General features: G+C 37.6%; 1 protein-coding gene across 2 annotated transcripts; it reads right to left on the reverse strand.

The window, feature by feature from the left end:
* Positions 1 to 1,382: 1,382 nt before the first annotated feature.
* On the reverse strand, positions 1,383 to 32,389 carry DYNC1LI1 (dynein cytoplasmic 1 light intermediate chain 1). 2 transcript variants are annotated; one of them, XM_081071506.1, is made up of 13 exons: positions 32,160 to 32,389; positions 31,876 to 31,949; positions 16,078 to 16,194; positions 15,124 to 15,354; positions 13,091 to 13,260; positions 11,222 to 11,315; positions 8,490 to 8,625; positions 7,901 to 8,012; positions 6,247 to 6,306; positions 6,082 to 6,126; positions 5,418 to 5,538; positions 4,290 to 4,445; positions 1,383 to 2,344 (listed from the first exon to the last, which is right to left on the reverse strand). In XM_081071506.1, the coding sequence occupies exons 1-13, from the start codon at positions 32,303 to 32,305 to the stop codon at positions 2,232 to 2,234; spliced, it is 1,575 nt and encodes a 524-aa protein (XP_080927632.1). In that variant the 5' UTR covers positions 32,306 to 32,389; the 3' UTR covers positions 1,383 to 2,231. The 2 variants fall into 2 exon arrangements, with proteins under 2 accessions (XP_080927632.1, XP_080927631.1); XM_081071505.1 differs by having other exon boundaries at positions 1,399 to 2,347.
* Positions 32,390 to 72,089: the final 39,700 nt, after the last annotated feature.

The following is a 72,089-nucleotide window of genomic DNA, read 5'->3' on the forward strand; positions in this document are numbered from 1 at the left end:
AATAAAACTTATCTATGTCTTTGGGAATTATTAGGACAGTAGTTACTTGGTGGTTAAGGGTACGGACGAGGCGGCCACGGGAAGCATCTGGGGTGCCAGTAACATCTTTCTTGATCTTGGTGCTCGTTACATGTGGTCACTGTGGTACTTCGAACCATACACTTGTAACTTGTACACTTCTGTGTACTGCAACCTTCAATAAAAAGTGCTTTAAAAATAATATTCCTTGCAAAAATTGAGGAACAAAATAGATTTAAGTAAGGTTTAAACATGGTATATATACATAAGGTTTTAGATTAGTTAAAACTGAATCTCATATAAAATGAACAATTAGTTATTTCAGGTAACAACCCAGTTAATTGCAAGGATTTTCCAGTACATTTCCAGTGTCACACAGAAAAAACTGAGTTGGTTTAAACATGAAAACAGAGCAGACATATCAAAGTACTGCATGATGCTGTCTGCAATTTTCTTTCTTTCATTACTTTCACTTATTTCATCAAGTACTAGTTTAGAAAAATTGGTCTTTACACCATGATTGTAGAACGCTTTCTGGACTAACGATTTTATCAATGGCATTTTTCATCTCATATTTTATCAACAAAATGTTTTTACAAACTAATTTTTCCATGCCCAAGAACATCCTAATTTTTCCCCACATTGAAACAAATTATTTATAAATGCTAAAAAACATATTTTTAAATGTATTTTTAAAAATGTATTTTTTAGCATTTATATTCAACTATTAGGAGCCAAATACTATTATAAAACTAAACAGATTTTAAGGTTCTAATGAAAGGATTATGTGAGATAGTAGGTGTATTATCCTCAAACATTTTGTTGAAAAACAGTATCTTTGCAATACGTATTTTAAAGTAGTAAAAAGACCAATTTAACGTATAGTAACCACACTTTTCCAGTTATCTAAAATGACTCAACCGGTCAAATGTACATGTGTTCTGTAGTTGAACTTCAGTAAGATGAAACTGTTCTCATGAATGTTCTAAAACAAGCACTGAAAACTGAGTATTGAAAAGGTGGAACTCCTAACAGGTATTCTCACCTGTAAAGAGAGTAGCTACATGTCAGTGCATTTGCCAAGCTTTTAAAAACAGCTTCTGCCCATTAAATAATGTTAAAGGGCTGTATTTTTATCTACTAGGAATACTGACATAGGATTCTTCAGTTCCAGACACGTGGAGAAGATGTGCTGATCAATGTAAACTCCCAATTTAAGGAAACTTACAGGACAATGAATCTCATACTTACTGTCTCTTAGATCAGAATGTTCAATAATCCTATTAAGCTGAACACTTCAAAATACTCACAAATCTTATCTGATAAATACAAATTTAAATATAAGAGAATGCAACAAGTTATTTGAACCTGAATGCAGAGAATAAATACTTTATTAACTGATTACAGTTGAAAGTCACAAACAAAAAAGGCGTATATTAAGGCAGAGCCATATATATATACATATATATGACATACACATATGACATATATATATATGTATATATATATATATATAGACAAATCCAAAGACTGTTACCTCTTTACATTGTAGGAACCTCTGCATTTTTCTTTTACACATTTAGGCAGTGTGCTTTCATTTCTTCTCACAGAACAAATCTTGGCCAATATTTTGAAAACATATTTTGATGACAACTTACAGGATCATGGATTGAGACAATGACTAGTGTATCAAATGCTATCCAATAGTTTTCTCAGCATATTCCATGTGTGGTGGTATATTTATGATGGTGTGAAAAATCTGACAATCATTTTCTCTTTTCCAGGAAAACTAACACATAATTTTAAAAAATGATTTTGATAGCCTTAACTAAAGTAAGTTTGGACTCCCAAGTCAGTCAAATGCCCAAAGCATATTATTTTCTGCCCTTCCCTAAACCCTCTAATGTGTTTTAAATAGCCTTTGGAGTATGATCAGATGGCTGTATTTCAGATCTATAAATTTTGAGTGTTTTGAAATCCAAAATTACTTCCTTATGCAAAGTGGCGATGCAAACAGCAGTGCTACACAGCGAAGAATAATTTCCTTCTGTATCACTCCCTTTTATAAAAATGGGCAACCACAAAAAAAAAAAAAATAGACAAATTTAGTCCATCAGGAAAAGCACTCCAGCTCCCTAATTCCACTTTTGAAGGAAAAGGCAGAGGCAAGTTTACATTATCCATAACTGAATAAATGGCTTTATTTGGTATCTTCACGAAGCTTCTCCTTCCGTAGGAGATGTAGGTGTTGTAGGAGAAACTGTAACTGGTTTTCGTGTAATTCTGTCCAGTTCCGCATGAACATCTGATAGGACAGGCTTCTGGCCTACTTTGAAGGAAAAGAAACAAGATTTAGATATAAGTCAATGTATCTTTTACACCAATGTCTTTTCATTTAAAAATTGCCAATGTTTCAACTTTATCTAGCATACTAATGTAAAAAAATAATATAAACGAAACTACTTTAAAATGGAGTAGAAGCTGCCATCTCAGAAGATGCTTCAAACCTTTGGAATGTTAAAACAGGGCAAAATAACTTTGGACTGGACCTAACGCAGCATTGTATCCCAAACAACTGTCTGCAAAGACAACGAGAGATCAGATTATTATGACTACAGGACTAAAAATTAAAAACAATCTTTAGAATTAGCATCACTATGTTAGCTTTTCAGCACCTATAAAAATGCCTTCCTTCTATTGATGTAATTGTTCCCCTTCCCTTTCTCATAAATACTCCTTGCCTTTACCTCCTAACACTGTTTGGGTTTCTGGCTGATCAGTGCTTCATGAATAGCTATTCATCTGGATCCCAAATAAATGCTCGTTGCCTGTCACTTTGGCCTTTTATTTTTAGGTTAACACTGATTTATATAAACATCCTAATTTAAAAATAAATCCCCTCATTTTAAATTGTAGGGTCCGTTACTAAATGGAAATAAAATTAGCACCTATCATTTAATCTCATAAAAATATTTTCAAAAAAGGCACAGGACAATAAGAACAGTAAAATAGAAAATAGAAACAAAATTTTGGAATCAGGAAAGAGAATGAATGAGTGCTAACTAAATTGGCAGTCCTGATAAACTTAATCTTTTACACTGTCCATGGAAAAGCCAACAAGTAGTTAATTCAATTTATACCCAGAAATCTGTAAAAGGTTCAAAAAATGGTAGCTACGGGTATTTGCTATAAGGGTGGCAAGAAGGTGGGAATAAAAAAACCAGAATGAGTTAAGTCTTTTTAAAGGACGAAAGAAAAATAAACTGAACTTCATGAAACTTCAAAACTTGTGCTACAAAGGACAGTATCAAGAAAGTGAAAGAACAACCAACACAATGGAGTAAAACACTTGCAAATCCTTTATCTGATAAGGATCTAATAAACAGGTGTTTAAAGGGCACTTAAAACTCAACAGTAAAAAGACAAATAACCCAATTTTAAAATGGGCAAAGGATTTGAATAGACATTTCTCCTAAGAAGACGTACAAATGGTCAATAAACATATGAAAAGATTCTTGGTATCATTAGCCACCAGTGACATACAAATCAAAACCACCAAGAGATATGACTTCACAGACACTAGGATGGCTCTAATCATCAAGACTGACAATAACAAATGTTAGAGAGGATGTGAAGAAATTGGGACCTTCATATCTTGCTGTTAGGAATGTAAAATGGTAGTGTTTTGGAAAACACTTTGGCAGTTCTTCAAAAACTTAAACATAATGTTACCACATGACCCAGTAATTCCGCTCTTAGATATATACACAAAAACAAGTACTTATAGAAGTATTATTCATAATAGCCAAAATGTGGCAACAACTTAAATGTACATCAACTGATGAATTGATAAATAAAATGTGGCATATTCATACACTGGAAATTTATACAGCAACAAAAAGAAATATTGAAATACTGAAACATGACTAAACCTCAAAAACATTATGTTAGAGAAGGTAGGTATATATTGTATGATTCTATTTATATGAAATCTCCAGATAGGCAAATCCACGGAGACAGAAAGCAGATTAGTGGCTGCCTAGGACTGGAGAGTTCAGGGGAAGGGAAGGAGTAACTGCTAGAACCTAATAGGCTGGCGGTTTCTTCTGGTAGAGATGAGAATAGTCTAAACTTAGATTATGGTGATGGTTTGCATAACTGTAAATATACTAAAACTATTGAGTTGTACACTTTAAATGAGTGAACTCCATGGTACGTGAATTATATCTCAATAAAGCGGTTAAAAAAAAAAAAGCCCCAGGTAACTATACCTGACTTTTTGGCAGATGGTGGTAAACCACTGCTTCCAGCTCCAGCCCCCGCTCCAGGGCTACTACCACCAACACCAGGGCCTCCTGGAGAACCAGTCTTTTTACTCAGCAAACTATTGAAGAAATTTGCCAGGACACCTTCACTTGTAGCTCCAGCTATAAAACAAAAAACAAAAACTTTCAATCAAAACATTCAATTTTTGTACAAATTATCATAGTAAGCACATACAGAAAATGAATAACAGACTTCAAATTTAAAAGCTGTATACTCCAAATTCAAGTTTAGTTTGATCTTTAGAGGCTGGGTAACTTCTCTAATCTATTCATATATAAAAACAAAATATGAGTAACCTTTAAAACTGTAAGATAGTTATTTAAAAATTAGAATGTTATTTTAAAAAGGCTAAATGTATTTTAAACAAACATGTTAAATGCCAGTATAAATATATCTCTTTTGAAAGAGGTTCTTCAAAAATAAAACTTAAGAAACATCTGCCTCAAGTATTACAAAAAGTTACCTAATCCTGTATGAATACCTTGGAACAGTAGAAGTGCCAAGAGATAAATGAGGAAAGGATAGCAATAAACAAGCCACAGAAGTGAAATACAAATAGGAAGGAAATACTGGGGGGAAAACTCTTATTAGTTAGCATTTTAAAAATGCAGATTAGGCTGTGGCAAAATTACAACACTCGATATTGATGACATGTAAATTGAACAATCTACTTGAAAAACATTATTAAAAGGCATAAAAATGTAATAACCCTGACCTACTTATCCCACTCATGGCAATTATCCCTATAGAAATAATTACTATGCATATTGTTTTTCTTCATGTTGATTGCAGGTAACCTATTATTGTAAAAATATGAATTTCTTCAAAGACCTACCATAGGAGAATGATTAAATATAACACTAAGCTTTCATAAAGCTTACAAAGAGATGACATTTTAAGACTATACTAAAAAATGGTTCTCAGTCTGATTAACTATGAGATTATACCTACAGAGATAAACATTAGCAGCTATTGCACAAAAATGAAAATAGCTGTGGTAAAAGGCAATTCTACAAAGATTTTTCTAGTATATATGTATTGTGTTGTTTTCTCCAAGAAAAAGAGAAATGTACCTTTCATGTTTGGATCAATTTTCTTTGATCCAGCAGGGATGGGTGACACACTGGCAACATTGGATGACACAGATCTGTTGGGTGTTCGAGGGGAACCTCCTGGGACTCTTGGTGAGGCATCCTATGTAAGAATAGGAAAGCCATAATTATTAAAACCAAAAACTTTCAACTTCACAAGGTTATTATAAAAACAAATTACTTTGCAACTGTACCCCATCTGTTCTACTGGTTCTTTTACACTGCAAACCATTGACAAAAACGTTTAGCAGTCATGTCCTCATAATTAGAAAATATTATACCAGAGACCCACCACATTTTAAAATACTAATTTTCCCTTGATGGAAAAAGGAGAACATACTGAACGCAAAATGGTGCTAACACTAGTACCTACCTCATAAGGCCTGTTGTATTTATTAAATAACACATATAAATGGTTCAGTACAGTAACTAATACACAACAAACACTGCAAAATAGATCTTTACAATTTAAATCATCTATGTAAAAGGGAGTAAAGTTCATCTTTTAAAATCTCAGGAATTCTAGAATTCTTAATTCGTTTTCCTCAAAGTACACCCATATGAGACATGTATATGATTAAGGAAAAAAGAACTAAAGCAATATGTACTGCATTTTAATAATTTTGTCAAAATCTGTAATACTGACCACAGGCCTTCCAGCTGCAGTCGGTGGTTGCTTTGCTAAAAGGGACTGAAAAACACAAAAGAATTTTAGGTTAGATATTCATAGCATGCACTAGTGTATTTTTAAAGAAAACATATGCAAGAACAGTTTAACTATACTAAGTCTGCTTCTGATGTAATTTCGTACCTGTAGCTTCATGAGAAACACTTGGTCATCTTCTGCCACAATTTCCTTTTCATGCACAAACTGAAATGAGCAGTAAGAAATACATAAATAAGCAAGTCTAGAAATAATAGAAGCAGGGGACATTTGCAACTCATTTTTCCTAATCATTCAGCAGATAGAAGAGCCATTACACTTTTATTTCAGGGAAACAGGACCAAGTTGCTTTTCACCCACGCCAGTCTATTTTCCACCCAGGAGCCAGAGTGATTCCTTTAAAAGGTCAGGTCAGATTACATCACTCCTCTGCTCAAACTCCCTCTCAAAGCGCTTTCTATCCCACTCAGAATGAAATCCAAAGTCCCAACTGCAGCCCAAGTGAGGCCTCACAAGATCTTAACTCTGCCTTTCATCTCCTACCACCCACTCTTGCCCACCTCGTGGCTCTTGTTCAGCCTCTCGGGGCCCCCCCATGCACGTATCTGCCTCAGGGCACGTGCACCTTCAGTTCCCGCTGCCTCCCACACTCGTGCTTCGGCACAGAGACATTCCTACAACCAACAGCCAACAGCACGCCAGCCCGCCTCGAGCTCTCACTCACTCTCCCTGGCTTTATTTCCATAGCACTTCTGACCACTCGAGAGATGGCATATGGACGGATTTACTATAGCATTCCCCTCCTGGTTAGCTCCTAGTGCCTCAACAACGGCTCCAGAAATATTTGTGGAATAAATAAAAGTCAACTAAAACAAAGCACAATTTGTTGGTAAAATAAGAGCCTGGGGAATACTGTTGCATTTTATTTTTTTGCATTTTTTTTAATGTGTGCATTTCTTTTAATAGACATACCAAATACTACACCAATTGATATTTCTTTTACATTACTTTTCTTATTCCTAATTACCCATAAACAGAAGACAGATGCTCAATGTAAATGTTTGGTTCCTAAAGCACGAATTTTATATGAAAAATCAAAATTACTTTTTCTTGAAACATGTCCAAATTAAAAGTCAGTGAGAAGTACAATGTATAAAAACTCATTTTTATACAACTTCTCAGAAACATCTATAATATCTAACTATAGAACATCATATACTGCTTAACATGAAATAAAGATATATGAAAGAACAGTACCTTCTGGAACCCAATTTAATAGTCATAAGAATGACGTGTAACAGTCGAGACTACAATTGGATATAAGAAACTGGGAGCTCCTAGATAGCTGTGGGCTAGCATGACTAACTAATGACTATTAAAGAAGAGCCAAGACCTGTCTCAGTAGATAGAGGCTAATAGAATTATTCCAGCAATGCTTCCTTGGCTTTTGGCTGAGCTGTAGGTTGGAAAGTTCTATCTATTCAAACTATTCAAGATCCATACACTCACACCAATTCGTGATTCCATTAGAATGTGGAATCTGCACTAATATTTTCTGATATAAATACTGTCTGATATAAATATGCCAAAGGCTTAGTCATGATTCCTATTAACTGAACAGGTAACATATATTTTGAGAAAACAGATCTTTAATTTGAATGGTACGTTACAAACACCGAAATTATACTTGGAAACCCCTCTGAAAGGACCCCTTCACCTTTCTATCTTACAATCTTAAAATTATGGGCCTCCCCTTCAGTTTAAAAGCCTAAATATTAAGACTATGTACTAAAACTGTTACCTTTCGGACAGGTGGCTTAGTTATAATGTCTTCAAAATTATCTTCTGCTTTTAATGTTTGAAAATTTTCATGTAATATTCCTATTTTCTTATCATTATCCCACCCTGCTGGACTGGAAAGAAACACACATGAGAAATTCTCAAGCATTTATATAGTGATTCTGTCATTCAAGCCATGATAACATTAAAGGAAACATTTTTATGAAGTTAAATTTGACCAATTACAGAAAACTAATCAGCTTTTTTATTATAATGCTCAAATTATAGTTTACTAATTTCTACTTAAAATATCTAGATTATACACTGGGTGCTTTACGTATCATAACCAATTAAAGAGTAATAAACACCCAATAGCTATAGATACACACCCGATAGTTTAGCTATACTAGCAAGACCATTCGAAAAGGCTCAGGTCAGCAGTAAATCAACAAGGTAATGATAAACAGATCACGACAGGTTATAAATAAAACAATCTAGAACAGACTCCCTCATGAAAGGGTCTATTGGTCTTACCTCAAAATTAAAAATGACTCACCATCAAGTTGTAGCAACAATACATGATAAAATAATAGATTTAAGTGTATACTTACATAAATACTGCATCTTTTTCCACAACAACAGCAGGAATCTTATATGGAAATCCATATAGTTTCTGAACGATGTATTTATATACTAAATCTATATTTTTGTTTTCTTTTACTGAAGTGTAAATAAGTGCTGCACCATCTGAATAATACCGTTAAAGAAATTTTGGGACAAATTCCACAAATAGGTACCACAAAATTCTGTATTCTCAGCTTAACATTTACATCTACATACATATTAGTTTATAAAATAATTTCTACAGGTATTTTATGTAGTAGTTAAAAATTTCAAGGCTACATACAGGCTAAAATGAAATCAAACATCTTGTAATAAGCTACAAGACAATAAAACCAAAAGTCTCATTAAGCCAAGAAAGCAGAGGTCAATTTAGTAATACTGACACTTCTACTATCTCTATATTTAAAGTACATGAGGCGGCAATTTGTTTTTGTTTTTAAGCTTCCTAAACTTCATGAAGGAGGGGTATTATTTATCAACAACTATTTTGTTTGCCTTTTCAACAAAAATGTTTTGCACTAATGTCTCTGATGGTTTTTACTATGTAGTTCCAGGAATTAAGAATTTGGGGACAAAGCTCAAGAGGCCCACAAAAGAGAAGATGAACCAATAGGTCTTATCAGGAAGCTTTTAGGAAGGATCCAAGGCAAAAGCAGATTTCATTAACAAAACTTGAGATAACATAACCTCACGTGATTTATTAATTAAAGCAGATCCTAACTATACCTTATGTTGTTTTACCTAAACAACATAATGGTGGATCAAAAGAAGCCTGTGGAAAAAGGGGCAATGGGACTACTGACAAATAATGAGCAGAGTGGCTATCAGAAATTCTATGACCATTGCTAAGGATCACGTTCTAGCACTGGCCAGTGTATCGTGAGATGGTAACTTAGGCCAAAAGAAAATGCTGGGAATGGTCTAACTTCTGAACTGGGATATTCATATTTTCTAGGACATGAATTGAGAATTATAAACCTGAAAGTGGTGTTGCTAAATAATACTTACGTTACCATAAAACTTAAAAGAAACAAACATCATAATCTTAAGTAAAAGCTTAATTGTGTAACTTTTCATTAATGATCTTTCTCATAATGAAAATCAATTTATGATAATTTAGAATTCTACAGCTGAAAAATTTGCATTACAATTAAGATTTTTTTAATTTAAAAATAAAAATGAGTTTGAACGGTTGCCCTCACTCACTGACACACAGACTTCACTACCTTGAAGTAAGTGACTTCTCACATTTCATATTCTCCTAAAATCAACTGGCTTCATTCACTAAAGGTGTATAATTACTTTAGTGGAGAGTCTCCTTACTGATTACATTTCTATATGTCCATTTTCAAGTACACCATTAAATAAGTGTATAAAGACATTGCTCTCAAATTTTCTAATCTTCAAAGATAGAAAAGCTTTGTATACCTATTTCAATTACTCCCACTCTGTTTTCTTCTTAAAGACTCTAAGCATACAAAGCCCTTTAGTTCAACTTAACTCAACCATGATGTGACATGAGAAAGGGTTATGGACAGGACAAAGTAATGAAGGAAAAGGGGGAAAGGGAAACTACAAGTATCAAGTAATCTTACTCATTTTTCAGCTAAGCTTTCTATAAGTGGTCCTTAAATCAAATGTCCATTGATGAAAATGAAAAACTACAGATACTATAAACATGTACACATTACTTCTTATTCCCATCTCCTCCTAAGATCATTTCTTCTCTTGTCAGGCTTAAAAGCTCTGGTTGGGGAATGCAGAGTATCTGATCCAAGAGGGGTGGCTGAGAAGGCTCTCAGTGCACTCCGGCTCTGAGGCTGTGAAGTGTTCCGTAGGAAATTCTCTTACAGCACTCACTCACCACCCTCATTTGATCCTTCGGTTACTAGTTGTAACTGTTACTCATCGGCTCGTCTAATTCCTGCAACCTGGACTAGACAGGATTTCTTCTGACAGGTTTTCTAACCTTGGGATCATCAAAATCACTCAGAAAGTTTTTGAAAAGTATAGGTTCTCCAGCCTCCCCTTGGAATGTTCCAATTCAGTCAGTCTTAGATGGGCATGGCCAGATTTTGAAACCACTCCATTAGACTATACATGGAAACAACATAGTAAACATATTAAAACACACCAATATACATATTGATCTTGCCCTACCACCCTCCCAATAAATAACACATTTTGGGGGAGTGGAAAGACCTGGTTTCACTTATTCAGACTCTAAAATAGAATGTCGACAGTAAAATGGCCAGTTAAAAGATTATTAATTATACTGAGTATTGAGTTATTCTATATATAATTTAGCATTGGGCTGTTTTTTTTTTTTAAAGATAACAATACAAACTGGTTTAATAACAATTTCACCTTAGCATTTTAGGATACAAACATTATATTGGTGATATATATACCACTTTTTAATCAGAATGTTACAATGCCAACTCACTAGAATTTTCCACATAAGACTGATAAATTATTTTTCTTAAGCATAGTACTTTAAACACAGGAAACCAAAGTTACATACTTCAATACTTGCTTTTATATCTCAAAACACCCCGATATAAATGGTTTAGGAATTAAAATGGAATTTCCAGCCAGAGGCAGGAGGAAAAAAGTTTATTGAATTTCTAAAGTTCGTGAACTTAATTCCTTTTCTTAAAAAAAGAAAAAATACAAGCAGGTAAGGTACACTGTACCAATCGATGTATTGAAAGGATACACTGTAAACAAAACTTCCGGATATGTGACTGAATAAAATCAAAATGTTCATCTCTGTAGTCATGTTCTTTCTCCAATACACTAATGGCATCACACTGTTAAAATAATTTTTAAAAAACCAATACAACATTAAATAATCAAAATTAAATATGATTTAAACAGTTCAGTTTGGGGTGGGGGAATATCACAAAACTACCACTCTGATACGGTCACTAAACAGTAGGACCTAGAAGATCAATCACTCCTATTTGTCTAGAGACATTTAGTTGGAGTCTCAAGACTAATGAATAATTTTATTTCTTTAAAAAGCATTGACTTCTGGTTATACTGAATGTGGTGAGAATACCAAAGAGAAAGTTTTAGTACATAAAGGAAAGAAGGATAATAGGACAAGCTAAAATACTTGCTAACTCAACCACTTATGCCCTAGAACAAAGTTTTCAAAAGCTAAAATCTATTCTAATTCTATAAAACACTATATATCCAGGGAGTCTGCACCTTTCACTATTTCCTCTATGTTCCTCTGTTTATTTGATAACTCTTAGTTGACATTCATTTCTTTTCTGGTGCTTTTATTCACTCTCACTACAATTTCACCAATAGCAAAAAAGGGGAATTACAAGCTATTTTTGAAATGTCACTTGTACAATCAATAAAACAAATTTTGAATTCTTCTTGCTACAGGAAAAAAAATCATGTTCAAGCATCAGGATATCCAAATAACTCCACTAAAACACTTCTGATTTGAAGTATAAAATCTAAAAATATACATTTAATAATGTTCATTATCCCAAATATTAGTTTGGGGTCAAATCTAATATATAATTTTTGTTATGCATAAAAATTCATAGAAGAGTCTCCTTGTATAATAATGATGTAGCATGCTGCCAATAAACAGCTCTTTGCCAAAAAAACAAACCAAATCACACACAAAAGGATTCTAGTATGACATTTTAAGAACGGTTTTAAAGAAAAGGTATAAGTAACAATAAACTAAACCGGAATCATCATTTGAAAAGCAGATAACAGACTTGACTTGATTATTTTAAAGCCAACCCCATTCCTTTATTGATAATTTTTGTAGTGTTTAAAGTAAAACTTACACTAGATTTAAAAAATTTTTTATCATTTTGTCATCCCAAAGAATTAATTCCATACCCTCCTTCAATTATATGGACACATTCTACATGTTACAAAAAATACCAGTAATTTTAGATCTCCACAAAGAGTTTATATATTGTCATTTTCTTAGCTATTCCACGACTTACAAACAGTAAAGACATACTACTTAAGACTACATAGAGAGAAGATGAACTATAAATTGTTTTTAAAGGAAATTTGATTTTATTATAAAGTACATACAGTGACAGACTAGATTAGTAGAATTTTGATTTTAGCAATCCCATCGGGACCTCTTTAATAAATAAAGAACCCCTGATAACTGCGTATCAACTTTACACGAGTGCTGGTAGGGGTTTAAAAGTCTATTGTAAGTACGTAATCTGCTGATATTAGGATATTAGTATATCAAAATTTAATGTGGAAAAATACTTTATTTGATAAAAATTAATAATTCAATCATCACCTTACCTGTTATTATTTCTATTAAACTGTGCAATGAAGGCTAACTGGAATTAGGAAGATGAAATTCAAATCACAAATATCTGAAATCACATTTTCTTCCAATGAAGTTATGATTAAGATTATGAAACCAACATGTGGATATCATTTAATATTTCAAATTATTTCTATTTGTTAAGAAAAATTATCTAGGAAAAATAATGTGTCGATTCCAAAAGGAGGCTGGGAACAAAACAGTTGTTCATACTTGGTTAACATCAGTAACAGAATCTCTAGGAAGCAAACTAACCTTTGTGCAAACTACTAGTACTGGAATGCCCAAGTTATGTGTAAGTGTATCTGCACCCAGAGGCAAAACCACACTGTCGTCTTTGTCTTCCTGTGACACAGTACTTCTTCTCTGAGGAGAAGCTGGGAAATCTTCTCCTGGCTCTACGTATTCTTGGAAGTCTCTAATCACTGAAAATCAAAGTAAATTAATACATAGTTTAAAAATTGCTTTATTTCAGTAGGTAGCTTTTCCTGCCATAATCTAAAGTATATATTTTAGTAGTGTTTATTCTTCATCTTGTGTAAGAGAAAAAACATAAAGGGTTTGAGAAATCTATTTCAAAGACAGCACGGAAACATTGGACCCACATTAATCAGGAGGCAGAATACAACAGTGAAGAATAGAACCCCAAAGAGTGGGGTTCAATATAGGCCTGGTTTAGTTCGTGCAACTTACTTTGGACAAGTCACAATCTAACTTTGTCTCACTCCCTTCTCTAATTCACAAAGGGTACTGAAAAAAAATAAAAGAAAAATGTGTATGTGGTGGGGAGAATTCCACAATTTAAAAGACAGTTCTAGATGATTTTCTAATACTACCTTCCTTTTCCTAAACCCTTTTATTCGTGTCTTCTCCATTTCACCTATGTGCAATCTTAGGCCACATTCATTCTGTAACCCTAATGAGAATTAATGAGATATTACCAATGCTGATAAAATTTAGAACTCATTTGCAAAATTGTCAAAACCTTCACTTAAAAAAAGGGAAAGTGAATGTATCAAGAGCCTAATGTATACTTTGACTCAGGAATTACTCTTCGAGGAATTCTCAAGGAAATAATCAGTGATGCACACACAGGGATTTCCATTTAAGACTGTTTTTCATGTTTAAAAGCAAAACAAATATGCACAGGTTAAAAACAGTACATGAGGCAATATTATAGAGAGACTTAAAGGAGGAAGAGTGTCTTAAACTTCCTGGGGGTCAAGGAAGAGGGAATCCTGAACACATGAGCGCAGTTCCTCCAAGAACACAGGCACATATATACCCTTAGCAGCTCTGGTACAGAGCTACTACCCTTCAAATTCAAATCAGAGGCTGAAATCTAACAGTGGTTCTCAAGTTTTAGCATGCACCAGAGTTTCTGATTCAGTAGCCTGGGGTGGAGTGGGGGATACGGGCTGAGAATGTGTACTTCTGACAAGCTTGGGGCTGTCTTGATACGATGCTGCTAGCCCTGGGACCACACATCAGAACCACCTCTATTGTATAAATTTGGGGTGGGGGGAACCCACAGGTCATGGCCAACAGGGAAAGAAAGGTATAGGTTAAAGCAGTTAGACAATCTTTTTCAATGATTTAGGACATACATCTTCTTGTTTTTGCTGTTTCTGTGCATATAAATTCCTGTAAGCTATCAATTCCCTCATCGAAGTTATCGTCAACTAACAATAACAAAGAAAAGCAGCATCCCAGCTGCGTATTTTCTTCAGCAAAGTGCAACACTGGCGCTCTCAGTGAAATTAAGAACTGTGACAACTGGCTTACAACTGTTAGAAATGACCCGTATCATTTTCATAATTTCCATGAAAACTTCCAATTTACTTGGGCATGTACAAAATATATTACGTACTTTGTAAATCATAAAATCGGCTTAACATCTTTGTATTTATGTTGTTAACATCTTTTTGGACATATTTCATTTTGACAAGGTTGATAAGCTTATCAAGAAATGAAACTGCTGAAAATGAGCAGCTGAAGAAAGGTTCAATTTTTAATTTTGTCTTGAAAAAGTACTTTCCAAAATGAACATACATTTCCTTTTGGCAAAGGAGAAAAGGTACCTTTACTAAAGGGTCTGCCATTATGCATATGTTTCCAATTTAAAACTATATTAAAACCTAGCACATCATTTAAACTGAATTTCAAAAACAGCACTCACAGTATGTTTCCTTCCTTAACCTTATTCAAAGTCAAAAATTCCTAAAATTATGATAGTCAGCTAGAAAATTTGTGTTTGAAATCTATATTAATATTTCTAGATTACTCACACTTTTGTTCCATTTCTTTCATTTCTTCAGGAGGAATTTTCAATTTGTCAATATGTTCTCTAACAACACTTGCCCATTTCTGTAAAGAATCCAAAGCAGTCCAAGGCTTTGACATATCAACAACCAGCGTAACTAGAGTGTCCTTCAGAGAAAGGGCATCCAGTGAAAATTTAAGGAGACCTTTGTGATACAGATCTCCATCTAAGATCCATACATTACATCTTGTTTGATCTACAATAGACAAAGGAAAGTTACCAAGGTAAAAGGATTAAGTTATCTCATCATTCAGCTAACAATACTTACTTGGTATTTTAGGGCACCTCCACAGGAGATGTCTCCTTTTACAGGGTTCAATTTGGGTAACAGCTACCAATTAAGAGCCTAACGAATATTCAGGAAAATGATTGAACTGCCGACAAAGAACACCAGCATTCTCTACTTCGTTTTTCTCAATCCCAAATCACAGACTGAATAACATGTTGCTATTCTTACCATCAGCAGATAGATCCATGCATATTCAAGGTATTACACATCAAAATGAGAAGGCAAGGATCTATAGAAGGAAAAAATGGCTGAACAGATGAGAAAAGCTGGGGATATGACATTTTTATGTCAAAAAAAATGAAAAGACTATGAAAGGCAGTCATCAATCCTAGGATACTATTATTTCACTATCTGAGAGAAAGTGAATTGAAAAATTGAGATTCTTCAAGGATAGCAAGACAGCTAAAGTCTGTACACCTCAGTACCATAAAAAGTTTAAAAATATTACTAGAGGAATCCCTATCCCAAACCAATAAAAGTATGCCTAAAAATAAGTTTTTACTGATTGGCATGATGTAGCAGGACGCTTAGTAAAAAATGACACATGAAGAAAAGTTAGAGATGAATATGAGCAGCAGTGCACCTCAGAAAGACTTCAGGTAAGTAATGTTACAAATAAATGGCATGTACCATCCCTGTCTTCATCGTGAACATTTAAGTACAAATATTCCAGTCCTCTTCCTTTCTTGTACTCCTCTATTCCCTGAAGTTTTCTTATTAAGCTTGTTTTCCCAGCTCCATCTTCACCTGTAAAAAAGGACAAATCTTTTTAATTTAATATGTAACACACACACAAATATAAATAAGGATGCGTTCTAGTGCCAAGTGAAAACCTAACTGAACTAGCTTCAACCAGAAGGTTCATTTGATGGAAGATAACCAGGTAACTATAGAGTTGAAGATGCAGACTTCACCTCCAGGATTCTCTTTCCTGGTGTTTCTGTTCCCTTATTAAGTCTCTTGTTCTTTCCTATTACAAATGGCTTCCTCTGTGGGTATTTTTCAGGAAGCTCAAGTCTTATGTCATCACAGTTTAATCTACAAGGAACAAAAGACTCTCTCTTGGCTTTCAGCCTGAAAATGGCCCAGCTTGGGTCATGTGCCTATGCAAGGGCCCCTCATGAAGACAGACGGTACATCAAAATTAACCAGGACAGGAACTGTGACTGTAGCCTCACCTGAACCATCAAACCGTAAGAAATATGTAGCAAAGAAGAGGGGTGGTGGTTGTGGGTAGTAAGCTGGGCAAGAACAAGGGCAGAGGAAACAGAGAACAGACAAAAACAAAATGCAGACATTAAAAATATTAATAGCAAAAAATCAGGTAATTTAAACTTGGCACAAGTTTAAAAGTTCTAAAACTAGGCTAGCTATTCAATATTTTGGTGAGGCTTTTTTTACATTGTGAATTTAAATACTACATGTTATTGTTTCATAAATGTATTTAGTTATTAACAATATCATGGTAATAGTAGTTTCTTGGATCTAAAGACTTATTCCTGGAGATTCATGAACTCTCTGAGAATTTAAAAAATTGTTTCATTTTCATGTAAAGCTTTAAAAAAAATGGTCTGTCTTAGATCTTCTGAATGACCGTGTTTACATGTAAGTGCTGCCATAAAACTGCAGTACCCACCTCTGCACTGGTGTTTATAATCCGACTGGTGCCAATCTGAGGCCAAGAGATGCAGACATAACAAGCATGCCAAACTCAAAAAAAAGGGTCACAGAGCAGTCAGGTCTACATTCAACTGTACTGGCCGGACTGGTTCTTTTCATGAACCATTTTCCAACACTTCATAGCAATAATTGTCGCCTTAAATAAGTAATAAAGAGCTTGTCATTAAATGAATACTTATTTTTCAATATTATTTGTGCAGTGTACTATTAAAATGGCCCATCAAAGTAACAGATTGGGTTGAAAACAGTAATATTAATGATAATGACAGTGATTTTCATAATGACCCATCATGCTTAAAATAGAAAAAATAGTTAACCAGTGAAAAATAAACACATTAAGTACTTATAGCTACTGTTAAACCCAACACTGGCATTTAACTTCAGTAAAACATCATGTGTTATATTGATTGCTAATAGGAATTTTATCAGTTCTATAGTTTTTATCGCATTTAATTTATAATTTGTTTTGGTTTTGTAATTGTTCAATAACTATAAACAAAAACAGTTTAAAGAATGTATATCTAGTCATCTCAATAGGCATGAACATTAGACATAAAAATAATTTAAATCACCATGTAAGAAGATCCATGAAAACCTTCTTTTAAAGAGTCTGAATAGACAGAGCAGAAGACTTTAGGGCAGTGAAACCATTCTGTATGATACAGTAATGCTAGATACCTGTTGTTACACATTTGTGAAAACCAAGATAGGTACAACACCAAGAATGAGCCCTCACTTAAACTATGGACTTTAGGTGATAACGTGTTAAAGTCAGTTCATTAATTATAATTGTAATAAATGTGCCATGGTGTGGGATGTCGATAGTGGGGGATGTTGTGCCTATGTGGGCACATGGGGTATTTGGAAACTCGACTTCCCACTCAATTTTGCTGTGAATCTAAACCTGCTCTAAAAAATAGTTTATTAACTTAAAAAAAAAAAGCTATCTGAACCTGTTGCTGTCCTGTAGGAGCTCATAAATTGGAAAAGGAAAATAAACAGGAGCCGATTTCAAGATATTGTAATTAGGACTACACTAGAAATAGGCAACCACCTAGGAAGTCACCCTTAATTACAAGTTTTGCTTGGATTCAGAAAGGGCTTTGTAGAGAAGGAAATACTTTAGCTAAATACTGTAATGTTAATGACCCATGGACAGTTAGTTAGTCATTCCAGGAAGTAAGGGAAGCACAGACAGAGGCCTGAAGGCAAAGAAGTGTCCTTCTAGAAAGGACAAATAATTTGAATGCATGAAATTTAGAAAGTGAGGGGGAAAGGAGCCAGAAGGTAAGAACAAATAAGGGGCACACGATTATGAAAGGCACCTTACGCCAGGCTGAGATGGTTAGACTGTATCCTCAAGATAATGGGGAGCCACTGGAAGTGTTTAGAAAGTGTTTAGAAAGACTGATATTTTAGAAAGACTGCTATGGCAAAAGGGTGGAAGACTCCCATTTAAAATCACAACCTCCCAACATTCCTATTCCTTGTTTTATTTTTTGCCATTGAACTTACTAACATAATGTATTTTACTTAGACACTCCCTGCCCCTAAAAGCCCCAAAGCAGGGGTGTCCAAACTTTTTCAACGTTTTTTACCAAGGGCCATATGTGGTAAAATACACAAACAGCCGGGCCACTCACTCAAGGTGAAGTACTTATTGCCTCACCTGGTTTATTTAAGTAAACTAAATATATTTTTGGAATTTGCTGCGGGCCAATTAACAATGAATTGCGGGCCGAAGTTGGCCCGCGAGCCGCAGTTTGGACACCCCTGCCCCAGAGCATCAGGCATTTTTGTGTTTTACTTCCTGTTGCATCCCCAGTGCATAGAGAATGCCTATTAACTCTGCTTCTTTCATAATAAAGCGTATACTCCTAAGAGCAACCACTAATAAATCTTGTTTCAAACGACAAAAAAAAAAAAAAACAAATGTGCCAAAATATTATTAAATTCACAATGCTTGAATGAAGGATACAAATTTTGACCCCTTACCAACTTTGGGAATATTTTAAAACTTTGTGTATTAATGGCTTTGAAATGCAAAAGCCTAAGAAGAGAGGACAGAAAAAGAATGAAATTTCAAATCCGTTAACATGCTTCTGAAACCAGAGGCCAACCGAGTTCGGGGCTTGTGGTGCCTGCGCCGCTCAGCCAACAGTTCGACACAGGAGTTGAGTGATAGAATAAGCATTTATTATCAGAGCAGTCGTGGTCTGAGAAGGCAGCGCTTAACACCTCCAAAAACTGCCTTCACATTCTCAGATCAGCTTGGGGTATTTAAGGGAAAATCTGGGAGTTCCTCCAGAGGCTACGTGAGGGTTAGAGGGTCTGCATGGAGCCTTCTTTCTGGCAATGTGATTCTCTGGTGGAGTCAGCAACCCAGGAACAGTGATGGGAGTAGCCTGGAAAGAATGCTACACCATAGAGACTGTGATCAATAAGCCTAAATTTCAGGGTAATTTCTAAAACAGGGTGGGACAGGGGACATTCCAAGCTCAAGCTGAGCTCAGGCTGCAGGGGGATTATCTATTACTAATCTTTAGGTCAAGGAAAGACGAGGCCTCTACTATGGGGGTCCCAATTGGGCCCTGCTTCACATCCATAAAACAAAAATTACAGGACTATAACTTGCCTCCCTTTACCCATATTCTAGTCAAACAGAACGACCAGTGCCTTCCACTTCCATCTCTATAGGAACAGCATAGCAGCAAACGTTTACAGAATGCCTACTGTATGCATTTAACCCACAGTAATTCTAACACAACCACAACTGTAAGGCAAAATGATGATTATCTCCCATTTGGCAGTTGAGAGTACTGGGCTTAGAATTGGTAAAGTATCTTACCCAAAGTCTCATGAAATAACAGGATCAGGATCTAAATTCATACGAATTTAACTCTAAAGCACACTCTTTCCACTATACAACAGTGCTATCTTTAGAGGCCATTAAAACAACACTTCATTACTTTTGTATTATGATTCACAAAAGAAAAGGGTTTTTCTGCTTTCAGGGGTCACTGATACTTTCAGAAGAAAAATGATTTACTGCATTCTTCTCTGTGGGCTACCTCTGAATGGCAGGTGACTATGTTCCTACCCCCCTGATTCTACCTCTAAGGACTGAGAATGAAGTTTGTTTGACTCTAATAATACGTTGGCAATTTCTCCACTGGAATTTTAGATGAAGACAGTGTGCCTCTTAACATTCAGGACGTTGGGGATCCACTGTAAGATAAACATTACAACACTAAATTTGAAAACGAGCATAGTGTCAAATAAATGTAATTTGGTAAAATATGGTAGTTTTTTTCCCACCCTGTGTTTTCAAAATTTCTCACTTACTGTAACAAGTCAGAGGTGTTCACAATGAGAATAAAGAATTTCATAAACACACAGATTAAAGAACTCTATTACAAACCAACCTTCTCAAGAGGGCAACTCCCCTAAGGGGATGAGGGAATAAATAGAAGAATATCTCATTCTTAAGAATATTCTAATACCTAACAGTCCTTGGCATAGAAAAGATTCTCAAGATGTTTAAAGAAACACTTTGCTTATTGAAACAATCTGGGAACAAAATTTCTATCAACTACTCTTTGCCCCTCTTCAACTTTGATATTTGAAATTGAACATTCATTCCTATTTTATGCATATTAAGCACGTTTCTTCCTTTCATAAGTCTTAAGCCTCAATTACAATGACCATTTTCTACAACTGTCACTTTAGCTACACCTAAATGAACTCTGACATGATTTGTAATAGTGGCAAATGGGGACATCTGAAAATAGATCTATTTTATAAAAGGCCTAAAAGGGCCAATGAAGTCATATTCTGTAAACAAAATCTCATCTGTTACCTACTATTTCCCAGAATCTTATCTGAGGTATTCACAGAGATATAGTCTTGCTCCAGGGTTATGCATATCCTTCAATGAGATTATTTGTTAGGCTGTTTTTTTTCTCTTTTTAAGTCTTTAGGCATTTAACCTACGGCCTCCTCCTAGTTCTCTCCTCACTATATAAACACACCACTCAAAAGTGAATCTTCACTAGGTTCTCACAACACTCCAGCCCACTCCCCCAGCAGCTGAGTGATCTTTCTGAAACAATCTCATCAGCCACCCCCCCACAAGACCCTTCGGGGGATTCGAGTTAATGATATGCACGCTGAAGTACTTATAGAGGGAAGTACCTATACTGATATCTGTGATTTTCTTTGAAGTGTATTAAAAAGAAAGGATCCCATAGTGGGACACATGGGATAAAGTAAATATATTTAAATGTTAATGGTAGAGTCTAGGTTTGGGTATAAGTATTAACTGTAAAATTCCTTCAACTTTTCTGTATGTTTGGAATTTTCATTAGATGTCAGAAAAACCATTTGGGTCTTTCTGCTGCTCTTGCAGTAAAAGGCAAAGTGTAAAGACCACTGTTCCTGACAAAGGCCCCTTTACCTTTCCTGCCCATCTATCTCCCCATGTCCCACCACCCCCATGCTACACTCCAGCCACTCACTTTTTCCAGTGCAGCAGAGGGGCCTGGCTCCCTCCCACCTCTAAATCTTCATACATGCTGTCACTTTTTTCTGGAATATTCTTCCCTTCCTCTCACACCTGGGAAAACCCTAGCTTATCCTTTCAGTCTCAATTTAGTTTCTTCTAGGAAACTTGGACTCCACAAGTCTGGTTAAGCCCCCTTCTTTGTACTCTCAACAACACACCACACACTGAGACACTTCGGTGTTGTGTGTCAGCTTATTTGTGTGTTTCCTTCAGCACACTGTAAGTGTATAAAGTCTGTCCCCTTCTTCAATTAATATTCTTTGGGCAAGTTCTCTTAACAGTCAGCAGGATATGAGGCCCTTGTTTTTAAGGTGCTCCCAGGTAAGAGATTATCCTATTCTTAGTAGATACTGTCCTGCTTGCTCACCAGAAACAGAAACCACGTTCTTAGTCTTTTCGGGCTGCTACAACAAAAACCACATACCACAGGCTGGGTGGCTTTTAAACAATAGATATTTATTTCTCACAGTTCTGGAGTCTGGGAAGCCCAAGATCAAGGCGCTGGCAGATTTGGTGTCTACAGAAGGCTCCCTTCCTGGTTCACAGCCATCTTATCACCGTGTCCTCACATGGCAGAAGGCGTGAGAGGGCTAGCTCTCTGGTGTCTCTTTTATAAGGGTCCTAACACCATTCATGAGGGCTCGACCGTCATGACCTAATCACCTACCGAAGACCCTCCTCCTAATGCCATCAGATTGAGGATTAGGATTGTAACGTATGAGTTTGGGGGTACACATTCGCTCTACAGCACCCGTCCAATACACAGAAGATCCTTTACCAAAATTTGTATCTTTAATCACAACCCCAGTTTCTATTTTCATAACTATACCTCATCTGTAATTACTTGTCTTGGGTCTTTACCACAGTCTATTAAAATAATTCATCACTTGTACTTATAAAACTGAAGTGGCTATCTCTCATCAATAACAGATTAGCAGTGTAAGTTCATAATACATACCTCCTTCACTAAACTTAGGTAAACTTTCTAGTCATTGAACTGAACTGCCGGTACTCAGCTGCCTTGCCACAGCCAAGCTGAACGATGCTTGAAGATATTAAAAAGTCCATCATGAATGAACCCTCTCTCTTTAATCTATTATGTAATTTGAAGGATTTAAAAAATGTTAAAATTCAGGATGCCAGTATTTGGCATTAACATTTAAAAATCATCTTGGCCAAACAATTCAAAAACCAGAAGTCAATAAATTCCAAGTTATATTTGGGAAACAACACACAAAGCCTATAGTTTGAGGAGTAAAATAAAACAATAAAAATACTACATATGAGTTTCATTCTGTGTAATTAATATACCTTTAAAGTGGCAAGTAGGGAAACGGAGCCTGTGTGGCTTCGAACAATGATGAAGGAATTCATCTACCTACTGTCTATAACTGTAAGAAAGCTTTATCTTCATCCAGTTCCTTGGCCTTCAGCGGGCAGTGAAACAGACACACCAGCTTTCCATGTGCCAGCCAAGTAGTTAATGATCTGTAAACAAACACTTACACAAGTAGAAATTTCCTGTTTAAACAGACTAAGATGAAAGTCCTTCTGTAATGTAAAAAACCCTGTTGTGGTGGTGGTAAAATTATTCTCCATATTTTATCTAAATATTTCAACACATCAAATTCTATTATCGCAAAGCTATTTTCATATCCTCATCCAGGTGCTGGGAAACTTTTTCTGTAAAGGACGAGGTAGTAAATATTTTTGGCTTTCCAGGTCACATTAAGGTCTATCACATATTCATCTTTGATTTTTCCCCAACTCTTAGAAAATATAAACAAACCAACCCCATTCTTAGCTTGCTGGCTATAACTAGGCTAAACCCTGTCCCAGTGGATGGACCAAAGGAAGGAAGATTTGTTGATCAAATTACAGTGAAATTTTCCACAGCTTATAAGCCTGTATTCCAAATTATTTGTCTGAACCCTGTCCAAGTAAGTCACTCTCTGTGAGCCTAGTATAAGATCCAAGCACTAAAAAGAACTCGTTTTACCATAAAGCAGTAACAGCCATCACTTCTCACCTCTTCTCAGCTCAAATTTGAAAACCAAATTGTAAGAAAATCTCCTTAAATACAGTCACCAAAACAGTGTAGGAATAAAGGTGTGCTCACCATACTGTTTTATCTCCCCAACAGATCTCTAATTCAATGTAATGTCCGCAAACTTTACAATGACAATTTGATTAACAGATTAAAAATGTAAGATTTAGAAGATATAATTTCTAATTGCAACATTGTCACCATTATTTGTGTGAACCTGTACAAGTCAATTATTTTTGTTTGCTCCCAGGCTTCTCAAATAGAGGAAGTAAAACCAGACAATCTCTATAGTAAAGCTCTATGACTATTATCATTCATTACTTTTTTTTTTAACTTTTATTTATTTAAGTGTGTTTTTCCAGGACCCATCAGCTCCAAGTCAAGTAATTGTTTCAATCTAGTTGTGGAGGGCACAGCTCACAATGGCCCATGAGGGGATAGAACCGGCAGCCTTGTTGTTAAGAGCACCGCGCTCTCATCACCTGAGCTAACGGGCAGCCTCCATTCGTTACTTCTTGATCAATGACACACTAGAAATAAAATTTCTTTATAAGAAATCAACAGTGTTTTAAAAAGATGACATAAAAACATGAATCGTGAAAATGAGCAGCTAAAGCAAAACACTTAAGTACACATAATACATTAATGACAGCTATCTTGAACATTTCCAATGTATGCCACTGTTTGAAGTGTTTTACAAACATTATCTTATACAATCCTCAGGATAATCCTACAAAGTAAACATTATAATCTGAAAGATTAAGCAATTTGTGAAAGGGTCATGATTTGAATCCAGAAATGCTTTTAAACACCACTGACTGGCATTGTTCCTGGAGCAGCTTTCAGTCTTCACCAGCTTAAGATAAATAGAAAAGACGTAAGGTAAAATTAAGCAGTATTCTGCCTCCCTTTTCTCCCAGTTTCCTCTCCTGTTGTCATGGAAGACAAGTACTGTGCTTTCCTTGTTTTGCCCAAGTTAGTGTGCCCGATAACTGCACTCTACTCAGAGCTTTGATTTCCCATTTCCACACCTCTGTTGGGTACATTATGGTTCACAGCATCGTAATTGGAATGGAGAGAATTCTAGCCTGCCATATTACTTCATTACCCAAGTGAGATAACAACATTGTGAATTTGACATTTTTGATTTGCCTGTGCATGATGCAAAATATGTAAATCATCCTATTTTATATGAAAGATCTGGTGACAAGAGCCATGTGGGGTCTTCACTGGAACTACTTTTCAGCTCAGACCTTCTGCAATGGCCTTGCACAGGTTATCTGGATGACCGAGGCAGGGTGGGGGCTTTTGGTCTGCTCCCCATCGCACAGAGAACATCTCCTCCCTTGCCTCAGCCGACCGACCAGGCAGGGAGAGGCTGTTAACCAGAGGCCACATCTGCACCCAGTAGTTGTACATAAACATTTAGGCACAGCTGTTCAGAACTACATCCCTCCAATATATTCATGCCCGCATAGGGGAAAGTTAGACAAACCCAATTTTGAATCCTGGCTCAGCTGTGTAATCCAGGGCTCAAAATCCTCTTCTGTAAAACAGTGAATATGCTACATAATAAAGCACCTACCAGAACACCCAAGTAACAGGCATAATACATATGTTCCCATCTCCCACTGGTTGGCCAAAGCCCTACCTTTGAATATCATCAATAAGTAATCCACATTACATGAAAAAATAAGAACTTATCCTTTATCATTTCCTTCACTCTTGCAGACTGACTAGACAAGAACTTAAATGTTTAATTCAATAAACATTTATGAAGGCCAATAAATGCTAATCCCAATGGTTATTAACAGTTCCTATGCTCCAGAAGGTCAAAGTCACACTAAAGCAATAGTTCTCAATCAACAAATATGATATATTAAACAGCCTTTAAATTAAGATGCCAAATTTTAACCTACCTACCAGACAGGCAAAGATTAAAATGAATAATCATTAGTATTGGCAATGGTGCTAGCAAACAAGTACTCTTACATACTGAGGGTAGGAATGTAAGACAGTACAACTTCCCTAAAAGAATGTTTGGTAATATATAGAAAGGTTTAAAAGATAATATACTTTTGACACAGCAATTCAACTTCTAGGAATTTATCCCAAACATAACACTGGGCAAGTGGAAAATGAGGTATAACAAAAATAATCTATTTACCAATCAATATTATGGTATAGCCACATATATTATTCAGTCAATGAAAGGGAGAAAACCATATTTATTGCCATGAAAAAAAACACCCTCTGATACAGACAGTAAAAAATAAGTATCTGACTTCAAAATAATATATTATATATTATATAATGTAATATATATAATATATTAATTATAATAATATATAATTATAATGATATATAATTATATTAATATGTAATATAATAATATATATAATAATACATATAAGGTATTAGCTTATTTTGTTTAAAAATATACACATAGAAAAAATGAACACTGATTATCTCTAAGTGGACGGATCATGCTTATTTTCATTTTCTCTGTCAATTTTTTTTTTCTCTCTCTCTGGCAAGAAACATGTAATACTTCTATAATTTAAAATAGTGATTTCCAATTTCATGATGAAAGTATTTTAGACATAAATTTCTTTTAGTTCTTTTAATCCCATGAAGTGTGAAAGAATCTCAATTAACAGGTCAGGAGGCTGTAATGTGCCCACAATCCCCCAGCTCCAAACGGTAGAAAGGTGCCTCTAGTTAAGGACTCCAGCAAACCTAAGCGGCTTTGGTCCTTTTAACCAGGTTTTAACCACTGCAGCATGTTCCTTTGGTCCACAGCCCACACTGTTCTCCTCCCCACTCTACTTAGCAAAATTTTACTCACATACCACCTTTTCCACAATATCTTATGTAATCTTTTAACCAATTATTTCATACTGATATATTCAATTTTTACTACAGGAGTTTATAAGCTCCTAGCAGGCAGGGACCGAATCTTAGCCCTGTTTTCCCCAGATGACTTAGAAAAAGGCATTTTAAGCACAGCACATTCTAATAAATGTTTAATGAACAAAAGAATAAAGAGGTCTTTCTAACAGCCACTGGCCCGACTTTACAAATAATGTCCAAAAAGGTTAGCTCATGGTCACTCACTTATTAATAACAGAGTCCCATGCTAAACTTGGGTCCTTTCTTTTTCCTAACTCAAGGTTCTCCTCAGTTTTGCATTTTCAAAGTCTTTTGCTGACATTTTCTCTCACGTTCATGTCACACCAGCTGAATTACCATTCTACCAGCCTGTATCTGTGGTTTTTCCAGCTCTGTTTCTGTTTTTGACAGCAGCACTGGGGGAAATACATGAATTTCTCTTAACACTTGTTGAACCTATGTTCAGACTATACCTTTAGCTGGAATAACAATGATACTTTAAGTAAAAGCCGGTCATCATTCATCCAACATTTACTGAACACATATTATGTGCCAAACATCATATTCCATTAACCAAAAACCTCTAACTAGTATATATGCTTATTAATAAAATTGATGCCCATAATAACCTAAATCAGGAGTCCACAAACTTTAGCCCACAGGCCAAATCTGGTCTGCTTTTGTAAATAAAGCTTTCATAATAAAGTTTTATTAACACTGCCACACCCATTCATTTACATTTTGTGTATTGTCTATGGCTGTTTTGGAGCTACAAGGGCAGAGCTGAGTAGTTACAACAGAGACCATATGGATCACAAAGCCTGAATTATTTAGTATCTGGCCCTTTACATAAAAGGCCAATGACCCTGACCATTATAAAATACCAATATGCCATTGGACTCTCAAAACATTTTATATTTGGTATATTTTTAGTAGTAGTAATATGTAACATGCAACAGATAATTTTGTTAATCCTTTAAAAATTACCAATCCAGCATCATATTATGTACTAACACACTATTCCTGGCACCACAGTCCCACAACCAATCATGCCATAAAACTGTATTAACATACTTTTCCTGATAAAAATCTGTTTCCAACAAGTCATGGAATCTTGATGGTCTTTAATCCCAGTTTCTCACAAGATTAATAGTTTCAAACTGAACAATCTCATTATTTTCAGTGTCAGCTCTCACATAGAAAACCATCCATTTCCTTGACTAGTCACTTCTCTGAACAGATTTCTAGTTCCACTGTGTACATCTTGAGGTTTCCTACTTGCAATAATTCAAGCATGATAGTAGCTAGTTTTGTTCCTGAATAAGAACGAAGACTGTTTCAAACATACTTTCTGATGATGCTCAGCATTATGTGGGATTTTTTTTTTTTTTTTTGGCTGCATACCATCCTGGACTAGTGCCTTCAGAGAGAAATAGAGACTCTAGATTTCTTCCCTGGGTGAAATCAAACAGCCCACATCTGCAAGGAAATACTTTATTAATTTAAACCCATTACAATATGTCTTCAAAACATTTCTTTAAAAATATTTTTTTTTAAAAAATTTAATATCTTAGAAGCTTTAGAATTAAAAAAATACATGGATTGTCACATAGGACTTTAGCGATCACTAAATCCAAATATCTTAATTTGCAGATGAGAAAGACGAGGCTTACATGACTTACCAAAGTGCCAACCAGTTTTCATTAATTCACGCTGGTCTCAAATCAGAAAGTCATAACGATGTCCTATCTATAAACCAGGCACTATACTGGGGGCCAAGTCTATATAAGTATTTTAGTAGACAATGAATTCAATTAATCTAAATCAGAGATTTTTTTGTAACGAAACAGATACATTAGGAGAATCAGATAACATTCCTTAATAACCGCTAAACACCTTCTTACTTTTCCTACAAAGAAAGCTCTCTTTTCCTCTAGGGAGACAGTCCAGTGGATAGGTTAAGAATGATGACTCTGGGGCCAGGCTACACAATTTCGAATTCTTATGTTGTCTCTTTTTGGCTGTGTAACCCTTTGGCAATTTACTTAACAGCTCTGTGTCCGTTTCCTGATGTTTAAGAGGATAAAAAGAGTACGTAAACAATTTTACATGCACACCTATACAATTTTACCAGCACATGTAAGTGTTCTATAAATATTATTATTATTTTCCTTAGGGAGTTTTCTTATCAAAACATGGGAAAGTAACCGAGATATGGAGAAAGTGTCCTTAAAAGCACCCATTAAAATATAATTGCAATTATTGTAGTAAAATTGATTAAATATAAACAGTAAAGAAGAAAAAATAGTTCCTAAAAGGACAATTTATGAGTTAAATCCTACTTAAAATGCATGCACACCTATACACACACACGTTTTGCCTTTAAAATTAAAAATAAGCTTTACTGAAGCTCATGCCCAAAATCTTTCAAGAAAGAGAACAGTTAAATACTAATGTCATAGTGTTTTTGGGTTTCGCTAGAGGTCAGGCCTAGTAGTTAAATGACTGCTTAAACTCAAGTGCCATGGTCACAGTGGTGTCCCTCAAGCTACATCCTAGAATTCCAACAAATAGTTGGATTTTACTTTAAAATAATTATTAGTACTTTCAGTCAAAGATAGCCTTTTAAAAAAATTGTGCAGTAGGAAGAGTACATAGAACTCTCTCCCTCGCAGGAACTTCTATCAAGTTGAACAGCCATGCCAAAGTCACAGAACACAGGATCTTTATAGCAGTGTAACCTTCGAAAACTCACTTAAAAGGTCTCTGAACTTCATTACCTCATCCAAAAGTTGGTGCTAACATCTATCTCCCAGATTTGGGGAGGGGGAAACAGAAGTAAACTACGATTTATATGAAAAGGCTTTGAGAATGGCTGACCCACTGCTGGTCCTAACCTTTTTCTTCCACAAGCAATGGGAAAGGAGGCCACGTAGCAAGCTAAGGTTAAACTGCAATCTGTGTCTACAGTACATTAAGCTTTGCTTATCTCTCCTATTCTAGGTTATTTCTGGAAATATAAAACCTTGTTCAAGTCTCGTATTTGTTTTTTTAAATATGGAACTCCAGAGATCATCATAAGTCATGAAAGACATAATAAGGTAAGCATCCTCCTGCCTCACAGCTTCAAACTCCTAACAAAGAAAACCACAATCACTATTTATATATTTATTCCCTCAATCAGCATAAACTGAATGCTGCCACATGATGGTTAAATGTCTTTAAGAAATCTATAGAGCTTTTTTAGAAAATTAATCCTATTTATGTAATCACTATAAAAATCTGTTATTGCTTCTTACAAAGTCCTGAAAAGGACTTTGATGAAAATCCCCAATAGTACTCACATAAAAAATTTTAATTTCAAGCTCATATAACTTGACACTAGATGGAGCTTTATCAACTATTAAGCTCATAAAAAAAGGAAATTTAATCTATTCTAAGTATGGAGGGATGGAAGACTCTGGGGCTTCTAAGTACACTCGGTCACATGAACTGACCCAGTGTCAAAAGCAGATTTTAAAAAAAGTATGGTGCAACGGCAGTGCAAATTAGAATCAGCAAGAAATGGACAAAACTGTCGCTTTTGTTTCACTACACACCGAACCATCTAAGTAGCATAATAACTAATCATAGGAATAATTGGGAGGAACTTCTAAAATGAAAACAAAATTCAGGAATCTTATCTTTACAATGGCAATGTTTGAAAAGCTTTATTTGACTTAAAGTAATTAAAATATTCACTTCAATCAGATCATATTGTCTTAAGTTCATTTTAGTTTAGTAATTAATGCTAATTTGTTTAAATTAGTAAATTTCAAACATTTTCTGGAATTTTTTTGCTTTTGGATCCTAATCTATCTTTGCCCTATAAGTATCACTTATGTAGACACTAATTGCCTTTTGAAAAAGAAAGTTCTGATCAAATGTTTTCTAATCCAGTTAAGACAAATCCATCATAAAAAGTCACTGTGCTGTTATCACTTTATAAACATTATGTAATTCAGTCCTCCCCATAAACCTAAAAGGTAGGCATTATACTTCTATAACATCCATCTTTGAAGATGAAGAAACCATAGGTGTCAAGGAACTTGCTTAAGATCACTGGGCTAGTATGTAATAGGGCCATAACTGAACCAAGGTTAATTTGCAGTAGGTGCTTTCAATCACATTAAAAACAAAGGTAAAACTTAATTTTTCAACTAGCTCCATGTAATTTTAAAGAACGTCAAGAATTATATTCTAGATTGGCAGCAGTTCATGAAAAATAAATAATTTGTTTCTATCTAAACATGCCTATTAAAAGCAGACCCTGTCAAGTAAATTTGACTTATTTCCTCTGCTGTATTTACATGTACGTAACAAAAATAGTCGAGACACCAATACCAAAGTTTTAAAATTTAACCATCATCTTATAAGCCAAACTGCAATATCTCATATTTAAAAAATATGGAAGAAATTTCTCCTGTAAATGACTCAAGGGCTAAACCAAACCTGCAAAAGGACGAACCTGTGACTTGTTCTCCCTCACTGTCCTCTATCCTCACTCCGTTTCAGTAAAGAAACAATATGCCTAACTTCCAGAGAGCAGAGGGGATATAGAACAATCAGGAGAATCGACATGTTAGACCATTTCTCCCTGTTATATCCATTTGGCCTGAGGGACTGCACTAGAAAGGTGTTCTGCTGCCCTTTACAAATTTCAGAATTGTAAGTGGTAGTTAAAAAAGGCAGCTGCCACACAAGCCCATTGTACGCGAAAAAGCTCAATCAAATATAAGAACATTTATCACGACTATCAGGTCCAACTTCTAGCTTCTATGTCAATTATACAAAGAGTCGGCTATTAAATATTAATGGCATGCCATTTGCACTGGTGCTCTCGCGAAGAGCCTCCTGCTACCAATTTTTGCTATGAAAGAAAAACCCTCCTTATTTTCTAGGTAAACCTCAAGCCACTAGAATCACTCCGATGGGCTACGGCATTCTGTCCTTGCCCGAGGAGATTATGAGGGCCTCCCTGCATGCAGGCGAGGAGAAAGGGCTCTGGGGAGGGCGCGTCCCTGCAGGTCCGGGGGCGGGAAGGGGTCCCGGTTCCCCTTCTCCCCCAGCTGTCAGCGACTGGTCGGGCGGCGAGGCGGGGTCAGGCCCGGCAGTCCGCACCCAGCGGGCGGGCGAGCCGGCGGGCGGACCCGGACCCCGGCCGGGGTGGGGCCGGGCAGGGCGGAGCGAGGCGGGGGCCACTTACCCAGCAGCAGTACGTTCTTCCCCGCCGGGAGCTTGGAGCGCGAGCGGGTGGAGACCTCGCTGAGGATGCAGGACCTAACGGGGAGCAAAGCGCACGCTGAGCCGGGGGCCAGAGGCCGGAGCCGCCGCGCGGGCGGGATGCACACGGCCTCCGCGCCACTGGGCGGGGGCTGCCGAGAACGCAGTGCCCTGGGGCAGACGCCGAGCTCCGGCGGGCCCGGGATCCCGGGGCGTCCGCAGGGCCGGGAGTGCCAGCGGGGACCCAGGGAGGGGTGGGGTCATTACCAAAGGTTCTGCCCGTCCTCGTCGTCGCCTGCTGCAGCGCCGCCGTTGCCCGACGGTAGTTCGTTGGCCAAGGGGCCCCCTGTGTACGTGGAGGCTAATCCCGGCGGGGAAGAGCCGAAGGAGCTGACTCGCCCCACAGCCGCCATTTTGGTCGGGAATCACACCACTCCCGGCAAAGCTGAATGAGCTAGGCGGCCGCGGTGGCGTTGGCGGCGGTGGGGACCCGGATATGGAGCGTTCCGCGCACGGGAGCGGGGCGGGGTTTGCGGGGGCGTAGCCCTGGGCGCTGCAGGGACGGACGGAGCGAGAGAGGACAGACTGCGCGTGCGCTACAGGCTGGCGGGCGCGGAGGGGGTGCGCGTGCGCGGGTTCCTGGGTAGGTCTTGCTGCTGCAACCCCAGTTGGGTTGAGCTCAGCGTGTTGAAGCGCTTCCCACCGCGCCTCCCGCAGCCCTGGCCTGCAGCAGGGCGAGCAGGGTGTGTCAGGTGAACAATTCTCCCTCCTGCTCTCAGTCGGGTGCACAAACACTAGCTGGCGTGGAATTCTTGCACTGTCATTGCCGTCCCACCGTTCAGGCTAAGCGCGCGGGTCTCCCGCCTACACTGGCGTTTCACAGGCGCCTAGATGGAAATAGGGAGCCCCGCTGCAAAATAGGCCGTTGTACAGCTTGGGTCTGGAGTGTCACTGTGGTCCCCGATTTCTGGGCTTCCTTTTTTTCATTGTCAGGTGGCGACATGTTTCTCAAACTTTGTCCCACATCAGGAGCAGGTTCCCCCAAGCCCCTAAGCAGCTGCGTGACGGGGCTTGCTTTAATGTTTTGTACGAGATGCGTTGTGGGAGATTTGAAGACCCTCCAGATGAGTCATCTGTCCATCCAGTCAGCAGATGTTTTTATTCAACAATGGCAGGCACAGTCGGTACTGAGAATACACAGGTGGAAAATAACCTAAAATAACCCGAACGTAACCCCCTTTCTATCAGAACCGTACCGGTTATATTTTGAAAGTCTGAGACCCATGTCCAGAAAGAGTTGACGGGTTTTAAGGCTCTATCCTATTATACCTTGAAAAGCAGTTGCTTAAAGTAGTCTGGCCCTTGTACGTTATACTAGCTATCATCTTGTATTTGAAGGTCACTTGCTTATGTATGACCTCATCAATGCCGTTAAGCTAGTAAAAAAATCCACAGCTAAAGACTGTATTTGCTATACATTAACAATGCAGTTAGAAGCCTAAAAGGCTTTGGAGGCTGGCAAATCTGAGTTCAGCATTAGTTCTATCAGTTTACTGGCTATGTAACCTAAGACAATTTCCTTAACCTCTGAGTCTCAGTTAACTTATCTGTAAAATGGGGATAAAGGAACCTAGCGTTGTTATGAAGATTAAATGGGACGACTGATGTAAAATGGCTTAGAACAGTGACTGACAAATCTTTAGTGCTTGATGTGTTTATTATGTGTCTATTAATATATGTTTTTTTCCTTTACCTTTCAAACCATTAATAACTGACCACCCCCCGGAAATTGATGGGCCTAATGAACTCATGCAGCTAAACCTCTTCATTTGTTTGTACGATTAGGAAAGGAACCAGAACCCTGTCTTGGGATCCCAGGCTTTCGATGGTGACAAGCAGGACAGGGACTCCCAAGAGAATCTGGACTTTAAATCACTGCTGTAAAGGAGAACTGTAGACGGCACTTGTACCTCTGAGTTGATTCACTCTCTATACTTTATTCCCTCAGTCATCTTTTTACCTCAGAGCATTTTTGCCTCCATTTTGTTTATATACAGAGTTGTCAGTTCTGTGTCATATTTACTTAGTCTTGGAAGTATTCATTTTATAATAGTGTCAAGCCTCTAATACCGCATTACTTCTAGATGCCCAACTATCCGCTTATAATTGCGGTCAAAGTTGTATTCCATATGGTTTTCTAATATCCCTGTCCAGCATTATTCCACTAAGATAGCTGACAAGAGTGGTCATTTATGAGTGCCTACGGTGTGCCAGGCACTCTGCATGGTATGATTTGCAATCTTGATACTTTGTAAGGGATCAGAAATTAAGTAATTTGTCCCAGGTCACAGCGGTCAGAGGTAGCAACTATTTACAATGGTGTGAACAATATTAAGCAACAGCCAGAAGACTTAAGCCTGAAGGGGAAATAAGGAGTGTTTACTACAATCCAGAGAGAGCTTCAGCTATAGGAAAGGGTTGCCCAACAAGATCTGTGGCTTTCAGTAAAAGAACACAGGACTGACCTCTCTCTTTCTGCCCCTTGGTATCTTCCCAGTGTCTCACATTGGCCAAATCCAACCAAAAGCCAGAGGGCAAGAGAACTCTAGTGAAGGAGGCCATGCAGGTCTACCTCCCTGAGCTCAAAGGATAGAGAAGGGTGGAGAATGGATCTGGAAGGGCAAACAGAAGATATCCAGCACACTTGTACCTTCGAAAATGCATTTAGTCTATATTCATGTAGTGATAGTATGGCTGGATATAGAATTCTTAGGTTTCAAATTATCTTCCCTTAGATTTTGAAAGGCTCTAGAATCTGCTACATTCTAGTGTTGCCACTGAGAAATCCAAAGCCATTCTGATTCCTAATCTTTTGTTGTTTGTTCTTTTTTTTTCTTTTCCTCCTTGGAGGCCTTAGAACTAACACAGATTTCCACTAACACAATTACTCCCATTCCAGTATCTAAACTTTCATACCAGTTATCCTGCTAAATATAGAAGAATAATCCATAGTCTTATACTAAAGCAATCTTTCTATTTATGTACAAGATTGCATCTCCTCAATTCGAGGACATTGCTCCAACAATTCTTCCCCCTCTTTCTCTATATAATCATTTATTGATCTCCACTGGATCATTTTCATTAGCATAAAACATGCTATTTATTAATTCTCTTATCTTAAAAAAAACGTTTATCTTTACCCTACTGCTTCTCCAGCTACTGTTATATTTCTTTCCTCCCTTTAACAGCAAAACTCTTTAAAATAGCTGTTATTATGGCTATCTTCAATTCCTCTTTCCCCTTACCCTTATAACCCACTTCAATCAGACTTTTATCCCTATGACTCCTCAGAAACTGCTTTTATCCTTGTTGTCAATGACCTGCTTGTTGCTAAAGCCAACGGCAAATTCTCAATGCTTGTCTTTCTTGACCTATTAGCAGCACATGATACAGTTGATCACTTCTTCTGGATAGCCTTTTTTATGTGGCTTCCCTGTCACCATGTTGTCTTTTTTTTTCTGCCTCACTAGCTGCTGCTCCTCAGTCTCGTTTACATTTCCTCATTTTCCTGACCAATTAAAGTTAGAGGACTCCACGGTTCCGTCTTTGTTCCTCTTCTCTATCTACACTTACTCCCTTGGTGATTTCATCCAGTGCCATTGAATTCCATCTGTAGGATAAAAACTCCCAAATGTATCTCTCCAGCCCAGAGCTCCATCTGGAACTCCAGATTAATACATCTAACTGCTTATTCCGCATCTCCACTTGGATATCTAAATAGCATATCTCAAGCTCAACATGCTCCAAACTGAACTTCTGACTTTTCCCTGCAAAAGCTCCTCTACCACGGCCTTTCCCACGAGGAAGCAACTCTTTGTTGCCTGAGTCTTTCTTGACTTCTCTGTTTCTCTCTCACCCCACATTGAATCCATTTGGAATCCTGTAGTCTCTGCCTTCAAAATATATCCACAATCTAATTTCTTATTCATCCACTGATACCACCTTGGTCTGAGCTATCATTTCTTGCCTAAAAAAGGCTCTTCAACATGGCAGCTAGAAGAATCTTTTAAAAATTTAAGCCAGATTATGTCACTCCTCTACCCAAAACCTACAGTGGCTCCCCATTTTAATCATATTAAAAGCCAAAGTTTTTACAATGGCTATATAGGATCTGATCCCATTGCCTCTTTGAATTTTTCTTCTCCACTCCCTCCCTAGTTTCTCACTTCCAGCCACATTGCCCCACTGCTGTACCTTAAACATACTGCGTATCCCTTTGTGTTAGCTCTTCCCTGTGCCTTGAAGGAGGTAATGAGCTGTCCAAGCCAATATCTTTCCCCAAATAGCCACTTTGCTAACTCCCTCTCCTGCAGTGTCTGCTTAGTTCGTATCTGCTTAGTTCTCAGCTTCTCGATAAGGTCTGCCCTGACCACCCCATTTAACACTGCAGCTTGAACCTTCATCCCTGGAATTCCAGATTCTTCTTAACTTGGCTTGCCTTTTGTTTTCCATAAATGTATTACCTTCTAACATAGTATAAAATTTACTTATTATTACCATCTAACATAATATAGAATTTACTTATTTATTAGAACTTAAGCTCTGTGAGGGCTTCACTAATGTACCCCAAGCACTTTGTGCCTGGGACACAGCAGACACCCACTAATGTTTTGTTGAAGAGTATGAACCCTCCTTGTCACTGGGTTCTAAATTTCAGAATGATGATGATGATGTGTGTGTTTTAAGAGGAAAAGTGGGCACAAAAAATGTCTTCACTCCAACACCTGAAATTAGGAACTCTTGTTTAGGCTATTTTGACCATTTTTTAAATATAAATCCTTCTAAAATATATTACATATTCTCTTGCTACTTTAACAGGTTATATGAATACAGATTTACCTTTAATTGGAGGCCCTGAGCTTCCTTAGGGTCATCAGTTATAGAACCCTGCTGTTACATGGGGAAGTGTTTAGACCCTATTGGGATGCCCCAGGGTGTCCCCCAGTCTTTTTCAGTTTTGTTTCTAATTCAGCTGAGCCTCAAGGCCTGGAAGTGAGAAATGAGACATTAGCCAGAAGAGAGACAGCTCCTCCTCTCTCCAGCTTTCTATCTCCCAGGAGCTACACATCTCTTTCGGTCAACCATCATCCCCTGCTTACTCAGCTTCCTGAAGGCCACAGTGGGTACTTATTTATTTGAAGAAAGTGATCATTGGGCAGGTGCAAAAATTCTGCAGAAAACTGGTGTGGGAGGGCAACCTTCTGCAGGGCTGAGGTGGGAGATACAGACCGCTTCCTCTTTCTTTTGGGAGTACCTCCCTCTGTGTTTGAGAACTGGGACAAGGCAGACACCCCTTGAGCTGCTTCCTATTGTACCAATCTGCCTCTGACAGATTTTCAAATAAGACTTCACCCACTGTGCGAAATGCTGGCAATCACAGTTGACATAAATGCCCGCTGAAAAGCCAAAACCAAAGAAACAGTCAATAATAAGTAAGAAGATGAGTGGACCTTTAAAGTTTGACTCCTATAAGCAACTCAGGTAATAAAATAGTGTAGGAAAGAACTTTAGAGATTAAATAGTTCTCACCCCTACACAATACATGACTTTTTTTTTTTTTTGGTAACATCCTTGACATTTGAGACAAAAATTCTTATGTTAGAATTGGCAGAGTCCTTCCTTACAATTTCTCCCAGCAGGAGATCAAGGGATCCAATTAGAGGGAAAATAGACTCCCAGTGTTACATATGCATATTTTTGCTTTCTTTTTAGTCCTGTTTATCTTATTCTAAGTACCTCCTTAGAATGAATGAAATGATGGGTATCTAACTGATTTCTAGTCACCAGTCCCTCTAATTATAGACCTAATTTCTCTCCTACTCCTCACCTAAGATCTTTGTAAGGTGAGCCCTTACAGAACTTCATAATCTTACACAAGAAAAAATAAAAAAAGATAGGTAAATACCTGACAGAAGAAGAACGCAATAGATTTTCTTGGTGGGTGTTTTTTTTTTTTTTTCCTTTTTTTCTCTTTTCTCTAAATAGAAAACACTAGAAAGAGAATCTCCTCTATTTGGAAGTCTAAAATGAAATCTACCCCTCCTCCTTCTTAAAAAAATCAATGCCTGTGTATGCATGTGTGTTTTTGTGTGCCAGCATACTTTAGGATTTAATTTTACAAAGAAAATTATTTGCTTAAAAATGTATCATTGAAAAATAATCCCCTCTGAATATTTTTTTAAAGTCCTAGCTAAAGTAATAATTAGAATTGTCTTTTCATTTTAGACTGAGTTGCTCACCACACTATAAATAATTCATTTCTGAAAATAGGTGATGAATGTAAGGGTAACAACCTATAAATCAATTCACATTCACAATAGCTTGAATAGACAACCAATGAAATGCACAGGGAAAACAAGAGACTATCTTTTAGGCTAGAAGGATATTTATTCTTCATCTAAGTGTTTTAATTATCTACTCACACATTTTTAAATACAGAATAGATAGAATTTTTAGAATGGTTAGTGTCATCATTATATTAATCTGTTCTTTACCACTGAAAAGAAGAAAAAGATTCAAATAGTGTTAACTGGATATTTATTGCATATATTTTGGAGGATGTCATTTCCTTGTAATCAAACACTCTGAAGTTCAAGTCCATTACCTTTTTTTAAAAATAGTGATATTAATGCAGCTTCTTCGATTTCCATTACACTCTGCCACCTACTCACTTCCTAAAGGAGATGATATCTAATAACTGACTTTATAGATTGAGATCTGATAATACTCGGTCATAAAAGTCATTAAGTTTTTCTGCTTTGGGGGCTTTGTGTAAGGCAAAATGGAAAAAATATGAAATTCTCTGGTATTTTTAGAAATGTGCTGCCCTTTGTAGCTGCAGGATACTTCATATTTATAGCAATTTAGTCTACTTTGGTCTAGAGTTAATTATGGTTTCATATTGCTTTTACTAGAAGTAAGCTGAGAATTATAACTATTATATTGTTATAATATACCAACAAAAACATTAGATATGTTTCTTTTTTACCCCCAGATAGGAAAGAGGACAAAAAGAGTTGTCCAGCGGGAAATTTCTTATAAGCAAAATGCTTCAGTTATTTTACACTATGTAAAATAAGAGTTGTTTATTTGAAGGGGTTTAAGGAGATTCTAATCATCCTAGACGTTTTACTACTAGGAAACTTAAAGTCATAGTTGCCTACTAATGTAAAGATGAAATTGAGAAGCAGAATGTCCTTTCTGATCCTTCCTCAGTAAATCTCGATTATTTTGAGGAGTCAAGCTCATCTTATATTTCAGTTCACCCTTTTGTAAATGAGGAATAGCCAGAAAACCTACTAGAATTTTCACCCTAATATATTTTTATTTGGATACACTGGCTCTAGTCTAAGTATATTGGCTATATGATTTCATGGCTTAAAATTTTGTTTTAAATAGCAATATTATATTGAGTCTGACATTTGAGATTCTGTCCACACTATCAAACCTAAATATTGGATTAAATAATGTTAGTGATAAATTGAGTGATATAGACAATTAACTTGCATCAGTTAGATGAAATAAAATGGATTCAATGTTTGGAGTGAGGTACATGGGGTAATGGGTCCAAAATCAGACCAATCTGAGTTCAAAGCTAGACTCTGCCACTTTGTGATCTTGGCATTAAATTCTGGAGCCTGAATTTCTTCAACTCGAATAATTAGATTTAGGAGTATACAAAATCTGACATCAGTAAGGACTCAATGAATGTTAGCAAAATGTTTATCGTTATTTGAGATACATTTATAAGGTGTTTCGTAGAGTAGTATTTCTCAGTGTTTAAATGGTTTAAATGTACACATGAATTCCAGGGGAACCTTGTTAAAATGCTGATTCTAATTTAGTAGGACTGGGGGTGGGGCCTGAGAGCTTGCATCTCTGAAAGCTTCCAGGTGGGTTTTCATACTGCTGGGCCACAAACCAAGATTATACAGTACAAAGAACACAGGTTTTGGATTTATCCACCTATGAACTAAAAAAATCCTGGCTCCAAACTTGTTAGCAACATGACCTTGACAGTGTCAAGCTACCTCACCTCTAAGATGAAGAATAATAAAATGTATTTCTAATTAAATCAATTTTTGTGAAACAAAAAATAGTGTATTCAAACAGTACCTGACGTACTATAGGTGCTTAACAAATCTAAGTTCAGTTTTTCTAAAAGAAATGATTTACTGGTTTATCCAGTATGGAGACTGTAATAGTTTCTCTTCCTGAAAAAGATAAAAATTCCAATTTTCTTTGAAAACGTCTTAGAATTCTATCATTATGAAATCAACTTCAACATTGATTTAAAAGTTTATCATTGCATGGCAAGCAAATCGATTCATACCAGATGTTGTGGGAATAGATTGGGGAAATGCCCAAGGCAAGTTGTGGGGCCTAAGTCAGAGGGGTAGAATTTCAGCAAGTGTAAATAACTGAGAAGAGAAACTAGCTCATAAAGCATTTTATTTTACTAGTATTATTTTTGCCTTTTTTAGTATGGAAAATTTCAAACATACATCATAATAGAGAGAAGGTATAATGAACCCCATATTCCCATCACTCCACTTCAGCAGTTAACAGCACATGGCCAATCTTATTTTCGTTTGATTCCCATCCTCTCCCTCCATCTCTGAATTATTTTAAAGCAAATCCAAGACATGGTATTATCTCATCCATAAGTATTGCAATACATATCTTTTAAAAAATAAGGACTGTTTTTCTTAAAAAAAAACATAACTACAATACCATTATACAAATCATTTCAAAGAAAAATGCAACTACTGAATTTATAGTATATATTTAAATTACCATCAATTTTTACTACAAGTAATGAGATATACATGTAAAGCCCAATACTTAAAAACAAAGTAGATACACTTGTTCTGAAACATTGCTGTTGTCCAAGAGGGCAGAACAATCATTGTCCTACCTGTAAGACTGACATTCTCGGCATCCCTGCTCCAGCTGGTTCCTAACTGGTCTGCCAAGTCAGGGTGTCGATTTCCTCTCCGCATTGTCCTCTGTATTCTGAGCCTTCCCTGCTTGATTCTCTCCAGATGACAGAAGGAGACTTCTTTTAACTTCTGCCAGGAGAGAGCAACTCCTGGCAAACTGATCTGAGTTCTAAGCTCTCACAAAGAGCTTAGAGTTCTAGAATCTCAGAAAACCTTCAAGCTGGAAGGGACTTCATAGTTCAGCCACTAGAAATGAAAATGGAGGGGTAGGAGTGTTAAGTGACTTGCCCTGTCTCATAATTACCTAAAAACCTCTCAACAGTAAGGGTAAACTATTGCACATCTAATCTGACCTTTCTATCATCATAAAATTTCAATCAAGGAGTTTTGTCTCTTATTTTACTACATTTTGTTAGTTTCTCTAATTTCCTGCTAAGGGATAAAAAAAATTTTTTTTTGTCTTGGATATATATGTCAAAATAGACAGATTTAGAGCAAAAAAGTTATTAAAGAATATGAAAAGCTTTTCAATGTTATTGAAATCCTTTCTGAACCCATGTAAAAATCTCCATTTTAGTTACTAATTATAAAATATTTCAAATATATAAATACAAAAATGTAATACTACCAATACTTATTGATACATTAATATACATTAACAATATAATATAAACATTATATAAAAGTAACGTATTATCACCATAGAAAGTCTTTCCCTTTGAGAATTTTTTAAAGAAAGCCCACTCTCCATCTTTTTCTAATCCTTTTTCCCTTAGAGGTAGTCTTTATCTTAAAAACAGGTGAATTTCATTCTATGCAGATATATATTCATACATTCAATTGTTTTGTATGTTTATATAAATTGTACATTATGTGTACATTTGCAAATTGCTATTTTTACTCAATATTATATTTTAAGATTGAGACATGTAGCATTATAAATGGATCTTGGATCATTCATATTAATTGCTATGTAGAATTCTAGTGTATGAATAAACCACAGTTTATTTCATCTACTCTTCTTCAGAGGAACAGTTAGATTTTTCTATTGGATATCATCTGTTAGACATCACTAGGTATCCTGTAGTTTTTGCAAATAGGCTAAACGGAAACTTTGTAAATATATATTGATTCATTTATTATTTATTATTCGTTAATATAATAATAAGGTTATGTAATTGTTGGTGTATTGGCATGCTATTAATGTTTGTATATCGATCCTATATCCACCAACATTGCTGAACTATTTTATTAATTTCAACAGCTTACTTATAAGTAGATTTTCTTGTGAGGGAATGGTAATCAGGTTACCTTCACTCACCATTTTCCTTAATATTTCTTACTGTAACAACATAGAGAAATTTAATTTGGATTTATCAGAGTTCTAGGAGGAAGGGCTGCTGAAAGCTAGAGAAACAAATGGCTTGATGGGACTGCTCCTCTTGAAAGAAGCAGCCAGAGCTGGGGGATTGCCCACCAATAGCTGTGTGTATAGAGAGTAAGGATTTTTGAAAGAGATGTGACCTGACAAACTGGTTGGGGCGTTATGCGATGGCGGATGGCTGCATAATCGGTGATATGATCCCCTCCTCTGTGTCTTAACGTGTGTTTAGTAAACGTGGAAAATAATCACATGCATGGTCTCATTAATATTTTGGCAGGAACCACTAGGGAGGTGGAGTTTTGTACCAGGACATGATGCAGGGACAATAGAACTGAAGCTGCCATGTAACCACTGGGACCAGGATCAAAACAAGCATGAGGTAGTGGAGTCTGCAATCCCGGTGAGGCGCTGGAGCTGCCCAGCCTCAGGAAGGAGAAGTTAAGCCAGGTATTTTAAACCTTTAAGGGTAAGAGAGCCCCTAAGTGATATTTGGGTTTTCATTGACAGCCATCTGATCAGCTTGTTCCCCCCGTGGAGTACACACTATCAAGACAGGATTGACTTACTTTTCCCCCCAAATTTCTCTTTTCAAGTTTTGAGTTTGCTAATTCTTTGGCTTTCCTTGAAATTAGAGTGTTTGTGATCTGAGGGGCATAAAAAATATATCACCTTCAAATGATCTCCTCAGTGGCTTGTCATAAGGGCAAAATTCCATCGTTAGCCTCATTTCCTCAGGGCCCTCTCTACATATAACAAATTATGGCCTTATGTTACCTGAAGAAATAATCAACTAATATTGGATAACAAATTAATGTTAATGTAGATTAGTTTATCCATTAAACCCATTGCTATCCAAAAGAACACAATAGGGGAAGAGCTTGGACTCTGGGTTCAAACTACGTGGCTTGAATTCTCACTCCTCTACCTACTAACTCTGTGGGATTTGGGACCGCCACTTAACTTCTGTGTGCCTCAATTTCTTCATCTACAAAATGGAGATATGAATAATAGTACCTACCCCATAAGGTGGCTTTGAAGGTTAAATGAGTTAACCTTTGTCAGGCACTTGGAACAATGCCCGCCACATAGAAAGTGCTATTTATTGTCAGCCATAATTATTATCGTTAAAGGGAAAGCAACACACTGAAGAAATGGCCCCAAGGACCGCTCATTTTGAGGGAATAATGGGATGAGGAAAATCTACCCATAAGTATATGAATGAAATCAAACAATTAGGGCAACGCAGGGAAGGGACATTTAGAGTAAGAACATGGGCTTTAAAGAAGAGGTGCCAAATAGAAATATTTTTATCTTTTGAAGTTTTGCTACAAGAATGTATAAAAAGGTACTCCAAAACTCAGTGGCATATATATATATATATATATATATATATATATATATATATATATATATATATATAGTAAGCATATATTAATTGCTGTGAGTTTGTAGGTCATCTGAAATTGGTTCCAGACTGTGGGTCTGTTCCATAGGCCTCATTCTGTGGTCTAGGCTGAGGACTAGTGGCTACCTGGGCCACGTTCTTCTCCTGGTGGAGATCAGAAGCTTCCAGAGGCCTGAGTATAGAACTGACATGCTGCCAGCTCTGCCCATATCCCATTGGCTAAAACAAGCCACGTGGCCAAGCACAACATTGTGGGATGGAGAAGTACTATTTTCCCACAGAGGAAGAGCAGGGAAGGGACATATGTCCATTTATATACTGGACATAAATCTCGCTTTTCACACTTTCTGTCCAAGATTTTATAATTTTGATTGTGTCTCTTCTCAGCTTTCATACTGAATAATTCCAATCTCTTTCTTCTCTCCTAATAAAGAAGTCACTCCCATCCTGCTCTGCTTTCCCCTCCTCTCTCTTCGCTTTGTTAGTTGTGACCCATTCTGTTGGCTTTCTTGATTATATGTACATATTGAACTGTTGGACTTCAGAGTAAAATTGGAAATAGATTCCAATATCCTTTTCTGGAATCCAGATGAATAAACTAAGTGGAAGGAAACTAACATTTTTGGAATCAACTACATGCCAGTCACCAAGCTAGATATTCTTCACACCATGGTAGGTATTCTTTGTACACTGTCCCTTTCAATCTTCACAGATCAAATGCCTCTAGGGATTAGGCAAGCAAATGAATGAAGTGAGTGGGCTATAATTTTCTCACTTCAGATATAACAACATTTCACAGCAGAACTGTTTATTTTATTCACAATCAGAAGGAACTCCTGTTGAAATTTAAGCCCCATTTTTCAGTTAATAAGTTTTTCAGCAGGCATTTTTGCTCTGTACCCATCACAATTCTTCCTATGGGCCACTTTAGAACAGCATGTTACATTCTCTTCTTTTTACACAGACACATTGTGCACATAAAACATTTAGAAATAGTCTCTTCCACAAAGAACACTGCTCTCATCATTTTCTTTAAATACATAGCCCTTGTGATCTATATTTAATGTTCTCATGTTTTGTTAGGGATGTGCATGCAGAGATCATTCACTTTCCTCTTGATTATAAAAAAACTACTACGTGAGAGTGACGCCAAGTGGTAACTGACATTTAGCTGTATTGACCGGGTGTACTGGAGGAAATGGTGCAGACTGATAAAATAGAGAGTTAATGTCCATCCACGATGGGGAACCAAATGGGAACGCTCTAGACAAACTTTGCCATTTAGGTATTTAAGCCCAGCATTGCTAGATCTTCCTTTCCTTAAGACAAGTAAGAAATCCAGATTTTCATGTAAAATTTCCCAATTTTTAATGTCACCAACTATATTAGTCTGGATAGACTAGGCTATGGTGTAGCAACAAATAAACCCCAAAATATCATTGGTTTAGCACATTGTACAAAGTCATATGCAGGTCAGCAGGGTTCTCCTCCAGGTGGGGACTCAGGGAACCAGGGTCCTTTTATTTTGTGATACTGTCACCACACATAGGGTTTCCACAGTCACCAATGCAGGGTAAAAATTCACCAAGCTGTATATTTAAGATTAATATACATTATACACTTTAATATATACCTATTAATCTCAATAAAAAGGTCAAGAATATGCTTGTCAAAAATAAAATTCAAATGTTTCGACACTAATTCTAATTTTTATGTTTAATAAGATACAGCTAACATAATGTCTTTTATTCCCTTGCATAAATAATATCCACCAACAAAGTGATGGACAATAAAGTTTTAGCATCCACACACCACACATTTGTGCAGGTTGAGGATATTAAAATTGCCACCAGCATAAATGTGGCTCCTCATTCTGTTCATCTAGAGAGACCAAGGCAGTAAGGAATCTGGAACTTTTTCAGAGGCTGAGATGGAGAGGGGAGGACACCTGACCATCACAATGAAACTTTTATTTCCAAGTGACCTGGGTGAATATCATCCAAGTGATCCACCTTATTTGAGCATGAAAATGTAAGGAATTTTGCCTGTTCCCAACTAAGAGAAAGATCTGCATTGATTCAAATGAATGCATTTGATTAAAAAACGAAATAACAAAAATATTAAATAGTGCAACCAATTGTGTCTGATATTCTGTACATGGAGCATAACATCTGGAATGATGGAGATATGAATCTACTGATCTCTAAGTCATTCTCGGTCCTTGCCTCTCGGTAGAGAGTTCGAGCCAATGTGTGCATCTCTTCCCAACTCCATGTTCAGTGACATCATATAGGTAGCTTGAAATTGGTGATGGTGGGAGTATTGCACAGTGGATATCAGCAAATGCCAAAAATCGGTGTGTTGTATTCAGAGAGCCAGCTTAGCAGCCTATCACTGTCTGCCTGCCTCTCGTGGTGGGGACATCTTGCCATACTGAATATGCTTCTAGTGTATAAAAGTATGCATTGTTTTCATACAACATGAAGCCTAATTTCAAGTCAACTACTTGACCTTGTGTTCAGTTGAAGAAACAGTTAGTTGTTCCTACATTGCAAGGGAAGCTGGCTTAGAAAACTGGTTTTGTGTCTATAGCTCCGTAGAGTAATATGTATGTCTAAAGCTACAAAGTCATTGATTTCAGGCTTTTTCCAAAGATTAATTCAAGATAGTTCAATGGTAACTGTGATTTAAGACCATAGCTGCTGTGCAAGCTGCGGCTTCTGAGTGCACTAATTGCTGTACTGATATGCAGGTCCCAGAACAGCCAGTGATTCATTTTGGTGTTAATCAGTGGAAGTCTAGGCCAGATTTAACTAGCAACCAGCGTTGCAGCTTGATACACTAATCCAAGAATATTTCTTTGCTTTGGTCAAAGCATTGTTGTGATAATATGATCTGCTAAGAATTTACTGAGAATCATGGTGACATTTTAGGAGGAGTATTCATTTTCCTGGAGGTAAGGGTTTTGGGGTGCAGTCTAGAACTTGTATCTAACTAACTCTAAAATCTTGGATAAATTGTTTTACTTCGCTGGGTTTTACAGTCTTCATCTGAGGGATGAAAAGGAGTAATAGTGGATAATCTCATGTCCCTTCCAGCTCTGGAAGGAATACTTATTGAGCCCATATTCAATGGGAAATGGTTAAGAAATGCCTTTCCCCTGTCGGTATACAATTCCCTCCACTCTGCACTTTCTCCTCAGCTGGGTGCATCCCATGTTCTCACTAGTTTTCTGCAATTATGCAGTCTCCTGTACTGTAATGGTAGGCTTGTTCAGAAGGTCAAAATCTTCTTAGAAAGGGGTGGGTTGCAGATGGTCACAACTAATGGAGAATCTGCTTCATTTTAAACAAGCATTGAGAAGGTCTCGTGCTTCCTGTGGAGGCTCTGGGCTGGTTTGGTACTCTAGTGACATCTGCATAATCTTCACTCAAAAAACTCTGTGTGACTTGAATTATAATCAACTGTGGCATCAATGGCTTCTTCTGCAAAACTGGGTTTTTTTTGACAGCATATTAATAGATAATTCAAAAGCCTGTGTGTTTTCCAAACACTTGTCAGTGGTCAACTCTAGGTCAGTGGTAGACTCTAGATGAGTGATCAGTTCCAGTGGTAGCTTGGGAAAATCACCGACAGGAAGAACACGGTAGAGAGACTCAGGGCTTTCCTGAGCCTGGTGCCGGTGGAAAGGGGAGGCGGCTCACAAAGGTAAGCAGGAAGATAGACAGGCCCTGACTCTAATCCAGACTTCTACTCCTCTCTTCATCTTTTCCATTCTGCACCCCTTTCTTTCCTTCCCTGCATACATCCTCAAATGTCCTGTTACGTTACCTTGAAAGCCCATCCCAGAACAATGATTTACTTTGCCAAGTCGAAGACAGCACCAAGTCATTGCATAATCTCCTCCAGCATTCAGAGTTCCTGAGCAGCTGCTCTGGAGGTGGATGAAAATAACCCGCTTCAGTTTCTATAACCCTTCAGGGATGAGAATGTTATTTTTAGGGCACAATAATTTAAAAGCTCATGCCTGCCTAGGGGGAAATGCCTTCATAGCTTTAGGGAAATTAAGTGTGTTCTGTCTTTTGTTTTGCTGCCAGTGTCCAAAATGAGTTCTTTCTTTGTAGTAACAAGAAACAATTCACTCCTTACTGATATGAAGGGTTTTTAACTGATGTTAAACATATCCAACTTAGAGAGTTTCAAACCCAACTGAAAAGTACTAACCACTTGACTTTTAGGGCACCTTCATGCTTTTTGGCCTGGGCAGATGAACTTAATATCCCTAATAGCACCTAGGTTTGGGGGGATAAAGGTGATGCTTTTGTTCTAAATGGCCCTAGAACATTGTCAGGTACACAAGAAGTGAGGTTCTATTGGTTTTGGATTCCCTCAAAAACAGACCTAAGGCAAGGATTTTGGTGCAAGTAGTTTATTCAGGACCACAGTGAGGGAATGGCTACGGGAGAAGGAAGGGTGGAGAGCCAGTAAAGCAGATGTTAATTAGCAGTTGGGCCTTAATCCTGCTGAGGACTCTGCTGTAACATGCCTCAAAACTGTCCCACTGAGGGACGAGAGAATTGAGGTATTCATATACCAGCTCCCATCACTCAATGATTAAAGGTTGCTCCTGGGATATTAACTATCTGACACTTCTGGCCTGACCTCCAGGGGATTGAACAACCCTAGATCAGAGAAAGTCCTCAGACAGAGAGACATAGGAAGACTCCAGGCAGGCAAAAGACATATAGGTGGGGCCCTGATAGCAGCTGCTACAAGAGTGAAAGTCAGATTCAGAAACAAGCCATGTGTTCCTCCTGTAAAATATAGAGTATGTTTTTTGGAAAGGCTATTTTTGCCTTTCAAGTTCTGTTTGCCTTTCAGTAAGGTAGCAAAAAAATCCAGCTGTAGCCATGGCTTTGGAGCAAAAGCAAATTGGAATTGAAGCCTTCACCATTCGCATTTCCCATCCCCCTTCTCCAACTGTACTCAGAGTAAATGAGGTCACCCTCTCCCTGTAGAGTCAGCACAAGTCTGGGCAGAAGATGACGCCACTGACACTCAGCAGAAAACGGAGACAGCAGTACTTGGCAAGAAACAGGAAAGAACAGGGCTCAGACTGCATCATCTACATATAACTCATGCAGGACAATGCTCATTACCTGTGATGGTCATGACAGTTAAATCCAATGAGGATAAAATGTCCAGCCTAGTGCCTGGTACCCACATTAGCGCTCTCGCAGATAAGGAAGGAGGCCCAACTATGTACTGTTCCAATTCTTCTCTTGAAGAGAGAACACTTTCATTTTCTTTTTTTGTTTATAAAAATAATGCATACTTCTGGTAACTGTAGAAAGCTTAGAAAATACACAAAAAAAAGTAGAGAAGGAAAAATCAACTATAGTTCCATTTTCTGATCTTTTGTAAATATATAAACAAAATAGACAAATTTACAAGTATATATTAGAAATAAAATTCAGATGTTTTATAATACAGAGGGTGCCAAAAAAATGTATACACATTTTAAGAAAGGAAAAAACTATTAAAATTGTAATAATAATTGCTTCTCAGCTTTTTGGCTAAGATCAAGTGTAAAATTGTAATAACATATACCAATAACAAAAGGTGAATACAAGTCATGTGTATATATTTTTTTGGTACCCCCGGTATTCTGTAGGTTATTGACAGTTCTCCAAATTGTCCCTGTCGTCTGAATCGTGTTCCATCACCTGGGTGTACCATAAACCATTTGGCCATTCTTCTATGAATTTGTGGTGAACACTTTTGTGCGTATCACTTGACCTCTGAGAATTTCGTCAAGATGTACTCTCAGGTGTGGGATGACAGAGTCAAAAGGGAATGAAGCCAAACATCTGGGGACAGAGTCAAGGGGCTGCCTCCTACCAGCGCTCCCTGGTAGAAATCTGTGACACACAAAGGGAACTCTCCTTGGCTGTGAAGTTGTAGCCAAGCCTGCCAACATAGAGGATCAGAGTCCTCAGGCTTGCAGGAACCCGAGATGATTTCCTCCCACACCCTCTTGGTTGTTTTTCAGATAAGCAAACTGAGTCCCAAAGAGGTTAAGTCACTTGCAATTTTTGGCAACTATTTACCACTCCTCTTGGCACACATGTAAACAAGCCCTTGACAAGCCTCTCTAAGAGCAGCACAGACGGGCCAGACTTGGTCAGGCCATCAGACTCCAGACTTAGATTGTTTTTAGAAATTAAATTACATCATGACACAGAAGATGGAATGACCAGATGATGGCTCCCCAGCCAGAAGGGAAGGCGAGAGATAAAATACCTCCCTTCCTACATGTGGAAGAATCACAGGTTTGGTGGAGTGCCTAGGGGCAACAAGAAACCAGAAGGAACATAGCCCATTGCGTCAGACTGAGTCAATGAAGACCACACTGGGAAAGGCAAATTGCCTTTGTGAGGGCAGCTAGTTCTTTCCTTGTTTGTTGAATGGAGACTTGGACTCCAGATATGATGTGTACTGGACATTGTCACTCCCACGATGAGGCCCCTCCCCAAGGACTGTGAGGCTCCTGAAGAGATTTGTGAGTAAATGACCTTTAACCCAATGAGAATCCTCCCCCTACAATCTCTGTTAATCTTTGTCGGTGTTAATATTTAGCATTACTTTGTACTACCCAGGTGCCAGTAAATGCAACTGGCCAGACTAATCAGCAAAACCTTTTTAAATACCGTGTTTCCCTGAAAATAAGACCTAACCATAAAATAAACCCTACCATAATTTTTCAGGATGACATCTGAACATAAGCATGAATGCATCTCTTGGAGAAAAATTAATATAAGACCCGGTCTTATTTTTGGCAAACATGGTACTTCCCTTGCTTCTTCCCCCTGCTGGTTTGGTGGAGATTTCGGTTCTGGCAAGGATTCAGAAGTGGTACCCTCTTTTCAGTAAAAGGAACCTTTTAAAAGTTAAATATTTGACACAGGGCACAGAAACAGTTTCTCAGAATTGCACTCTGCCACAGGATAATTTGCACTTTATTAAAGGCCTATAATAGACATACCAGTGAGGAAGGTGGTCAGTCTTCTCAAACTTCAGAGGACAGATTCTAGCTCAGTAGGTCTGGGATGGGGCCTGGGTGTCTGGTGTTTAAGATGCTTCCAGGAGATGCTGCTGATTTGGAGACCACACTTAGCAAGGAAATGCTAAGTAGCAAGGAAGGTGGGGACAGGCTGCAGACATCTATCTTCCTGCAGCTCTAAGGGACAGCAAACGACTCTCAGTTTTTCTAGGCTTTTCCTTGCAGCCAAGAGCCTGAGCTTTGGTACCAGTTGGAGCCACGTTCTTGTCTTTGCTCTCCACCCACTGGGTGGTCTTGGGCATGTCATTTAACCTCTCTGAGGCTGTTTCCTTTGTAAAAAAGTGAGTGGGGATAATACCTGCCTCACTGAATTGACCAGGAGATGTCGTGACACAGCGTGTGTAATGGCCCAGCAGAGTGCCTGGCACATTTAGGTCCCCAGTCAATGGTGCCATGTCTTGCTATTGCAAGGATAGAATCGACAGACCTAAAGAAGCACCTGCTGTCTTCAGCTTTTCCATATTCAAAGTGAGGACGTGGCTTTGTTTTCACAGATCAAAAGTTAATAAACGCAGTGTTAGTGGGTGTGCACCCCGTGTTCAGACAGTTTCTCTGCTTTTGTGGGTACATTTGAGGCACCCTAGGGCAAAACGATGTAATGCTTTGGCATCGTGGAGAGGCCTTTTTCTCATTCGCTGTCACACCCTCGGATGTTAACGTGTCTTTCATAGGCCATTTTTCTAGTACTAAATTCATGTGACACCTTTCTCACAGATCCTTCTTAAATGATAGAAAGTGGAAACATTTCAGTTTTTATGGGTTCACATCCATTTTTCTTCTCATACACACACAAAAGTATTTTCTTTGTGTCCACGTGCCCCATTGCTAAGCCTCTGGCTTTCCCAGACTTCCTAATGTAGTGGCAATACCTGCAAATCCTTTAAAGGGCTTGTTCTGTTTGCTTGACCTTTCACCATTACTTCAAAATAACTACAGGCTGCTCTGCTGACAAGCAGGAGATAGAACTCCCCAACCTTTTTCCTCTGGGCTTCTGCCTATTTTAACGGCTACATTTTCTACTCACATGTTGCCTAACTAACTGATGAGTCAACAGAAGCCACCACCAGCAAAACCAGTTGTTTTGTGCCTGAGAACACCCTTCTGCTGGCCTGACTTTCTATGGTGATGGCAACAGCCTGATTTCTGGAGGTGAAATGTCTGGGTTTCTCTCTCAAAGGTGCTTGGAAAGGATTGTAGCAACAGTGTGTATGGTTTAATTCATTCACTTAATATACCCAAATTGATTTCTCCTTACATATAGGACTGGTTCATTTAAACAGTGTAAAAAAAGACTATATTTTGAGTGCAGTCATTTTCTCTTCATTTAGGCAAAATTCTTAAACTGCAATTGCCATAATTTCAGATCAAAATTGGGCAGTGGGAGGTGTAGAGGAGAGTTGTTCAGAAAGAAAGCAAATAAATGGAGTAAGTCTGAATAATGATTTGGGGAAATCAGAGATGGTGCCCAAATGGTTCACTTCACTAGCTATGAATGAATATGTGGTCACCAACCTGATAGGTGTTTTAGAGACCTCCTAAATTCAAGTTGAATTAAGGTTTTTACCTTAAAGCTATTTAACACTAATTAGTATATTAAATATTTTATATTTAGGAAACATAGATAGACTAATTAGTTGGGAGGAAGATTTGATGAAGAAAAAGTATAAACAAAAGCAAGAGGCGTTTAAATTTGTTTTTCCTCCAGAGATTCACATACCGTGTTTCCCCGAAAATAAGACCTAGTTGGACAATCAGCTCTAATGCATCTTTTGGAGCAAAAATTAACATAAGACCCAGTCTTATTTTACTATAAGACCGGGTATAATATAATAAATATAATATAATATAATATAATAATATAATATAATATAATAATATAATATAATATAATAAGACCCGGTCTCATATAAGACCCGATATTATATTATATTATATTATATTATATTATATTATATTATATTATATTATATTATATTAATTATATTATATTATACCCGGTCTTATAGTAAAATAAGACTGGGTCTTATATTAATTTTTGCTCCAAAAGACGCTTTCAAGCTGACTGTCCGGGTAGGTCTTATTTTCAGGAAAACACGGGACTCACTTGATATTGAAGAAATTCAGCACAACAGGAAAAGAAAGGGAAGACATAATTTTATTGGATTCTCGGAGTCCCTTTCTCTCATTTGAGTGTTCCCACGTGGTCCTCCACCTTCTCATTTTTTATGACTCCCCAGTATTAACTTGTTAGAGAGTTTACATGTTCATTGTTAATGTGTAATTGATTTGTTTTCTTTAAGCTGTAAGTGTTTACAATGGTATCAGATGAGTATCTGACTGGGATGTGATAGGAGAAGTTTCTGAGTTGATTGAGACAGAGGTTCCCTCCAACCTCAAGATTCAACAAAAATTTTGGTCCTACAATGGTCTTGGACTTTTTATCCCATAGCTCTCCACGGTCCAGTTCAGAGTGCAGCCCTGGGTATGCTGGGTTGTTCTCAGTTCCTTTCATTTTGCTGTCTCAAACCAAAGCTGCTGGTGTTAGGCCAGAGGGCTGCTTTGACATTAGTAATTCCTTTTCATGAAAGGAAGTGGCCAAATTTCTACCCTTTGACTGAGTGCAAATTCTAAATCCTTCCCTATTGTTCCCTGGAATTGTGATTTAATATGGCTGATAATACCAGAACTCAGCGAAGCACATACTTCTACTTGTAAGATTAAAGTAAGCAGTTTCGCTATCTTCTTGACCCATCCGTCATTTGCTAGTACCTAAGTGTATTGCTTATCAAAGGATTCAAAGAGAAAAATGTTAGGTGTTACTAATTCTCTTTTTACTTTAACTTTTGTTATTTTAGTGCATGTTTATGATAGAGTAATTAGAAAATATAGTAAAGTGAATAATAACATTAGCACTTAAGGTGGAAGGTTATTTTAGTTATACTAGGAGGATTGTGAGTTTCGTGGGAAGTGGGCTGGCAGCATCCTTCAATATTTTTCTAACTGGGATTCTACCTTTTTGAAGTATCTTGCCCCCCAGAAAAGTTTCTGTTTCACTAAGAAAGTTTCCTATGAAAATTATACCTATTGTAGGCTCCTCTTAGGCAATTCCAGAAAATAAATTACTACAAATTAATAAATTTTTGAAATTCAACTTCTGATGGTTTCAAAAGTATCTAATTCTGGTTCTGAAACCAAACCACTCCAGGAAAATAACCCCTCCTCCCCCCACCGCTCAAATTCTATTACACATTTTAAGATTAAAATAAAAATACATGTACATGGTGAAAAAGGTAAAACAGTTCAAAAAGGTATAAAATGAAACACAAGAGGCTTTATCTCCCTCTTCACCTCTAGTCCTTCTCCCCAAAGGGAGTTGAGTTTCTACTCTAAATTTCCAAAATATAGGGAGCAAAATCACACAAGGTCCCTGACCTTAAGGAGCCTACCCCCTCGTGGAGGAGCCAATTATTAATGCAATGATCAGACAAACAATGATAACATTGCAATTGGGAAGTGCCTACCAAGGAAAGCTACAATGTGTGATAAGATCCTGTAGCAGGAGGTGGGGAGCCTGGAAAGGTTTCCAGAATGAAGTGACACTTGGGCTGAAAGCCAAAGGAGAGCTAGGAATGGACTAGGTCAAGAGGCACAGGTGGGAGTGGAGAGTATTTCAGGAAGGAAAACAGTATGTACAAAGGCCCTGTGGTAGAAGAAGAGCCCCTAAAAGAGACCTGAAGGCAGAATGAGGAGAGCAAGGGGAGTCTGGGGAGGGCTAAGGCCAAGAGGTAGATAGGGGCCAGACCATGAAAAGCCTTACAAACTATGTCAGGTAGTTGTGTGTCTCGCCTAAGAGCAGTAGTGTGACGGATTGGTGCTCAGTATCCATTATACCTTTCAGTGTACCTTTCTGAGCTGCTGAAGCTGGAAAGCTAAACACTGCATCTCCCAGATATCTTGGCAACCACGGCAATAGATGTAATCTAGGTTCAGCCAATCAGATTCACTCACGTGAGATTTGAAAGGTAGAGAAAGGCGAGGCTGCCCTTTGCCCATTTCTGCAGTTTCTGGTATTAACCACGGTCACGAGCACGGTCTAGGAAATGCTCTGGTGTCCAGAGGTCCAATGTCCTAAGAGGGTGTGGAGCTTTTTTATTTTTTGTCTTTGTCTTTGCAATTCTAGTATGTGCAGCATTCCTCTTGAGTTAGCAAGTGAAGCAATAGTGACGTCCTCGTCCCTGCATTATATCTAAGGTAGTGTGTTGTGGGTCCCACAGTGCCAGCAGCAGCTCCCCGCTTCCCCACTTTGTGGTGGGCATGACAGCGTTCTTGGTGGGCCAGTTCTATCATGTTCTGAGAGTCATTCCAGGGGGTGCAGCCTAGCACAAACTCCCCCTAGCCCTTCCTAGAGTATATAAGCACCTGCACCCCTATATTAAAGCCCTTTTTGCTTGAAAGAACCTTAAGTCAGTTTTCTGCAAGTGAGCCCTTGCAGATAAAAATGCAACGATAGTACATTTTTGAGGCAGAAGGGTGCTAAGATCAGCTGACTGCAGTACAGAAGATGAGTTGGAGGGCGTTGGAGTGGATGTGGGTAGGCCAATGAGGAAGCTGTTGGCCAAGCACAGGATTGAGGGTCTGCAGTAGGGACACACGTTTCCATGGATGTGTCTGAGAAAGGTCAAGGCTGAGGACTGCTTTGAGAAGGTCCAGCTATGGGTCTGCCCACCAAAGTTCAGAGATCATTTTAGTGTCTGGTAGGACAGGTGACAGGAGGGCCAGTCAGGGAGACTAATCCTAGTGAGAAGCTCCAGACTTCATGGTGGGTGGAAGGAAGAGAGAAGAAGGCAATCTATTTTTTAAAAAATAACTTTATTAAGGTATAATTTACATATAATAAATTTCACCTACTTTGAGTATACAATTCAGTGATTTTTAATAAATTGACTGAGTTGTGCAACCATCACGACAATCCAGGTTTGGAGCATTTCTATGACCCCAATGCGATCCCTCTTATTTTTTCATTTTAACTTTTATTTTGAAATGATTTCACTTACAGAAAAATTGAAATAATAGAGAACTGCTATACACTTTTTATCTATGTTTTCCCAACTATTAACAAAATATACATTGATTATTATTACTATTATTATTACTAGTAATAGTTTTATAAAACTATTTATCAAAACCAGTAATAGTTTTGATAAACCATTTGAGTGTAAGTTGCTGACGTCATGCAGCTTTACCCCTAAATACTTCAGTGTGTATTTCCCAAGAACAAGAACATTCTCTTAAATAACACAATATAATGACCAAATTCTAGAAGTATAACACTGAAGTAATATTATCTATTATATAACACATATTCAGATTTTTCAAATTGCTCCATCATGCCCTTTATAGTAATCTTCCCTCCCCTCATTCATGATCCAATTCATGACCACACACTCCTTTAATCTGCAACAATTCCTCAGCTTTTTTAAAAAAATCTTTCATGACCATAACACTTTCGAAAAACACAAACTAATTTTTTTGTCATCAAAAGGAAGTCAATCTTAATTTAATCAGTCTATTGCCTTAATTTTCCCATTTTCAAGCCTGCTTATGTACCCACATCATATATACTGGGTGTGCCAAAAAAATGTATACAAGTGGACACTTTGGTTAACGTTGCTCAAGCAGTAGTTCGCCGTCATCAGAAGTCTCTGGACACTGATGGTAACCACTTTGAGCACCTCTTGTAATTGCAGAGGTCAAATGTGACTTGTATTCATCTTTTTTTATTGGTATATATTGAGTATTACAATTTTAATACAGTTTTCCTTTCTTAAAATGGGTATACATCATACCGTGTTTCCCCAAAAATAAAACCTAACCGGAAAATAAGCCCTAGCATGATTTTCCAGGATGATATCCCCTGAGCAAAAGCCCTAATGCATCTTTTGGAGCAAACCTTAACATAAGACCTGGTCTTATTTTCAGGGAAACATGACGTATACCTGATCCCGTAGAAGAGCTCTGGAATGTAAGTTATGCTGCAGTTTTTTCCCATCCCGATGCAAGGGAGCTGGGCTCTCAGATCCCAGCACTTCTTAGTCACTGTTTAAAAGCCTCAGTGGGCAAGGGTATAAATAAGTCCTCAAGCACATCTGGCTTTCTGTGCCCGTGGCTGAGCAGCTGCTGAAGAGCTACAGGTTCTGGCTACTGGAGGTGAAATCCCCCGGAAAGTAGGGAAGGGGGAGATGGAACACTGACATTGTCTGCACCAGAAGATCTGGGGCCGTGGTTCAGAAATATTTCAACATTTTAATAACCAATACAGCCAAACCAGTGTGTGCCAGCCCTAAATATAATGCAGTGAAGAGTATGGCAACCAGAGAGGAGACTCTCTGAACAGTATTCCATTTCCTTCAACCAACTAGCTAGATGTCCGTAGAAAGCCACAGTTATCTAAGTGAGGCATTAGTTTCCATAACCATGAAAGATTTGCGCTAGATGATTTCACCTCCAATCTTCTATGGTTTCTCCCCTGATAGCATTAAAACTTCTTTATCGTGTCTAGACTGTGCCTAGATTTTCAGATTCAAAGGTAAATAATACACGTATTGGACAATTGGCTTTTTCCTTTGTTTCGAGACTGTAACCTCACAAATAGAGATTTGTTGATCTCTGTTTGGGGGAATGCCCCACATGTGTGGTGTTGATGGAAAATAGTGGCAGCTTCCTAAAGAGAAGATCTTCCCTGATCACCCAACACAGACAGGAGGCTTGAACATTCTGGATCAATGAGGTGTTCTTTCCTAGAGTTTGGAATTTGGAGTGAGTGACATCTAGAGGTGGAGATGGTTTGGAGGTCATTCCTTGCAGGTACCGTGTTTCCCTGAAAATAAGATCTAGCTGGACAATCAGCTCTAATGCATCTTTTGGAGCAAACATTAATATAAGACCTGGTCTTATTTTACTGTAATATTAGACTGGGTCTTATATAACATTATAATATAATATAATATAATATAATATAATATAATATAATATAATATAATATAATATAATATAAAATACCAGGTCTTATATTAATTTTGGCTCCAAAAGACACATTAGAGCTGATTGTCTGGCTAGGTCTTGTTTTCGGGGAAACGGCAGCAGTAGCTGATACACTCTTCTGGAGTGTGGCTGCCAGTGCGGTTGCCAGAGTGGCAACCAAGTGGAGGCTGCCAGAGCCTCCAGGATGACCAGCCCCCTGGAGGCTCTTGGGCTGTACGTTTACCACGCCTGGCCATACAGGCTTGATCCCCTGACATCCTTCTCCTACAGTACCCTTCTGTTTAGTTTCCACTGTTTGCAGCCAAGAACACAGACTAATAAAATACAAGTTCACACTATAAATAATATGTTTAACAACTTCAGAAAGCCTTAGGTAGTGGGCCACTCGTAATGGCACAGACAGTAAATCCTACTATTTTTACTCCAGTATCAGTAGTCAACAGTTAGAGTCTTTTTCCATCTCTAGAGGTTAAATGCCTTGAGGGCTGGGACTGTGGACTCTTTCAGGGGAGTAGACTCATGTCTAGCAGAGACCCTTGCACAAATGAGGCTTTTGCTAATGAGCAAATGAATAAAAAGTAACATGTGATGGTACAGACAAAAGGAAAATGGAGAATTAGCATGCAACTTTTTCTAAAACTCTACTGTGAGATTTGATACACAAGTACCTGAACTGACAACTGTGTTACCGCAAGGATTTTTTTTTCAAATATTGATGAAAACACTCTTTTATGTACCCTGTTTCTTTGCCCAGCTTTTAATCCAATAATAACTTGTCTGCTTATGTGCAGTGACCTTGCTTCCAGGTATAAGGGTGAATTTCTCATGTCTATTATTTTAGGTGATGTTTATGTGCAATTTTTTTCTTTAGCTCCTTGTGGATAAAATGTCTTAACAACCATAAGGTCACATTCTAAAACGGCTAAAAATCAGTACCTTCAGGGGTCTTTCATCCATCCCCACTTTCAGCAAGATCCAACAAAAATATCCCAAACAGATGAAAACCTACTTGCTTTGAAGACACACAACAAAGAAACTGAAAGAAAAAAACAACAACAGCAAAACGTGTGCCAAGTAAGAGAGAGGTAGGTTTCTGCTTATATATTTTTTAAATCATAAAAGAATGAATTCATATTATCCCATGATCTCTTGAGTCAGAAACTCAGGCATCTGATTATTCGATAAAATCAAATTGATGGCATTCTTGGGGAGATAGTTGCCTGGTAACTCAGACTAAATTGTTGTCTTTAGATTCCTCTGGAAGCGTGTGCCTATTTTGGTTTTTCTGTTGAGCTCATTTATTTCAGTACAATAAAAAAATTGAACAATTTTGGGGTAAAAATTTCCCTCATAAGAAAGACTTTTCATCCAGAAGATATTTTTATTAGGAAGTATATCTGTATTCATGCAATTGAATTGCTCTATTTTAAGGATTGTTACAGGAACATATAAGAAAAGTAATGGAAAAAAAGGAATCAACATGTAAGGAAAGGAAAAATGTCCACTGAGAGGAGGTCTCAGATTGAGATGTATATAATTTTGAGGCTGAAAAACACTATCTTTCTAAGAGGAGAAACTAACCAGCTTCTCATATGAGATTGAAGCATAAATTACCCAATTAAGAGATGCTTTGTAAACTCCTACCTCTTCACTGAATAGAAAAGCGGTGCAGGTAGGTTCTTACCCCCCAAGGTCAGAAACCCTGTATTCTCCTGAATTAGTGATCCAGTCACAGATTTTTTTTTTTTACTCTGCACTAGACAAATGAAAGTAAGATAATGGTACTATTTATGATTCTTTAAGTAAAAGAACCTGAGTGAGAGACATTACACAAAAGGGAAATTGCAGGAGCACTGACAAAAGGCTAACCAAATAGCTTGGAAATGGGTAGGAACCAAGGTGTTGGAGGCTAAGAGGCAGGGACCACAGAAAGGTCGAAAAGGAGAAACAGACTAGCAGGAGCCTGTGATGTGATAAATGAACTGCAATGAGCCATTCTCTCTCTGTATTATTCACTCAGCATTCCTAATCCATGGAGAGAGTGTCAAATTGGCTCAGTTTAGGTCACATGCCTGGGTCTGTTGTACCAAGGCAGTGAGAGGAAGGGTCTACTGGAAGGATCCTCCACAAACCCCTTTCAGCTTCCATGATGGAAGGACAAGTACCTAGATTTACAGTCACATCAAGACTGTCCACAGCAGAGTGGCGGGGAAGTCATTTCCAAAGAGAATCTCTGGTGCTATTAGGAAGGGAGAAGGAATGCTAGGAAGCCAAAAAATGTCAAATGTTCACCATTGTCTGAAATTGGGTTCCCAGAAGCAGAGACTGAGGCAAGGATTCTTAAGAGCAAGACACACTGAAGTTGTGCATTCAGGAGACACTTCTAAGAAGGCGAGGGAAGCAGGATAGAGCAGGGGAAGAGGCTAAACAAAGATGAGGTTTCAGTTGAAGTCTAATTTCAGCTTGACCCTGTAGGGAGTTCTGGAATGTGATTGATCCCTAAGAGCTGTTCCCTTTTGACGCAAGGGAGCTCAGTTTTTGCATCCTTCTATCAGGCAGTCACTGGCTGCATTATGCCCTGAGGGGAAATGTAGCCTCCCAGATATTTCCCGGTAAAGTGGCTCCATTGACCAAGAATAATTCTCCAGAGAAAGGAACAAGTTGGAGCCATGAACAGCAACACTTGCAATAGCTGGGGATGAAGGCACCAGCATAATACAGAGGATCAGCGCAGGGCACCAACAGTGGCCACACCAGCACAAAAATACAGGCAACGTACTTGGATTTGATTTACTAAGTCCAGGGCTTCCCATCTGGAGACTCGTATAAGAATCCTGGGCCCACCGTTAATTCTACAACAGATCCGATGAAAGGAAATGATTATTTATTGTGTGACTATGCCACTGGGAAAATAATGTAATTAACAGAAAGATACCAACAGACAAGCTAAGAAGAGGTAAAATTTTCTTTAAAAGAAAAAGATGTGGAAACATGGATATATTTAAAGGACAGAGGCTAAAAAGAGAGGGGATTACAGGAAGGAGATAACTGGGGGAGAAAAAGAAACTAATGGACAATGCATTTGAAGAAATGTATCCAAAAAAGTTAAAGAAGCCTTATAGACCAAAAGGGGAATTTATGAATAAAATAATTAGTGATTTATACATGGAAAACTAAGCAAACAAAAAAAGAGGCTATTGTTAACACCAAGAAAAACAAAAGGTTGTAAAAGAAAGGAAACAACTATGATCAACAACATTTACAACATGAGTAAACAGCATTACTCATTGCATTATAATTAAAAACATTAATATGAGTAAACATTTTGCATTTTCAGTGATCTAAATATAATATGAACAAATAAAATTTGTAAGAGCTATCTATTTCTATCGATTTATCTGTCTATATTTATATCATCTATATCTATATATATATATAGAGAGAGAGAGAGAGAGACAGAGAGAGAAAGGGAGAGAGAGAGAGAGAGAAAGAGAGAGAGAGAGACAGGGAAAGACAGAGAGAGAGGTATTAAGGGAAGTGGCCATTAAATAGAATTTGATTCTCATCTTTCGTCATCAAGGAAAGGTATGCTGGGTATTTGCCTGTTTGCTCTCTAATTCACTCCCTGCCTTTCCCCTCTTGGACTCCTATTGCACAGGGTTCTTCTGTAAACTACTCAGACCTTGATGACTGGTTTCTAGCTGAGTTCAGCTCATGAAAATGCCAGGAAATTGGAAGGTGGGAGTGAAGGAGAAGCCAGGATATGTTTTCTTCTAACTCTGTCTGCCTTGGGCAACATCTCAGGTGGTGGCTATTTCTCTTCTATGGCTTCAGCTTCCTCTGAACATTCTCTTCCCTCTCCTGGCAAGCTACTCTACCTGGGTTGTTGCTTCCTCTGATGGCCTCTGTGAGCTCTGCCTTCTCCCACTGACCTGCTGGCTCTGGAGGTGATAGTGGTTTCCTACAGTTGCCAATCTTAGGGTTGGCTCCCCTTCCTCTGGTTATCCTTCCAGATCTTCTGATCCAAGGTTTCTCAACCTCAACATGATTGACATTTCAGGCTGGATGATGCTTTGTTGTGGGCGTTGTCCTGTGTATTATAAGATGATTACCAATATTCATGGACAGACTCTACCCACTAGATACCAGTAGCCTCCACCCGTTGTGACAGCAAAATGTCTCCAGACATTGTCAGAGCATTGGGAAACGTTCCCTGAGGAGCGAAATCACCCCCAATTGAGAACTATAGTTCCAACATCTTTACAGCTATATTACATTTTCTCTACTAAGTAATCTGATGAGGGTTTTATTTCTCTGACTTGAAACTGATTCAGACAGCTATAAATGATGTCTAAATTTGACAAATCAAATAGTAACATAATAAGCATATTATTTAGAAATATGCAACCAATAAAAGAATAAATAAATGAAAGTATTGAATGCAGTTGTTTCTAGAGAATAGGATCAGAGGGCAAGGGGGGATGATTTTGAACTTTTTACTATTATTTTGCTATATATATATATATATATATATATATATATATATATATGGCTGATAAAAACAATATATAGCTGATAAAAACAAAATACTAGGAAAAGAGAACATGAAAGATTTGGCCATTCTATTACCAGGTAGAAAGTTCCAGAGAGAGGCTCAAAATTCTTATTCTCAGAAGAAAGTAAAGAAATGCTTATTTTGATCATTTTTTTCTAATCTCATCTAAACCATATTCCCTTATATTTTACCCAGAGGCAAGTGTGGCAGTCATCTAGCTTGAATCATATGTTTATTTCTTTTTCAAGATTATTCCAGGCTGCCTCCTCCCTAATGGTTCTGGGTGGAGAACTGGCTTACCTGGTTGTAATTATGTAGTAGTCAGAGAAGATAGGAATAAAACATTATAATAAAGTTTACATGAACACTGAAATAACATTAGAGTCCCTGGACCTGCATAGGTTCTCTCCCTTCAAAAAAGAAGGGGTGGAGGGAGTTCAGATCTTGCTTTGCTGGTATGTGACAATGCTCCTTGTTTTACTAGCATGTCTTTCCCTAATTTCCATCCACCCCTATCTCGCACATATTATAATCTCTGGCTCCAACCCATCTTTGCCTCCCCCATCCATACCAATTGAAACAACGTCTTGGGACTGAATCCTTGATTTACTTGACTGACTGTGATTGTGTTCCAATTGTTTTGGAAATGCATCCATGTGACATATGACCAAATAATAGAAGCCAGTTTTCAGCTCTCCAAAACATAAAAAGATGGAAATGTATGAACATATGAATAAATATATATATAAATATATATTTTTGTATCTATATGTTTATATATTAAATACATATATGTATGTTTTAGTATACATTAGTATCACCATATATATTTCCATATAAATAGCTTTTTTTCTGATTAAAAAAGTAATGAAAAATCAGACAATACAAAATATTTTTTAAAGGTAAAAACCATTAATACTTTTACAATCCAATGATGACTACTCTATGAGTCAGTATTAATTTCAGCTGTAATTACCAGGGGATAAAATATTTTTAAATAGTAAATAAGGAAGATATTTCTCTAATATAAGATGTCCAGAGACAGACTGTTTATAGCTTGTATGGTGGCTCCAAAGTCATCTCAACCCATCTATTTCTAGCTCTCCACTCTGCCATACTTAGGGTGTGGCCCTCATTCTCATGGTCCAAAGTAGCTGCCAGAGCTCCAGCGCTTACATTCACATTCCAGGTAGCAGATTGAGGAAGGAAACAAGAAAGGAGGAAAGGGCACATACCAGGTATTTTTTAAGGTATTTTCCCCACACCTGTCACGCAATACTTTTTAAAACTCATTGGCCAAAACAGACTCACACAGCTACACGTAGCTTCCAGGGAAGATGGGGAATATAGAACTTTGAGCCAGGAAAGCGAGCGACATCAGTGGAAATGACAGAATAAGGATCTCTGAAAATCCACTCCTCTGTAAAAGTAAGTAATGGAAACACATGCAAAAATTATCAAAATCTTTTTCAGAATGCTGGCTATAAATCGAAGTCTTACAATAATATGAGAAGCATTTATTCAAGAAAAGTGGCTGAATCCTGGTAAGAACAGAGAGTTCTGTGGCTTGTTAATTTACCCTATTCACGTCTCCCTCTCCCCACATGGAATAAAAGAGAAAACATTACTACAGACCTAACATAAATAAAAAGAATTGGAAATACTATGAACAGTTGTATGCCAACAAATTATATAACCTAGAAGAAATGGACAAATTCCTAGAAAGACACAAACTAATGTAACTTGGTCCAGAAACAATGGACTATCTGAATAGAACTACAAGTAATGAGATTGAATTAGTAATCTGGGCACCAAGGAACCAAGTTAAAGATCAGGGTTCTTATTATTAAGGAAGAAGAGAAAGATTACAGGGGGCTCCTGTCAGTCTCTGCCACAGCCACTATTAACACTTGGGTGCGTTTCTCAGAATAGCACACATATGTAATTTATCACGTGGACCATTTGGTAGTCTAAGCAATTAGGTTTATTGGAAATAAAAAACATAAGAACGTTTCAAAGAAAATTTAAGTCACTCACCAAGTTTACTACCTTGACAAATTGGTGATTTGTCTATAAAGAGACAATTTTTGGGGGGGTGTTTTTTTTTACCTTGTTTCCACCAAGGTCATGTGAAGGCTCTCTCTGAAAGAGCTCATCTAATCCCATAGCTCCATTTACCAAATTGGTGCTGGTTTCTCTAGAACTTCATCTCCAGCCCAAATCTTTCTCTTAAGCTCTAGAGCCTTACACCCATTAGCCTCCTGACATCCGCAGTTGGATAGTCTGCAGATTTTTCCAATCCAACATGTCTAAAACTGAACTGAGCGTGGTCTTTCTGATTGAATTATTAAATCCCTTTCTGAGGTACTCGTATGACTAAAGCTACTGACTCTGTCCATGTGCTGTAGGTGGAAGCTAACATACAATTGTTAGGTCAAACCATATGAAATTGCCAGATGTGTAGGGCAAACACTTGAATATCTGCAGTTTTTCATGGTTCAACCTAATTCATCACACCCTAGGTCAAAGCATTTTCAAATAATTTATAGACATCCTGACAGATTGTCTTAGGTAATATAGAACGCCATTATACTTAAGTAAAAAGTCATTATATTTACAAAAGATGTCATATTTATGAAGTCACTTTACTTAGAAACCTTCGTTCAGGGGTCCAGTTTGTCACTACACTTATATAATCAGAGAGATTTTACTGGTAATGTAGCCCCCAGTCAGTGATCACCCCACCAGGAGTTCTTTCTTCTTTTAGTTTCCCCTGATTCTGCCCACAGTGATTCTAATCTCTCACAGAGAACTGGAAAGAACTGAAAATGGCATGAGGAGAAAAGACAATCAAGTTGATGAAATCAGTGAGTTTAGTTTTTGACACAATTCTGGTCAATAGGTTTTAGTCAGATGTTGGCTATAATCTCTCAGGATAAAATATGCAAAATGTGATTTGTAATACATATTTCCCTTGTTAAAAATAACATTGAGGTGAAATTTACATTATATAAAATTATTTTAAAGTGAAAAATACAGTGGCATTTAGTACATTCATAATATTGTACTATCACTACCTCTATCACGTTCCAAAAAATTTCCTTCGTTCTAAAGAAAACCCTTTGTTCATAAACAGTTTCTCATTGCTTTCCTCAGCTCCTGAAAACCACCAGCCTTCATTCTGGGGGTTGAATTTGTCTATTTTAGATATTTCCTATAAATAGAATCAAACAATATGTGACCTTTTCTGTCTGGCTTTTTTCATTTAGTATAAGGTTTTTGAGGCCATCCATATTGTAGCATGTATAAGTACTTCATATTATTTTATGGCTGAATAAAATTTCATTGTATGTATATACCATAATTTGTTTATCTCTTGATCTGTTGGTGGACATTTGGGCTGTTTCCATTTTTTGGCTCTAATGAATAGTGCTACAATGAAAGTGTACATGTATTTGTTTGAGTGCCTATTTTCAATTCTTTTGGGTATACAGCTGGCAGTGAAATTGTAAGGTTATATAGTAATTCTATGTTTAACTTCTTGAGGAGCTGACAGTTTTCCACTACGACTGAACCATTTTGCATTCCCCCCACCATGTATGAGGGTTCCAATTTCTCTATATCCTTGTCAACAACTTGTTATTTTCTGATTCTGCTTTTTTTGTGTTTTTTGTTTTTGTTTTTAGATTTTATTGGGGAAGGGGAAGAGGACTTTATTGGGGAAGAGTGTGTACTTCCAGAACTTTTTTCCAAGTCATTGTCCTTTCAGTCTTAGTTGTGGAGGGTGCCGTTCAGCTTCAAGTTGTTGTCCTTTTAGTCTTAGTTGTGGAGGGCGCAGCTCAGCTCCAGATCCAGTTGCCATTGTTAGTTGCAGGGGGTGCAGCCCACCATCCCTTGCGGGACTCGAGGAATTGAACTGGCAACCTTGTGGTTGAGAGCCCACTGGCCCATGTGGGAATCCAACCGGCAGCATGGAGCTCTAACCGCCTGAGCCACTGGGCCGGCCCCGGGTGTTTTTTTTAATATAGTCATCCTAGTGGGTGTAAAGTGGTACCTCATTGTGGTTTTGATTTGCATTTCCCTAATGACTAATGATGCTGAGCATCATTTCATGCGCTTGTTGGCCATATGTACATCTTCTTTGAAGAAATGTCTATCCAAGTCCTTTGCCCTTTTTAAAATTGAGTTGTTTGTCTTTTTATTGTTGAACTGCAAGATGTTTTTATTATATGTATATTCTGGATACTAACTCTTTATCACATAATTTCTCCCATTCTCTAGGTCGTCTTTTGATTTTTCTGATAATGTCCTTTGATGCACAGAAATGTTTTTATTTTTTTATTTTTTATTTTTTTAAACTTTTATTTATTTTAAGTGTGTTTTTCCAGGATCCATCAGCTCCAAGTCAAGTAGTTGTTTCAAACCAGTTGTGGAGGGCACAGTTCACAGTGGCCCATGTGGGGATCGAACCATCAACCTTGTTAAAAGCACCGCGCTCTAACCAACTAAGCTAATTGGCCATCCACAAGTGGTTTTATTTTGCTGAAGTCCAATTTTTGGTGTTATATTTAAGAATCCATTGCCAAATCCAAGGTCATAAATATTAATCCCATGTTTTCTCTTAAGGGTTTTATGATTTTAGCTCTTACATTTAGGTTGTGGATCCATTTTGAGTTAATTTTTATATGTGATGTGAGATAGGGATCCAGATTTATTTTTTTGCATATGGATGTTCAGTGTCTCAGCACAGTTTGTTGAAGAGAATATTCTTTGCCCCACTGAATGGTCTTTACACCTTTGTTGAAAATCAATTGGCCATAAATATGTAGGTTTATTTACAGACTCTCTATTCCATTGATTTATTATCTATCCTTATGTCAATATCACACTATTTTGATTACTGTATCTTTGTAGTAAGTTTTGAAATCAGGAATTTGAATTCTCCAACTTTGTTCTTTTTCAGAATTGTTTTAGTTATTCAGGGCAGGTAATTTCCCTTTTGCTCCAAAGCCAATTTCTGCTTTCATTCAAGTTTGTGACTGTTTCTGGACCATTATGGGTGCCTCTAGCCATAGCAGTATTATTTGGAATAATGCCAGACCTCCAAACAAGATATTATTCCTCTAAATAGAAAGAGGCATATCTGGGTCTTTGTGAAACCACATTTATTTTATGAGGGGAAAATATTAAGTCAAATGAGATTTATGTTTCAGTTTTTTGGTTGGTATCACATAAGTGAAAACAATTCGTGTATGGGCTAAACTAATTGTCTAAATAGACAACACAGAAGTCCATTTTCTCTAGTCTAGAAACCATGCTAAGTCTAATATGGTGGACACAAAGTCAAGATTTGAACAATATCTGTGCTGTGCAAGGGTTGTAAAGGCATATGCATCTGAACAAAAATCTTATGGGTATACTTTTTGTTTCTTTTGCCCCTCCCTTTCTATTGCCCATCTTGCCTTTTCTTCCTAACTGCCTTCCTGATCCTATTCTCACACCTCCCTCTCTGAACATCTTTCCATCCTCCTTCTCGTTTCTGGCCTCCTCTTGGCCTGCCTTCTCCTCCTTGCCCTTCAAAACTCCCATCCCCCCAAAACAAACTAACAAACAAAAAAACCTCCCATTCCCTCACTGACCTCTGTTTTAGGAAAACCAGTTCATTAAATCGATCCTCAGAAAGTGGTGTCACCAACTCACTCACTCTTACCACCAAAATAAACTCTGTGTATTTGTTAGCCCAACAAGCAGCCAGCAGGTGAAGTAATTACAGGTTGTTTAGGAAAGAAAGCGATATGAGTCCCTCTGGGTTTTCTGTAAAATTGCTCCAAGGAGCTATGGTGCATATATTTTGAGATGACTTAGGGCTCTGTTTCAATTTGCTCTTTTTCTTTAGGGCAGAACCTGGTCCATCACATCTGCTAGGGGATGTTTTAGAGGAGGATCTAGGTTGGTTCCTTCTGGTCCCACCTTAGTCAAGTGCTGAGGCTTTCCTTTTACCTCCTCAGTGGATCCCTCTGAACACCCAAGTTTTCACTTTCTGCATAAGCTATTGTGCCAGGGGTTGTCCACACAGGGTCGTTTTCTCGGAATGATCAGCGTGTTTTGTGTTATCTACTGCCCATGACTGGCTCCTCACCGACTCCCATAAGAAGGACCCTGACATTGATGTAGATTCCCCTGTCCTGCGGCTCCCCAGGGGTGAGGAGGGCTGCCTGCAGTTGGGGATTCAATTGCTGCAATTTCCTACCCACAGCACTGGTGGTTCACAACCTGGGCTGGTTTAGACCACTACTCCTTTTCATTTCTCAGCGACAGTAACCCTTACCCACACTTATTAGGTTCCGTTTCTATTATTTTAAATCAGTCCCTGTATATTTCTAGTAGGTATATTAAATCATGGCCCAGTAAACACAACTCGCCTCGATTTTAAAACAGTTAAGATAATTATCTGACCTTACCTACCAAACATCATTTAACTATAATAAGAAAGAAAAGCCTGCAGCTTTTTCTTCCCCAGAGAAGGAAAAAAAAACAACAAAACCCATGATTGTAATAAATATTATAATAGCACAGCAGCAGCATTTAGGATTTTAAAAGTTATATTCAAGTTTTTTCATGTCTGACTTATTTCATTTAGGATAATGTCCTCAAGGTCCATCCGTGTAGTAGCATGTATTAGCATTCCCTTTCATTTAAAGGCTGAATAATATTTCATGGTATGTATATATTGTATTTTGTTAATGGACATTTGGGTCGTTTCACCTCTTGGCTATTGTGAATAATGCTGCTATGAACATGGGTGTACAAATATTTGTTTAAGTCCCTGTTTTCAATTCTTTTGGATATATCTAGAAGTGGAATTATTTGTTCATGTGCCAATTCTATGATTAACTTTTTTTTTGAGGAACCACCATACTGTTTTCCACAACAGCTGTGCCATTTTACACTCTCACCAGCAATGTACAAGAGTTCCAATTTCTCCCCATCTTCATCCCTTGTTATTTTTGATTTTTTGATAACCATTATAATGTGTGTGAAGTGGTGTGTCGCTGTAGTCTTGATTTGCCTTTTGCTAATGATTCGTGATACTGAGCATCTTATTGGCCATTTGTGTATCTTCTTTACAGAAATGTCTATTCGAGTCCTTTGACCATTTTTAAATCAGTTTGTTTGTTTTTATGTTGTTGAATTGTAGGGTTTCTTTATATATTCTAGACACTAATCCCTTTCAGATATGATTTTCAAACATTTTCTCCCATTCCACGTGTTGCCTTTTAACTCTGACAGCGTCTTTTGATGCATGAAAGTTTAAATTTTAATGAACCAATTTATCTACTTCTTTTTCCTTTTGTTGCCTGTGCTTTTGGTATCATATCCAAGAAGTCACTGCCAATTCCATTGTCATGAAGCCTTTCCACTATGTTTTCTTCTAAGAGTTTTATAGTTTTAGCTCTTACATTTAGGTTTTGATCCATTTTTTTGTTAAGTTTTGTATGTAGTGTAATGTAAGGATCTGACTCCATTCTTTTGCATGTGGATATGTAGTTTTCTTCTTCTACCTTTTTAACTTTTTATATTTAACTCTGGCTTATTTAGAAATGACTTTAAAGTTTAATGTTAAGGGTTTAAACTGATTTTGTTTTCTTTTTTTTTTTTTTCTTAAACTGATTTTCTTTTCAAGTTGCTAATCCATTTTCCAAAGCAACATCTCCCCTCTCTCCAATTATTTTGTAACATCGTTATTGAAATATATTTCATATACCATACAATTCACACACTGAAAGTGTACAGTTCAGTGGTTTTTAGTATAGTCACAGAGGTATGCAACCATTACCACAATTTCAGAACATTTTCATTACCCCCAAAAGAAACCCTGTATCCTTTAGCAATTACCCCCACCCCAGGTTTCCCCAATTACCCTAGCCTCAGGCAACCACTAATCTTTCTGTCTCTGTAGATTTGCCGGTTCTGGACATGTCATATAATAAGAATCATACAATATGTGGGTTTTTGGTAACTGGCTTCTTTCACTTAGCATAATGTTTTTAAAGTTCATCCATGTTGTAGCCTGTGTCAATGCTTCATTCCTTTTTATAGCCAAATAATATTCCGTTCTATAGATATACCACATTTTATTTAGCCATTCAGCAGTTGATGGATATTTGGACTGTTTCCACATTGAGGTTATTATGAAAAATGCTGCTATGAACATTTATGTTTAAGTTTTTATGTGGACATATGTTTTTGGTTCTTTCGAGTATATACTCGGGAGTGGAACTGCTGGGTCAAATGGTAATTCTATATTTAATGTTGTGAAGAACTGCTAGACTGTTTTGTAAAGAGGCTGTCCATTTTACATTCCCAGTAACAGTGTTATGATTTCCGCACCCCCTTGCCAACACTCATTATTATCCTTTTTATTATAGACCTTCTACTGCGTGTGAAGTGGTATCTCATCATGGTTTTGATTTCCCTGATGGCCAATGATGTTGAGCATCTTTTCTGTGGTTCTTGGTCATTTGTACATCTTCTTTTACCCAATTATTTTTTATGTCTTCTCTATCATACCTACCTGTTCCATTCCATTTGGCTGTCAATTCTTTCATCAGTCCACACATTTCTTTCTTTATTTTGTATGTTTTAATATCTGATAGGACTACTCTTTGAACTCCACCCCCCTTCATTTCCTCTACTTTTTCTGAATTGTCTTGGATATTCTCTCTTATTAATTTATTGGAAAGAACTTTAGAAATTGACACATAATCATGCTAACAAAATAAAGACAACTTTGTTTACAACAGTATTCTGATGCACTTCATATGTATTCTAAACCTCCAATGGTGATTTATACTAGAAATGGTATGTATGTAATTGTGGGGACAGAGCCCCAGAAAGCAGTTTCCAGGCTCTCGGCCTCATGTGGAGAGGTGCTGGCTCAGATAGTGGATGGCCGTCAGCTGTGGCTGGTTGGCCATCAGCTGTAGCCATTATGCCATTGGTCACTGATATAACTGCCGCTGTTACGGAGGGGAGCCGAGGAGAGTGAAGGAGGAGACTGAAGGAGAGTAAGGAGAGTCGAGGACAGTTGGTCGGTTGGCAGCAAAGCGGACAGCAGGTCGCACGTCGTGTAAACCCAGCCTCCAGTGAGACCATAGTGGTATGACTTCCCTACCTATGGCTCCGTGGGTGTTCCTTTTTGGCCTCACCATGTCCTGCATTCTTATGTGGGGAGCGGGAACAGAGACCCCGCAGGCCGCCCCGCCGGACACCCCGCATGACAGTAATTTATGATTTTAGTGAAATATTGTAGTGGCTTTAGCTTTAGAATAGCAATTGACACACATGAAAGTGTTAACTTGAGTCAGCTGATGCTAGGAGATAATGCTTGATTTATGGTAAGAGGTTTCATCTAAATATTTCTCCTACTTGTCCCTTAGCGTGGGTAATTGCTTACTAAACTAGTTTCTTTGCATAAATTTCAATTTTCCAGTATCTGATTAATCTTGACAATTGGGATTCTCCATGGAAACAGTGGAGCAAGATGCTATACCTTCCAAAAAACATAAAAATAATGCTCTCTTATTTGTTGCCTAGCAGCAGTACTCCTTTTTATTCACAGAAATTTATTTTTGCTGATTAGTGTGACTTTGGCAGGGAAAGGGAAAGAATAATATTGTTCTCTCA

Source organism: Rhinolophus hipposideros (genome assembly GCF_964194185.1).
Source record: "Rhinolophus hipposideros genome assembly, chromosome: 14".
Lineage (NCBI taxonomy): Eukaryota > Metazoa > Chordata > Mammalia > Chiroptera > Rhinolophidae > Rhinolophus > Rhinolophus hipposideros.

What these genes read in the sequence shown, in the direction of transcription:
- DYNC1LI1 (XM_081071505.1), bottom strand. Translation starts at nt 32,305, where the DNA reads ATGGCGGCTGTGGGGCGAGTCAGCTCCTTCGGCTCTTCCCCGCCGGGA. An exon ending in GAAAGAAATGGAACAAAAGT is followed by an intron (nt 13,261 to 15,123) that starts GTGAGTAATCTA and finishes TTTGATTTTCAG; the next exon opens with TGATTAGAGACTTCCAAGAA. An exon ending in AATTGATCCAAACATGAAAG is followed by an intron (nt 4,446 to 5,417) that starts GTACATTTCTCT and finishes TTTGTTTTATAG; the next exon opens with CTGGAGCTACAAGTGAAGGT.